The 72089-nt window shown below is 42.1% G+C and overlaps 1 pseudogene; it reads right to left on the bottom strand.

Moving 5' to 3' along the window:
* Positions 1 to 37111: 37111 nt before the first annotated feature.
* On the bottom strand, positions 37112 to 40630 carry LOC148090610 (tumor suppressor candidate 2 pseudogene; annotated as a pseudogene).
* Between the last annotated feature and the right edge of the window lie 31459 nt (positions 40631 to 72089).

Raw genomic sequence — 72089 nt, 5'->3', positions numbered from 1 at the left:
GATGATGTTATAAATATCCAAATGGCCCTTAGCAGAAAAAAGGTTCCCCGCCTCTGTTCTAGAGAAAGACCTGAATAAATGGAGAGAGAGAACAAGCAGCCATCCAAAAAGACACCCTTGTATTTGGAAGGGATCCTTTACTTTGTGAAGCATTAGTGGAACCATTATGGAAAATAAAGGAGGAAAATACTCTCTATTATTCTCTACGGAAGATATGAGGAAGCATATGACAAGGGTTCGGCCAATGAATGCTATACTCCTTGAATTTTGAATATCAAGATTCAGGGAAGTTTAGAAATTATTCATAGGCACCAGCAGTATGTGGTGCTGGTGCCAGTATCTACATCCAAACTATGATGAACATACCTTAAGGTGACCCTCCAAAGAGTCACGCTCTTGAATAATCCCTTCTCTTTCAGTGTGTATAGAACCTGTGACTTGCTCTTAGCCAATAGAATAATGAAAATGTGAGGAGATAGTCACTACCTGATTATGCTACATTATATAAAATTCTGTCTCAGGAGATTAAAGAGGCCTTCCTGCTGCCTTGTAGAAGAAAGCTGATATATTATGAGAGAGCCACATGGCAAGAAACTCTAGGAGGTGAGAGCAGCCCCTGGCCACCAGCCAGCGAGAAAGCAGAAACCTTAATCCCACAACCACAATGCACTGAATTCTGCCAACAGCTATGTGGTCTTGGACCAAGACCTGGAGACTCAGATGAGATCATAGCCCTGGCCAACACCTTGATCAAAGTCTTGTGAGAGCCCTAGCCGGTTTTGCTCAGTGGTTAGAACATCTGCCCACAGACTGAAGGGTCCTGGGTTCGATTCTAGCCAAGGGCACATATCTTAGTTGCAGGAGGTTGCAGGCTTGATCCCCAGCCGTAGTCGGGGCATGTGCGGGAGAAACCAATCAATGTGTGTATGTGACTCTCTCTCCGTTCCACTCTCTCTGAAAAAACAATGGAAAAAATATCCTCAGGTGAGGATTAAAAAGGAGATGGAAAAAAAAAGTCTTGTGAGACCCTGAGCAGAGGACCCAGTTATGCTATACTGGGTCTCCTGACCCACAGAAACTATGAGATAATAAACGTAGGTTGTTTTAAGGTGCTACATCTGTGATAATTTGATACATAGCAATAAAAAACTAGTAATAAAAAACTGCTAGGCTAACCATACTCTTCCTATGCCAGATCATGTCCATTGTCTCCCAGCTCTACACTCACTTTTCACTTCTCTCTTGTGTACTGCTGGGATTAAAACCTTGCAAACTACATCCCCCAAACTCCCTTATTAGCTGGCTTTCTGTTAGATTCTGCTGATGGAAAGTAATGATGGGAGATTTGAAGGCAGGGGAGAAGTCTTTTTTCTCACTTTCCCAGGAGGTTTCTGGCAACAATACTACCAGAGAAATGGTGAGTGCGGCTCATGGGCTCCAGCCCAAGGGCAGTGGTATCATACTGATCTCTGACTAACACTCTTAGGTATAGTAACTTCTCCCCTTTTCTCTGGTCTCCTTTTTCATTTTGCTCTTTTAGCACTTCCAATACCCATGCAAACAATTCCCTGTGTTAAATTCCTTCCACTTGAATACCCAGCGTGGTTTCTGATTTTTCAATTTAACACTAACTAATGCAAAAACTTTAGTTATGCATTTTGCTGTCTGGCCTCCCTTGCTTCTTACTTTACTTCCAGAACCAGATTTTCTGAAGTTTTGAGGGTTCTACAAGATCTATAATATCACTGCACTTAAATCCTTTCACATTTAAGTTAGCCAGGGTCTATTTCTGTTGCTTGCAAACAAATATCCCAACTATTACAGAAATTTCAATATTGTAGAGTGTATTCGTTTTTTTATTGCTGCCATAAAAATTACTACAAATTTAGTGGCTTAAAACAACACAAATTTATTATCTTACAGTTTTGCAGGTTAGAATTTCAACATGGGTTTCACTGGGCTAAAATCAAGGTGTCAGCAGGGCTGCATTCCTTTTTGGAGGCACCAGGGGAGTGTCTATTTTCCGTGACTTCTCAAGCTTCTAGAGGCCAGTGCATCGCCTGGTTCATCTTCAAAGTCAGCAGCATTGCACCTCTCTGATCCTTCTTCCATAACCATATTTCCCTCTAACTCTGTTCTTCTGCTTTCATCTTTGACTTTCAAGGACCCTTATGATTACATTTGACCCACCCAGGTAATCCAGGAAAATCTATCTTAAAGTCAGCGGATTAGCACCCTTCATTCCACCTGCAACATTAGTTCCTCTTTTTCGAGGCATCAGGGCACAGGCATCTTGGCGGGGTGGGGGCATGGGGGGAGGACGTTAATCTGCCTACCACATAGAACTGTCATTTTCCTTCAGAATTTACCTCTACATTTATTTATTTTTCTTTACTTTGAATTTTTTAATATGTTTTTACTGCTTTTAGAGAGAACGGAAGGGAGAGGGAGAGATAGAGGAAGGGAGAGGGGGAGAGAGAGAAACATCAATATGAGAGAGAAACATTGATCCATTGCCTCCTGCACATGCCCTTCCCGGAGATGGGACCCCGAATCTGGGTATGTGCCCTGAATGGGGACCAAACTGGCGACCTTTCAGCGCACAGGAGGATGCTCGCCCAACTGAGCCACACTGGCCAGGGCTTCACCTATAAATTTAATGCATCGCCAATTAGAATCTTGATAAGGAGATTCTAAATTTAATGTAACAGTGATAATGTACAAGAATAACAAAGATGTGTTTGAAAATTAGGAATAATGATGGAGGCCTTGCTCTCTCGGACAGAAAATATACTATAAAGCTAAAGTAATAAAAAGACTTTGGGCCCTGGCCAGGTGGCTCGGTTGGTTGGAGCATCGTCCAGTACACCAAAAGGTTGCGGGTTTGATTCCCAGTCAGGGCACATACCTAGGTTTAGGGTTCCATCCCCGGTAGGGGCACATACTGGAGGCAATCTCTCTCCCATTGATGTTTCTCTCTCTCTCTCTCCCTTCCTCTCTCTGAAATCAATAAAAATACATTTAAAAAACAAGCAAACATATCCTCTAGTGAGGATTATAAATAAATAAATAAATAAATAAATAAATAAATAAATAAATAAATAAATAATAAAAATATAGTGGCGCTGGTGGGTGATAAAAGATAGTGCTATGAAAACTGGAAATTCATAAAAAATAAATAAATTCCAGATGAATTAACTATCTAAATGTTAAAAAACCTTAGAAGTACACACACACAATTTCAGAGTGGGAAAAATTATTTTTAAAAACCTGGAAGCCATAAAGGAAAATATCAACATATTTGTAAGTACTTTTTAAAAAAAAAAAATCTTTATTGATTTCAGAGAGAGGAAAGGAGAGGGAGAGAGAGAGAAACATCAATGATGAGAGAGTCACTGATCGGCTGCCCCCTGCACGCCCCCTGCTGGGAATCTAGCCCGCAACCCGGGCATGTGCCCTGAGCAGGAATCGAACCCCGATCGCCTGGATCCCAGGTCGACGCTCAACCGCTGAGCCATGCCCGGCTGGGCATCATATTTGAACACATGCAAATTTAACATCTCTGTACATCAAATCATAACATAAACCAAAATAAAAGATAAGTGACAGGCTGAGAGTATATTTAAAATATATACATAAAAAAATTAATATTTTGTGAATATATATATATAAAAGAAAAATCCAATTAAAATTAAATACAGGAACTACATTAATAATTTATTGAAGAAAATCAAATGTCCAATAAACATAAGGACTAATGCTTGTTTAAAATCCGAAAATGCAAATTAAGCAATAATAATCTGTCTCTAATCAGATTAGGAAAAATAAAAATATACATAATATCTGGTATTCACTAGGATGGTGGGAATGGGCCCTCATACCCTGTTTGGAATAGTATTTTTTTGGAGAGTAAATTTGGAAGCAATTTTGAAAATTAAAACTATGTCCATATCTACAAGTAGAAATGCTCTCGTGCTTACAAAATTATAATTGCAATTGTAATTGTCTAATTACATCTGTTGAGGCAGTTTTTTGAAAAAGTATTTGCATGATTATGTTATTACAGTAAAGTATTGTAAACAATCTAAATGTCCATGGATAGTAAAAGGGTTAAATTAAATATGGTACATGCCTGCAAGAACCAAGACACATAATTCCCCAGTGACCACACGAAATAACCTTAAATTCTGCTTCTCGATTCTCTACCTTCACTCTCCCCAGAGATCATCTCTCACCGTTCCCTGAAGAAGCAAAACCAGTTGCATCTTAAACCAAGGATATTTTTCCTCAGAGGCTTAAAATAGTTTTCTATGCAACATGTCTCATAGCACAAATTCAATTCTACAGAAGTTGCAGTAAATTTTATTTGGATATTTTGAAAAAAAAAATGGTACATGTTTTGCATAGTTTTAAAAAAATGAGGCAGATCTGTATGTCCTGATATGGAAAGATCTCCAAGACATATATAGCAAATATGTCTAGAATTATTCCATTTACGTAAAATAAAAGATTTATAACGTCTGCATACATATAAGACACATAATTTATAATAATATATTACAATCTTTTACGTAATATATGTTTGGAAGGGTACACACCAAATTGATGCCTTTTAATTTTGTTATCTTTTCGCTTCCCTGACTTTTTATAATAAACATCTGTTCATATATTATATACATGATTTTAAAAATAATAAGTATAATGCCTTTTTACCTGATTAAAGAGAAATCCAGTATAGAGAACATAGATGGGGGGAAAATGTCCCCAAATTTAACAGTAAATGGGAAAAATAACTTCTTAGGTGCATGGATAGTATTTTTATGACAGTTTTTTCATAGGCATGTGTTTCTGTCATAAGAGAAATAAGTATTCAAAAATAAAAAGTAAGAAAAATGTTTAATGATAACTAATTTAGGTTTCACTCTGCTGGGTGGCAACAGCTAAAGCACTGAAAGGAAAGAAATACCTTAGGCTTTGACATCCAAAGGCCTGTGTTCATACCCGAGTTATTATGTCTTACTCTGAACTTGGGCAAATTACTTACTATAGCCAAGCCTTAGTTTTCTCATTTGTAAGATGGATTGATAATAACACTACTTTATAGGATCGTTTTGAAGGTTAAATGAGCTAATGTATATAAATAACCAGGATCATTGCAAGTGTTCAATAACCATTAGTTCCGTCTTCACCATTTTTCAGGCTGCGTTGGAGATGGTCTTCATTTATATTCCTTAGACTAACTTGTACTCCTAATTTGTGTGTAATTAGAATGACAGCTTAATTTTGCACAGTGCTTTAATGTTTACAAGCATTTTCACCTACTATACCGTACTAAACACTTTGAATCCTGTATATAATTGTGTGAATCTCATTTTAGTTTCCTTCCACTTGGATGCTCAGGAATAAACAGGGTGGTAAAGATATTACTGAGAATGTTTTTACAATGAGAAAATTCTTCAGTCCCCTCATTTTACAGAGCCCGGTGAGCTTAAGTGTTCTGCTTAAGGGCCACTGTATTGGTTAGCTTTTGCTGCATAACAATACCCTACAATTTAGTGGCTTAAAATAACAATAGCTTATTTGGCCCATCATTCTAATGGCAGCCCTTATGGTCTGATTCAGGCTCAGTTTTCTTGACTGGGTTCACTTCTATGTCTGGGACTTTGGCTGGGATGGGTGAAGTAGCTAAACCATCTCTTCACACGGCCTCTTAACCTCCAGCAGACTAACGCAGGTCTGTTCACATACTAGCGTCAGGTTCCAAGAGCAGTGAGCGTTGAAGCAGCAAGGCCCCTTGTGGCCTAGACTTCAACTCACATGTCACATTCCCTGCATTCTTTTGGCCAAGAGGAATTATGAGAACAGTTATGATTCCAAGGGCTGGGAAATAGACTCCATCTTTTCATGGTAGAAGCTATAACTGGGAAAAGTGAAGGACTGTGGAGACTTTTTTGCAATTTATCCCTGATATATAGCTAATGACTGGGTATGCGTTGGTGAGAAGCCAAACCTGATGACTGTTGATCCAACAATTCCACTTCTGATTATGTATCTGAAGGAAACAAAAACACTATGTTGAAGAGATATATGTACCCCCATGTTCATAGCAACATTATTTACAAAAGCCAAGACATGGAAACAGCCTAAGTGTCCATCGAGCGATGAATGTGTAGAGAAAATGTGTTATATATGTACAGTGGAATATTGTTCAGCTATTTGTGACAAAGTGGATGGACCTTGAGGGCATTATGCTAAGTGAAATAAGTCAGTCAGAGAAAGACAAATACGGTAGGATCTCACTTGTATGTGGAATCTAAACAGAGACAAAAACAAAAAAAACAAATTCAGGAAAAGAGATCAGATTTGTGGTTACCGAAGGCTGGAGGTGGGTGGGGGTGGGCCAATAAGATGAAGGTGATCAGAGGTGCACATTTCTAGTTTTAAGATAAATTAGTACTGGGGATGTAAAACAAAAGAAGACAAAAGAAAAGCAACAAAAAATCTGATGACTGTGGAGTCCAGAGCCACTGCAGTATATTTTTGTAATAAAAAAATACACTGAAATCTGAAAACATTCTTAATTTGCTCTTTCTCTTAATGTCCCTGGAAATGCATGGCATTCAGTTAAAAGACTAAACTGGAGATTTTTTTTCATAAGATCTACTAATCACGGAGTTAGCTACCTCAGAAAGGTAGAATGACTTCTCGGTGACATTCTTAAAGAGTGACAGTAAAACTTATCTTCGATAGGCTGAATCTAGGACAAAATTTGTTCAAAAAGATGAGGGGGTGATGGCAGTATACATAAGGACTTTAATGACACGGAATCAGTCATGAATGGAAAGTTTTAAAAAAAACCCACGACACTTTAAAAAGTCTGCCTCAGGCAATCTCAAAGCGTTTGACATTTCATTTATTGGAAAAATGTAGCTTTTTGTAATTAGAAAAGTTTTGACAACTGAAAGTGACTTTAAGACCTGTTGAAATCAGGTCAGGGAAGCTGCTGATGATCTCAAAGCTTTTATCTTAACAGTGAGAGATTGGAGGCTGTGGATTTTTAGCTGTACGTGTAATAGGTACCGCAGAGGGAAAATGCATCCCAATGAAACATTTTTAGATTGCAATGATGCATAGGCTTGCAGAAGCTTAGGGACTCCAAAATCAGGCTTATTCATGTCCTACTTTTATATGGTAACTATAAAAGAAAAGAGCCCTATTAAGGTAGCATTCTGCTAGAAGTAATCCTTATTTGATTTGTCAGTTCCGTCAACACTATCTTGACTGCATCGGTCACTAATGTCCACTGGATCAAGATAGCTGCTGAGAGCGGTACGTGAGGACAATAAAAGGATTAATTATGCCAGTGGGGTCCTCACTTCACCTCTCCTGTGTTGTCTGGTTTCAATGCATCCCTTTTTGTTTGTGTCCACACCAGCGGATGCTGGGATGGTTGAATCATTGCTTATAGTTCACTCTAGACACATAGCCTATGCAACAGTAATTACTAACGAAAAATCGTCCGCTCCTTGCACTGCCTCTGATTGATTACCGGGCTGTAGTTTCACTTTATTTGCACGGTTCTGCAGTCCTCCGTCTCCTTTCTTAGAGCTCTGCCTAGTCTCTCATTAGCCTCCTGTGTTCTGCCTGTTCTAGAGCTATGAGAGGAGTGTTCCTGCCTCTTTTCAGGAGGTGAGAAAGGCAGTTTCCAGGTTGGATTCTTAATAAATGTGAAGTCTCTTGACTGCTCAGTTTCAGTTAAGGTTTTCTGTTTGGAAGGAAAGTAACTGTTTCTTGTACACTGAAATAAAAAAGAACTTTATTAGAAGGATATGGGGTTGCTCACCAAATCAGAGGAAAAGACAAACTAGCAGGCCTTAGAAGAGACAGGAGTGAGGGATATTTCAGCGATCAGGGAGCAGGAATTAAGGAGAATCTCTCCAAGATTAAAATTCCAGAGGTGAGAGAGAGAGGGGGTTGTATTGGTCTGGCTTGTACAAGACAAGGGTGGGGCATCTTGATTGACAGTCCATGGAGAATGAAGACAATGTGGGAGGGGGTGATTGCCCAAGGAAACTTGAAATAGTACTCTACAAATAAGATGGCAGAAATGCTGGGAGGGCAAAACCGCAGACATTCTTGCATTTGAAACATAGATGCCATACTGCTTATGGTCAAGCATTTTCTTTGGGTGTAAAAAGTCCAGGGTTTTGCTTTTTAAACATTCCACCCCTGAACTTCATAGAACTGCTCTGGGTGGCATTTATTTGGATTCTGGAGCCAGACTGCCTGGATTTAAAGCCCAGTACTGCCATTCTCTAGCTGTGTGTGTGTGGAATTGTTACTTAATCTCTCTGGATCTCAGTTACCTCATGAGAAAAATGGGGATAATAAAAGTATTTTCAACATAGTGTTGTTATGGTAATTAATTAACACATTGAAAACCCTTAGAATAGTGTCTAACACCTACTAGAGCTATTATTAGGGAGAGTGCATCCTTGTATTGTTTGAGATCTTTCACTATGATTTAAAATAGAAATTGTGCTTATTAAAACTAAGAAATTGCCTCCCTTTCTTGGCTTCACAGTCACAATATTCCTGTTGGATTTTCCTTTTGATGGTGCTGTACTCATAGATTACTACTATATTAGTTTTATTGGCTGCTGTGACAAATTACCACAAATTTAGTGGCTTAAAAATACAAATTTATTATTTACTGTCTGGATGTCAGTCTCTTTAGGCTAACATCAAGGTGTCAGCAGGGTGCATTCCTTCTGGAGGTTCTAGGAGAGAATCTGTTCTTTGCCTTTTTAATTTTTAGAGGATGCCTGCATTCCTTGGCTAGTGGCCCCTTCTATCATCTCCAAAGCCAGCAACCACATCACTTTGACCCCTTTTGCTTTACAGGTTCTGGGGATTAGGATGTGGATATCTTTGGGGGGGGGGGGATTATTCTGCTACATTAAAAATTCTAATCAGGCCCTGGCTGGGTAGCTCAGTTGGTTAGAATGTTGTCCCGATATGCCAAGGTTGTGGGTTCGATGCCCAGTCAGGGCACACACAAGAAATAACCAATGAATGCCTGGCCTCCCTCCTCCTTTACTCCTTTCCAGTTATTAATAACTAGGTCAATTACAACAGTATCAGAACAACAAATTAATGTTTCTCTCTCTCTTAAAAAAAAGATTTAAAAAATTCTAATAATTTCTTATTAAGAATGGTTAAGCTTGCTCACTGAGGTCAACATAGTTCCTTTGTTGTTCTTGGGATGTATTTTATTAGAAGCCAAAATTGAAGGGTTAGTGTTTTGAATGATAGAATATATTGATTATTGAAAGACAGACTTCCTCTGTCAGATATCTCCTGGCTAGATTTTGAAATGCCATCAAGAAAAGCATTTGCTTCCAAATACAGTATTGGCAAGTTTGACACCTTTGAATTAAGAAAAATTCAATCCTTGGGGTTTGGACTAAGGGAAAGGCCTATGTATTCTGTTTCATGCTCTAATTTACAGACTCCATCTTATCTGTGAATGGTTTTGTGTCTCCCTCTAACGCAGTGGTTCTCAAAGGGAGATGGGGAAAGCGGGTGATTTTGCTCCCCTCTCCCTCCCAGGGGATATTTTGGTTGTAGATGACTGGGGGTGGGTGCTACTGGCATCCAGTGTGTAAAGACCATGAATGCTGCTAAACATCCTACAAAGAATGGAATAGCCCCCACCCCCGCAAGAAAGAATGATCCCACCCAAAATGTCAATAGTGCTGAGACTGAGAAATCCTGCTTTAGTGAGTGTCCCAATTGTTTCCCTTGATTATTTAACACGTTCTGAGATAGTACCTTACAGATTATAGGAAAGGTTTTCTAGCCATTTGAATTTGGATTTTACCAAACCATGATTTCCCATCATTAAGCAAGTATAATTTGGTCTGTTAAAAAACAACAGTAGACCTAGCTGGTTTTGCTTAGTGGTTAGAACTTTGGCCCGAGGACTGAAGGGTCCCGGGTTCGATTCCAGTCAAGGGCACATACCTCTGTTGCAGGCTTGATCCCAGGCCCTGGTAGGGGTAAGTGCCTGAGGCAACCAATCGATGTGTCTCTCTCACATCGATGTTTCTCTTTCTCTCTCTCTCTCTCTCTCTCTCTCTCTCTCTCCCTCTCCCTCTCTCTCCCTTCCACTCTCTCTGAAAAGCAATGCAAAAAATATCCTCAGGTGAGGGTTAAAAGAAAAACAAAACCAAAACTTTATGATAATTCTTTTAGAAATGTAATAATATGACTGAAGAAAATTCTGGAAATAAGACACAAGTTCATTTTAGACTCAGTGTTTCAGCTTTTTTTTTTTTTTTTTAACTCTACATAACATTGATTTAAATAAAGCATTTATTTTCCTTTCTGTGGGAGGGGAACATGACTATGCTTGCAAATGTTTTCTCAATGGTGGGTTTGTGAATACAATTTTCTACGTCAAGCCATCATGCAACTCCCTAATTTTGTAGACAGTCTATATTTTGGAAGTTTTCTTGTGAAGCTATAAATTCAGAAATTACTTGCTGTAGATGAGAGACAGTATAACATGGTCTTCTGGCCTCTACCTGACTGGAAGACATAGGGTATGCACCACCACTCTTAGACTCCTGACAGAAAAAAAGGGACAAATGAGCTATCTTTCAGTTCATTGATGAAGGTGATTTTCATTCAGAGCTGTGACTTTCTCCTGGCAGCTGGAGGCCTGCAGCTGGGTGAAAATCAGCCAGTCTCCTGGAGATGGCAGTAGCAGGCAGGGATGGAGTTCTTTTGCCAGCTAGCCCCAGCCAGAACTAGAACTGCAGGCTCCTGCTCCGGATCTTGATCTGTCCAGACAGGCAGCCATGATGGATCCTTGTGGCTGCAGAGGACCGATTTTGCTGGTGGTTGTTGCAGTGAAATTCCACCTTTTCCTTCTCTGAAGTTTAGTTCTCATGTGCTGTCTTAAGTCCCTTCTGAACAAGGTCTTGTGTAAGTGAATGAATACATGAATAATATTTCTAGTGCCTGTTAAGCCTTAGCACATCTGCTTTATGGTTAAGCCCTACCACATTCAAAAACCTCTTGAATTGCAGGTACAGTATTGACAGGCATAATACTGAGGTACAAAAGATGATAAGAGTGAGTCATTGGGCAGGAGAGGTTTTTAAAACACACAAATCAATGATTTCAGTATAATATACTATGACCAAATAATCCTGTGCTATGAAAGCCAGTGGGTCAATGTAACCCAGCCAAGGGGGGTCAGAAACACTTTTCTGATGAAATGGCACCTGAACTGAGTTGAAAAGAATAAATAAGAGTTAGCCAGGTGAAGAAAGATAAAAAGAATTGTTCCAAAATTGTTCCAGGAAGAAGACACAGCATGAATAAAGATCCGGGTGGGGTGGGGTGGATGTTGGGAAGCATCATGACATTTACTGTGTTACTGTATTGCAAAGTGTGAGGTAGGGTGACTGGAAAGCTAAGAAGCGGCCAAATCATGGAAGTGCTAAAAAGTGAAAATGCTCTGGAATTAAAGGTGTCAGTGGTGTGCAGAAGAATCATCTGGGCTCTTGTTTTCAATGGATTTCCTGACTCTACCAACAGATATTTCTACACACCCTGCCAACTAGTGGACCTCATGTTGGAGTTGAGTTCATTGTATTGCCAAGTTCAGAGCACATTGTCACCTCTGTCTGTGCAAAGCTCTTCTCTTTCATGCTTTCTTGTCTGCTTACTATTTACCTTTTCCCTCCTTACCCTTGGCCCCCACTCCCATTTCACTTCTCTTCTGGTATCGTCTCTATTTATGGAGCTTTATTTAAAAAGAAATAGTGTATTTTAAAAAAACAGATACGTTTTAAATATGTACAAATGGCAGAGTGCTCTAAGTCATGTTTCTTGCTATTTTTGTTTAGCTCTGTTTATTTGCTCTTGTCACATGGCTCTATGGTACACCTAGCTTGCTGCCTCTAAGTGCAGTGTGCTTCCACACATTTCGCTTATCCAAAATGGTCTCTCTCTTCCAGATCCTTCTCTTGGCAAGCAGCTCTTTGTTTTGCACTCTCATTCACATACTCTTATGGGCCAGATGAACATTTTCTACTCCCAAAGGTTCTGATTCAATGGGTCTGAGTTGGGGCCTGGATAGTTTAAATGCAATGAGGCTACTAGTGTAGTGAGGTGATTTACTGAGAAGAAAGGAAGTGACAGTGGGGAAGAGCGCGTAATAAGAATAGAGCCACAGTTGTTTAATAATCATTCACCCTACTGACTATAGATAAGACGTTTTCTTGCAAACCCTGGGAAACTGGAGGATGTGTTGCAAGAAGAAAACCAGGGCTATAAAAAGAAGTACATTTTGAGAACAGACCAAGGACAGTACATGGTTTGATTTGGTTGCTGTGCCTGGACCCTGACCCCCTCTGGGAGTTTGCCTCAGGAACGCTGACCACTCTCCAGTCCCAGGAACGGGCCGAGCTGTTTGCAGTGTCATAGGTTAGCCGCCTGGTTATCAGACTTTGAGCTCCTGAAGGCTGGACTGCAGACCCTCCCCTCCCTTTCCCTGTGACACTTGTAGCTCACAGCTGCACGTGGTTATCTTCTCCCTCACTGGTATATAGCAGCCAACTGGAGAGGGGAGTCAGAGCAGAATTTCCAGGGTGACTGTCTGCTCTCCCCATACTGCTGGCATTAGTGGAATAAATGCTCATATATGATTCAACCCTGTCTCTGCTTAATTTGGCTCAAGTGGTGACAGGCAGCCTGGACCCCTGGGGTCTGGTTTCAAAAGCAATTGTTCCTTGAGTCTGGCATGCATCATGGAGGTCTTGGAAGATACCACTGCCAGACTCAGGTGCTAACCTTGAATTTGCATTACTCTGAGAATAGGTGCCTCCTTAAATTTTGCCTAATCATAGGCCCTGGCTGGACTGGACCCCATGCCCAGAATTTCTGATTCAGTAAGTAGGTCTGGGGATGGGGCCTTAGAATTTGCATTTTTAACATGTTCCCAAGTGATACTGCTGCTCTAGGGACCACAGTCTGAGAATCAAAGAACCTTGCTACCCAAAGTTTGGCCTGCAGACCAGTAACATATCACCTGGGAGCTTGTTAGAGATGCAGAATGTTGAACCCCATCCTAGATCTGCTGAACCAGAATCTGCATTTGAGCAAGATCCCCAGGTGACTGGTAAACACAGGGAAGTTTGAGAAGCACTGCTTTAGTAGATATAGGGAGGGTACATCTTTCTACCAAGGGAACTAATTATAAAGAGGTTCCCAAATGTCCTGAAAGCAATCAGGGGATATTTTTCAGGGAAGCTAAGGTATCTCACCTAGGGTATCTCATTTGGAGGCCCACCATGTCTGTTTGCCCTTACTGGTAGTGCTAATTTTGATCACTTGGCTAGAGAACAGTCTGATTTTTCTACTATGAAAATATGTGTTGAGAAATCATGTCCACTTCTTATTTGATGCAGTTACTAGGCAGAGACTGCCCTTGGATGAGGCAGAACAAGTAATAAAATGGTCAGAACATCTTGCCCCTTTCAAAGAGTACACAGGCAGGCCTATGTTAAATGTCCAAATATGCTGATGGACATTTGTTCCTAGTTTGGGGATATAGCCACTCTGACAACTGATACAAGTCTTTTTGTGAACACAGATTTTTTTTTTTTTGGTAACTTTAGACTTTATTTATAAGTGGATTTTATCTATGGCAGAAACAGAGATATATATAACAGCATAGCTATATAATTATTAAACTTATTTTGTGATTATAATCTTAATAAATAAAAGTAAGCTCTGGACATTGTGGACACTGATTTTCATCTCTCCTGGGTCAGAACTTCTGGGTCATAAGGCAGATGCATATTTTAACTTTATAAGAAACTGCCAAACCTTTCCCCAAAGTGGTTGTGCCATTTTATACTTCCACCAGCAGTATATGAGAGTGCCAGCCTCTCCACATCTTTGTCAACCCTTGGAAGTGTCACTCCTAGCATAAATTTACTTCGAAAAAAAACGTTTTGTTTTGAAAGGAGAGGGAGGCCCAGCTGGGCGTGGCTCAGCAGTTGAGCATCGACCTAGGATCCAGGAGATTGAGGTTCGATTCCCGGTCAGGGCACAGGCCCGGGTTGCGGGCTCGATCCCCAGCAGGGGGCGTGCAGGAGGCAGCCGATCAATGACTCTCATCATTGATATTTCTCTCTCTCCCTCTCCCTCTCCCTTCCTCTCTCTGAAATCAGTAAAGACATGTTTTAAAAAAAGAAATAAAGAAAGGAGAAGGAGAGGAAGAGGGAGGGAGAAGAGAAAAAAAAAGGGGAGAGGAAGAAGGAGGGGGAGGGGAGAAAAGAGGTGAGGAAAGGAAAAGAAGCACAGTATCTAAGAAGTAGAGTCAGAAATACAGTCAGGGTTTCCGGTGTCTGCTCTGATCTCTTATCAGCTAGAATGCATTGCCTTTCAAGGGAGAAATATGAAGCCGTATTCTTCCTGTTACTGCGGGGGTGGTATGAACTGGACATTGCATAGAGCCTATTCTAGGGAGCTGGTAGTTTTTTGAGTATAATTTTGACCGGAAATACTACAATTCTGGAAGAATTATCTGCATGTCAGGAACTGGCACTAATTTTGAAGTTTCTGTTCGTGTTGGAAAACCTAGCTGTTTTGTACTCACAGGGGGAGATGCCTTTTTTCTTTTTCTTTTGTGAAAGCATAAAAATGAAGGCTTTAGTCATTGTAGATACATTCAAACTAATGATCAGCAAAGAGGCAAAAGCCAGTTGCTACGACAGATAACATGCGGAGAGGGAAAGAAGGGCAAGACATCTGTTCTTAAACTTCACTTCTACCTAAACAAGCTCAAAGCTGATACTGCTCAGCAGGAAAATATAATGAGGTAGGATTCCAAGAACTAGTCTTTCTAGAATAAAAGTACAATCCTTCTGAGAATGCTGAATTTGAATATAGAAAGTAAAAAGAAGGATTCTAAGTAGTGAGGCCAAAAATGTGATTTTAGAAGAATTCATTAGACATGAATACCATTATGAATAGCTCCTTATTTAATTATTCTTCTAATTTAATGCCACTGTTTTGTCACACACTCCTCAGTTCTCTGATGCAAAACTCTGGATTAATGGAGAAGGGCCCCATTGGCTTAAAACCTAGGGAATGTGAATGAGAAGGGTGTTCCTAGCTGTCTCACTTTGTTTGGGCTTCTCACTGTGGATATAGTGGGCAGTGTCTCATAGGGACAGTTGGCAAGGAGATAGAGGCAGCTCCCCAAGTTTGCATTAAAAGGCATTTGGGCACAGCAAAGGAAACCATCAACAAAATGAAAAGACGACCCACTGAATAGATGAAGATACTTGTCAATGATACATCTGATAAGGGGATTAATATCCAACATTTATAAAGAACTCATACAGCTCAACACCAAAAAAACAATCCAATTAAAAAATGGGCAAAGGACCTGATTAGACATTTCTCCAAAGAGGACATACAAATGCCAATAGACATGTGAAAAGATGCTCAATGTCACTAATCATCAGAGAAATGCAAATTAAAGCCACAATGAGATGTCACCTCACACCTGTAAGAATGGTTATCATCAATAAATCAACCACCAAGAGTGGCAAAGATGTGGAGAAAAGGGAACCCTCACGAACTGTTGGTGGGAATGCAGATTGGTGCAGCCACTGTGGAAAACAGGTGGAGGTTCCTCAAAAAATTAAAAATGGAACTGCCTTATGACCCAGTGATTCCACTTCTGAGAATATATCTGAAGACCCCAAAACACTAATTTGAAACAGTACAGGAGTGGGCAAAAGTATGTTTACAGTTGCATTGTGACATTCTTTTGAGTTAATTAAGTTATGATAAGAATCATAATCTGCATGTCTTTTTCCATATGAACAACTGTAAACCTACTTTTGCTCACTCCTGTATATGTACCCCTATGTTCATTGCAGCATTATGTGTAATAGCCAAAATATGGAAGCAACCCAAGTACCCATCAGTAGATGAGTGGATAAAAAAGTGGTGATATATATATACAATGGGATATTACTCAGCCACGAAAAAGAATGAAATCCTACCATTTGCAGTAGCATGGATGGACCTAGAGGGTGTTATGCTAAGTGAAATAAGTCAGTCAGAGGAAGACAAATACCAATGATTTTACTTATATGTCGAATCTAGCCCGGCCAGCGTGGCTCAGAGGTTGAGCGTCGGCCTGGGATCCAGGAGATCGCGGTTTGAGTCTGGTCAGGGCACATGCCCGGGTTGCGGGCTCGATCCCCAATCAGGGGTGTGCAGGAGGCAGCCGATCAATGACTCATCATTGATGTTTCTATCTCTCTCTCCTTCTCCCTTCCTCTCTGAAATCAATAAAAATATATTTAAAAAAAAAATCAATAATAACAAAAAATGGAGCTGAGTCCTATGGGACATCACAAACCTCTGGATCAAACTTCTCCTGAAGGCGTCTCTTCCAGCTATCCCACTACACAAGCCAGTACATTCCTTATTGTTTAAGTGATTTTGAGTTGGATCGTCTGTTACATATAGTTAAAAGTATACTAATGAATGTAATAAAAGTAGAGAGACATTTGGCTCACTTAGCACTAATCAAGTCTTACCCAATACCCTCATCGCCCAGCAAGGCAAAGAGGGTGGGCTGCCACTGTTTTTTTTTCACCAATACCCCTCATGTTGCTCATTTGTGATCTCTCTTCCTCTAAAAGCTGTTCTTAACTGATTTAATTAAGGTGCCTGATGCATGGTGCACATACAGGAATATGAGCTTCCATTCATTCACTCATATGATTAATATTTCTTACAGTCCTGCTGTGTACCAGGTACTGTTCTAGGTGCAGAGCATATAGTGGTGAATATACAGGCAGAAATCTCTGCCTTCCTACCAGTAGGGGGAGACAGATAATAAGAATAATAAATATGTAAATTATAGAAAATAGTAGAAGATGGTGTATATAAAGAGAAGAAAACAAGCAGGATAAAGGGAATGGGGATCATTCAGGACAGGGAGCGGGGTGCCACTGGCTAATAATAAGCTATGACCACTATCAATACTTATTGAAGCCAGATCTTACCCAGCCCACAAAGTGAGATTTTTCTCAGCCCTCCCTCCGCCACCACTACCTATGTCGAAATGATTCTAGATGATCCATTCCCCACTCTGGAGAGGAGGCTAAATTGGGATGGCATTATGTTCTGTGTACGTGATGACATCACCATCATGCATCTCAGTACCTTGAGGGTAGCAGGTGATAGGCCCAAATCAGGAAATAAGGCACCAAGACCATGGTATACAGTTCAAATCATGGTTTGAATCCCGCCCCCCAGCTGTACGGTGCACATATTGACTGAAGGCCCAACTTTTTTCTTTTCGCATAAGTAGCATATTTTTCTTCCAGTCTAGAAATTAAAAAAAATAAATAAATATCTTTATTGATTCCAGAGAGAAGAAGGGAGAGGGAGAGAGAGAGAGAGAAACATCAGTGATGAGAGAGTCATTGATGGGCCGCCTCCTGCAGGCCCCACACTGGGGATCGAGCCCGCAACCTGGGCATGTGCCCTGACTGGGAATCGAACCACGATCTCCTGGATCCTAGGTAGATGCTCAACCACTGAGCCACGCCTGGCCAGGCTAGAAAATTTTTTTATAACGTGGCTTTCTTCTTGGTATAGTATTTTCCTTTGTATGTATCGTGATTTCTGAATCATGATTCTGTTATTTTAGAATATATAATTAGTTTCCAAATTTTCACTGTGATGAAATACACATGTAGCTTTGGACACATTTGTGGCTTTATCCCTGAGATAACTTGCAAAACGTAGAACTGCAGGTTCAGAAGCTATGCAGAGTTTTAAGATGTTTTCACAAAAATTATCAGTTGTCCACTAGAAAGCATGAATTTAGCACCACTGCTCTAGCCATGTTTGAGAGTGTTTATTTTCCTGTGTTCTTACCAATGCTTGTGTTGTCATTCTTTTTACTTTATTAATTTGAAAGGTGACACTTGGTATCTCATTAATGTTTTCTATTGCTCTATTTTTGAATATGAGTTTTACTGAGATTTGCGTCTTTTTTATTTTTATTTTTTAAAGATGTCTTTTTTGATTTCAGAGAGAAGAAGGGAGAGGGAGAGAGAGAGAGAGAAACATCAATGATGAGAGTCATTGATGGGCTGCCTCCTGCACGTCCCCTGCTGAGGATCGAGCCCACAACCCAGGCCTGTGCCCTGACCGGGAATCGAACTGCGATCTCCTGGATCCTAGGTCGATGTTCAACTACTGAGCAACGCTGGCGTGGCAAAAAATTGCTCATTTTAATTTGAGTGTTTATCTGTTTCCTTTTGAGAGTAAGAGTCTCAGCTTTTCCTGCCATATATGTTGCCAATATTTCCCCCAGGGTACAAATTGTGCTTCAATTTTATTGATAAAAGTTTAAAAAGGGATGTATTGGTGTTTTGGCACTTTAAAAACCTTATTTAAATGTATCATGGTTATTCTCCTATGCTTCTTTGATAAGAAATGCTTACTGCGCCCACCCAAATTATGTAAATATTCATCCAAATTTTCTTCATTTATATTTATATATATATTAAAATATATCTTTACTGATTTCGGAGAGGAGAAGGGAGAGGGAGAGAGAGAGAAGCATCAATGATGAGAGTCATTGATTGGCTGCCTCCTGCACGCCCCCTGCTGGGGATCGAGCCCGAAACCCGGCCTGTGCCCTGACCGGGAATCGAACCCCGATCACCTGGATCCTAGGTCGATGCTGAACCTCCGAGCCATGCTGGCTGGGCCATTTTAAAAATATTTTAAACATTTGACTAAATAGTAATATCTGGAATTCATTTTTTGGTGTGAATTGATTTAGGGCTTCTATTGTACTTTTCCCCAAATGTTTGTCTAATCGTCCCAGGACCATCTATGAAAAAATTCATCTTGTCCCCACAAACAGAAAACACCAAAACTATCATATACTAATTGCTTACAGGCGCTGTCTGAGGCTAACCAATATGAAGCTGCTGTTTTAGGGTCAAAGGTAGTAGAATATTGGCAATTCCATATGATTCCAGCTAATACTAACTTCTGGCACAAGTGAAATTTCCTTCCATTAAAGGGTGGTGTAGAATATTTGAATGGTTGAAAAAATAAGCTCAGTTATAAAAGAATTCAGATGTGTGTCACGAAGAAATTTTAGCTGGCAAGAATAAATGAGTTGAGATGAGATGAAGTCAGTGGGTGGGGTTGACTCTCAAGCATTTTTTCCCTTAAAAATCAAAGTAAACGCTGCATGTTGCATTTTTAAAAATATAATATTCTTTTCCCCATGTGGACATTTCAGTCCACTTCACACCAGCTGAGCTGGCTCGCTGAGCAGAGCTCTCCTTGTAAGGTCTTTCCTGCTCCCCGTCTTCTCCCTGCTGGCCTCATTATTAAAAATGTGCTCCTGTCAGATATAAATGATGTTTCTCACTAAGTACACTCAATAGCATTCTCCTTTCACTCTGTTTTTCCTCCAAATCTAACAATAAGCCATTTTGCCTTAGTGAGAAAGATCCCAAGCCTCTCTGGCTATTCCCAGGCTTGCAACTTGCCGTGACTGGCAGTGATTGATCCATAACCTTTGGGCACTCAGGCAATTATAAGTTGCCCATAAGCTTTGCTGTGCCAGCAGAGCAAATAAAAAATGTGAGCATCTAATTCTGGGTCAGCAAGGCTCTCTTTTCATGATGTTATAGGAAATAAGAATTTTACCTAAAAGAGGGAGTTCTTTAGAGAACGAGCATTATTTATATTTTCCTTTCTGATCACTGTGAAACACAGCAATGATTCCTTCTTTTTCCTTCTTCGTCCACGCCCACATTTTTTCCTACTTCCAACCTTCAACATTTCTTCTAAAGCCTTTCCACTAATGTAGGAATAAGGGGAGGGAAACCCAAGTTTCTGGTGTTCAAAGAAAAATGAAAGTCAGAAACAGCCCTTATGAACCGAAGTTTCAATATTTCCATTCCCATATTTCTGGGAGTTGTCAATGATTTTTATTTTCACTAATGAGGCAATAACTCAAGAGCTGGCCCTCTTTGGGAGACAAATATTATGCAACAGAACTGTCATTTGTCTCAGAGCCCTGCTTTATGCAGAGGTATCTGTATATGTACTTGTAGGGAGAAAAAGGGCATTTTTCTTAGCCAAGATAGAATGAGCTGTAATAGACTGATGACGAAATGGTTTATCATAAAACCTCAGTACTGGAAAAGAACATTAAATGTCATCTGGTTTAATCTCCTGTCTACAAATATGCTCATTCAAAGCTTAAGAGCTAAGTTCACACACTTTTGAAGCTGTTAAACACTGTCCTCATCTAATTGTATGACCCTCCGCTCTCTTTGCAAAATGTTCTATGACACATGTATTTTTCAGATTGGTTGTCTTTAGAATTTTGTTACATTGAGAAAAATTGCAGACGTCCTAGACTATGGTATAGTACTCTCAGGAAAATGATCTTTTCTCAGAAGAATAACTCGATCACTTTTTTCTTTATTTCTTTTTAAATCTATCTTTATTGATTTCAGAGAGAGGAAGGGAGAGGGAGAGAGAAAGAAACATCAATGATGAGAGAGTCATTGATCAGCTGCCTCCTGCGAGCCCCCTGCTGGGGATCGAGCCTGAAACCCGGGCATGTGCCCTCACCGGGAATCGAACCCCGATCTCCTGGATCCCAGGTTAATGCTGAACCACTGAGCCACTCCAGCCAGGCTCACTTTCCTATTTCGTTCTAGCTGTTATTTACTGGCTGTAGGAAGGGAACACTGCTCCTAATCTTGTGGCTGATTGTTAAATTAATGGCCCTCCATGCACCATGCTTTCCTGTCTGCCCTTGTGTGTCCCCCACCTCCACCCCATAGGAAGTAGGCTTGGCCATGTCACTTTCTTTGGCCAATGATTTAGATGCCCAGTTCACCACATTTCATTTCCGACACTCTGCTTTTGATATTTAGTGGAGTCAGAAATAAGAATAGAGAAAAATCGAGTGATTAAATCATTTTGTGACTACAAGTTATGTTAGGAAAGCTTCTCTTTAATTGGCAGTATTTTAAGAACTCAGTACAGATAAGTTTTTAGGAGACTTGTTTAAATGTATCTGTCTCTGAAGAAAATGATATATTATCGATGTATTATCTTCTTTCTCATTTCAGCTAGCTTATGTACAGTTTTCATTTTAAAACTCATATTGTTTCTTGATTAATTGATAAATACATTGATTCACTAAAACAAACTTTTATGAAACACTGTGTGCCAAGTACAGGTTTTCATTATGAACAATATATATAGTTCTTAATCTCAAGAAACTCTTGGGGGTGGAGTGGGGAGGGGGCAGGGAGAAAAATGTAACAAAATAGCACAATAGTGAAAATTTGATAGGGTAATAGAATATTGTATATAAGAAAAATAAATTATTTTAGGAATTATTTTTCTGTTTATTATTACCCAAGACTTAATTATATAGCTCACTGATAATGTCGGCTCTATTTAAGAGATTGACAGTCTTATTTTTTACTCTATTAATTAACACATATAATTTATTTTTGTCCTAATTTCATCTTTGTTTTTTAGTTTTCTTTTTTTAAATTAAATTTTACCTGCTCATAGTTGAAAGTAGTGGTTCTCAAAGTGTGGTCTGCAGACCTCTGGGAGTCTCCAAGACACTTTCAGGAGGTCTATGATGTCATAACAGTAATAATACTGAAAGTTCTTTTGCATTCTTCTCTGTGTTGCCATTGCATTAATGGTACAAAAGCAAAGGTGGGTAAAACTGCTGACTCAACACAAATTAAGGCACTGACATCAAACTGTACCAGTAGTCATTGCATTCTTCATCTGTATACAGTTCGGGGGGAAAGTCAGTTTCACTTAAAATGCCATTGAATATGCAGTAAAAATGATTAAATTTTGATCAGGAACACACATCTTTTTAATAGTCTGTGTGATGAAATGAGTATTACGCTGTAGATGAAAAGATGATGGCTGTCTCCCGGAAAAGGGCGCATGGGATTGTTTGAGTTGTGAATGGAACTAACTGCTTTGTTCAGGGAGCACCATTCTTACTTGAAAGAATGACTGATAAACTATGATGTTTCTGATGTGGGTATTTGGCAGACATTTTCTCAAAAATGAATGAAGCGAGTCTGTCATTGTAGGAAAATCAGCTGACAGTATTTGTTGCCCATAAAAACTTATTAACTCGCCTTCTCGTTCTTTCTTAACATGTCAGAGTCTCACAAATGTTAAGAATTTGTAAGGCGCATTGGACCCGAAGACCTTTGGAATTTGTTGACAGACAATTCAGCTTCCATGAGAAACAAAGTACAAAGATTAGTATATAGTTCTGAGTATTTTTGTAAATAAATCTAGATGTGCTTACTTTCATAATCTGTGATTCAGGCAGTTAAATGCATTGTGAATTTACCCACATATTCTGTGGTTTTTCATGGAGAGACTTTGATTGTTAAAACAATGGAGCTCACCACAAGAAGAAATAACATAGCTTGTTTACTATCCACCATTACTCATGTGTACTATTTTACTAAAAGGCCCATAACTGTGACTGCAGATAACATTTACACCTTCACAACAGGATGGTCAAAGCATGGGAGTAGGGCTTAGGAAAACAGGCTGAACTACTAGTAGACAAACTAAAAAAAATACCAACATATTACATTTGTAAAGTTAGTTTTAAAAAGTTTTCTAGTTTAGAACATTTAGGATATTTTAAAAAATGATGTATGCTCTCATTACATAAATAACGCATACTCATTCTAGAAAATTTGGGCAAGAAAGAAAATTGTAAAGCAGAAAATGAAAATCCTTCATGAGCTTACCGTCCAAAATTAACCATGATTAATCAATGGGTGTGTTTTCTGCCAGCCTTTTTCCTAATCATAGCCAGGCAGAGCCGGAAGGGACCTCACAAATTATCTAGTCCAACCTACTCATTTTGCAGATGAAGAGACTCCATTAAAAGGTTGACTCTCTTTCTGGTTTTGTTTCAAGTCCTTTAAGTAAGAACAGTAGACCCTCATGATAAGAGAGTTCATTTTGCAGTACAGATATATTTGGAAAAACCCTGGGTTAGATCATGGGCACCCAAAGAGCTGGCCCAGACAAAGAGCCTGATATAACCCAGTTGGCTTCTAAGGCCTTCCTGCTTTGATCATTGCCTATGATGATGTGACATTTGGAGCTGCAGCAGCCTTTTGTGACCTGAAGTGACAATCCTAAGCACAAAAAGCTCACACACTGAGGGTGACAGAATAAAATGATAGAAAGAACATGGGTCCTTAATGACATAATTGAGCTGCCAAACCAACCCTAGAATTGCCTACCCTCAGATCTCTTGGTGAGAAAATCAAATGCTTCTATTGTTTAAGCCTCTTTAAGTTAGATATAGAGCCCCAAATCCAAATTCATAGACCCTGTGACCTTGAGCACATACATATATTAACTATTCTCTATTTTCTGCCTAGGTGCCTTTATTGGTAAAATAAAGATAATATATACACATATATTTTACAAAATTATATGCATTTTTATATTCTACTGTCATCTAACATTATTTCATGAGAGTCTCCTGTGTTCTTTATGCATTTTTGTATTCTACTGTCATCTAACATTATATCATGAGAGTCTCCTGTGTTCTTTAAAATTTTTCTAAAGGGCACAATCTTTGATGGTTACAGAGGTGTCTCTCACATGTTTTTCTCCAAATGCCCCTATTGTTGAGCATTTACATTGTTAGCAAACTTTCTTTTATATAAACAAAGGTTGCAATGACTTCTCCTTGTACATGAATTTTTGCATCTTCAGTTATATTCTGAGGATAAATTCCTAGAAGTGGAAATACTGTGTCACATTTTTAAGGTTTATTCTATCAATTGCCGCATTGGCTCCCCTCTGCCCCCTACAGACTTAACATTGCTATTAAAAGTGTACAAGAGCATGAAATAGTCTTTGTATTAAGTAATGCATTTACACGGTTCTAAAAGTATTTCAGTGTATTCAAAATTATATACTGGAAAGCCCCCCCCCCCCCCCCCCGGTTCCTAGCTTTCCAGTTCTGCTCCTCCCGGTTTCTGGGAAAAATTCCCAGTTATATTCTAAGCATATATGGGGCCCTGGCAGGAAATTGATGGCACAGTCAAATTAATTTCAGGAAAGGGATTATTTATAAAGTGAAGTGGGGTACTGGGAAGCCCAGAGGAACCATGTAATACCCCGGAGCTAGTAACAGGGGTTTCCTAGGACTAAAGGAGAGAGACTGAGAAGGAGGCAGGAAGGCTGCACGGAGAGGGCTGGTGAGAGGAGCTCAGAGCTTTAGCAGAGGAGTGCAGCCAGCCTGAGGGGCTGGGTAAGTAAACCACCAGCTCACCGCTCTCCTGCTGCTGCTACACTCCTGCAGGAACCAGAGGGCAGGGGAGTCTGATGCCATCATCTCCTTTGGTCCTTGGGAGGCTGAGGTCGTGGCAGCATCTCTGTTCGGTTTCAGTGTACAGAGGACGGCCCTTCTCGCCAGTGCATTCCTTATGCCTTCAAAGAAGGAAGCGTCCTGGGGGCCCTCCCAGAGAAAAGTCAGGTGCTGTGGTTCTCTGGCTGCACACATTAATCCCTTCTTACATTCTTTCTCTGTCACCTTGTGACCTCTCTCTGTGCTCTGTCAGGTAGTTCCAGGATCTGTGGAATAGGCTATCACCCTGTCTGCCCAAGCTTCAAGGAGCCATCCCAGGAATGTAATTAAGACCAGTCCTAGGGGTCCTTGCTATGAGTTAAACTCCAAATCATAGCAGAATGCTCCTGTGACAATTTTTTCTCCATCTAGCCTCATGATCCACTCCTGTTGTCCACTCCTACTGTTCCCAATTGTCATACTTGGAGTCTTTAGAAAGCAGAGGCCAACTCAATGCTTAAATCCTATTTTTTTTTATTGACAGTGGGGTTTGCCTGGGGCTGTCCAGGTTTTAGCACTGATTGTCCCACATTCTGGCAATGCCCACAATCCTAAGCAAACCTGGACGATCTGTCACCCTAATCGAAAGGTACAATCCCAGGGAGGGGAGAATGAGGCGAAAGGGGCAGAAAGGCAAAGAAGCAGGGAAAGCAAATACAAGGTAATGTATTAACAGGCCAGCCAGACCTTCAAGAGAAAAATATAGCTGATAGCTTGGTCATACGACTTCTCTCCAGACAGGCTGCACCAAGCTACTGCTCCTGGGAACGGTCTGTTGGAAGGAGGAAGGAAGAGGAATGTGTCTGCCAATTTCTTTCTGGCTCATATCTCTCACTGGTCAGAGTTCACCACATGGAATGTTAAGCCCTCTGTAACTTAGGGCTCTGTCACCTAGCCTTTTCGAGGGCTGCTGGGGAAGTCTCATTGCCTACTTCCTACTGCAGTACAGTAAGTCCCCACTTAATGCCATTGATTACGTTCTTGGAACTACAGCAAAACGACGTATAATGAAACCAATTTTACTATAGGTTAGTTGATATAAAAAGGATGGCATCTCATCAGCGTTATAACAAAATGATGTTGAATGAAAAGACATTATTCGAGGACCTGCTGTACTTTTTCTGAGTCTACAGTTCTGGTTAGGTCAGGCCTCTGGGCACTGGAGCTCTATGGCTCCCACTGCAATGGAGCTCCCACTGTAACAGAGGCCAAAACCTGGACTTTACCCTAGGGCCCATAAAAGAGCTGGCAGTGGTAGGAAGTGAGGCAAGTAAGGACCTGAAAGGCAGGTGTTGGTAGAGCAAATCAGGGGAGGTGTATAAATGGGGTACAGTACAGTAGATATATGTTCATCGGTGGATTTTTCTTGTTTTAAAATTTAATTTAATCTATCTTTATTGTTGAAAGTATTACAGGTGTCCCATTTTCCCCCCTCAATTGACCCCCTCCACCTCGCTCCCATACCCTCCCCAGGCCTTCACCCCATTATTGTCTGTGTCCATGGGTTATGCATATATGCATATAACTTCTTTGGTTAATCTCTTCCCACCCTCCACCCTCCTTCCCTCTGAAATATGATCATCTGTTGCATGGATCAATGTCTCTGGATCTATTTAGTTTGTCATATTCTTTTGTTCATTAGCTTCTTCTTAAAGAAGATACTTCAACATTTCATGTAGTACTGGTCAGGTGGTGATGAACTTCTTTAAGCTTTTCCTTGTCTGAGAAGCTCTTTATCTGACCTTCAGTTCTAAATGATAGCTTTGCTGGGTAGAGTAATCTTGGTTGTAGGTCCTTGTTTTTCATCATTTTAAATATTTCTTGCCACTCCCTTCTGGCCTGCAAGGTTTCTGTTGAGAAATAAGCTGACAGTTGTATGGGGCTCCCTTGTAGGTAACTAATTGCTTTTCTCTTGCTGCTTTTAAGATTCTCTCTTTGGCATTTTAATTATGATGTGTCTTGGTGTGGGCCTCTTTGGGTTCCTCTTGTTTGGGACTCTCTTTGCTTCCTGGACTTGTAAGTCTATTTCTTTCCCCAGGTAGGAGAAGTTTTCTGTAATTATTTTTTCAAATAGGTTTTCAATTTCTTGGTCTCTTTCTTCCCCTTCTGGTACCCCAATAATAAAATGTTGGGCCACTTGAAGTTGTCCCAGAGACTCCTTACACTATCTTCATATTTCTGGATTCTTTTTTCTTTTTGCTCTTCTGGTTGGGTGTTTTTTCTTTCCTCATGTTCCAAATTGCTGATTTGACTCTCAGAATCCTCTACTCTACTGTTGATTCCCTGTAAATTAGTCTTCATTTCAGTTCCTGTAGCCTTCATTTCTGATTGGTACTTTATTATGTCATCAATGGTCTCACTTGTTTTCCTAATAATGTTACTAAGATCCTTGAGCATTCTTATGACCATAATTCTGAACTCTGTATCTGTTAGCTTGCTTGGCTCTATTTCATTTAGTTCCTTTTATGGAGATTTCTTTTGTTCTTTCCTTTGTGACATGTTTCTTTGCCTCCACATTTTGGCTGCTTCCAGGTGTTTGTTTCTATGTACTAGGTAGAGCTGCTGTGTCTCCTGGAATTTGTAGAGTCACTTTGTGTAGTAGGTGTCCTGTAGGGTCCAGGGGCTCAGCCTCCCCAGTCACCTGAGCTGGGCCTTCTAGGTGCTCCCCTGTGTGGGCTGTGTGCACTGTCCTGTTGTAGTTGAGCCTTGGTTGCTGTTGGCATCACTGGGAGGAATTGACCCCCAGGCCAACTGACTGTGAGGACCAGCTGCAACTACAGCCAGAGAGCTGCTGTGCTGGAGACACCCCTATGGAGCAGGATTTACTTCAGTGGAGCTTTGTTGTTCACCAAGTGTGTTTCTTGAGTGTCACTTGTGGATGTGGTAGGGTTGTAATCCAGCGTGGTCGAGTTTGACCACCAGGTGCACTGTCTCTGGGGCCTTCCGGGAGGAGCAAAATCAGCCTGTGCCAGTGCCTTGCCCAGGGCCACCCAGCATGAGCTACACAGCAAACCGTAGTTGGCTGCTACTTGTTGGGCTTGGAGGTGTCCAGGAGAGGCCAAGCCATGAGCCAGTGCAGCTGCCGCTAGTGCCAGGCCTGGGGCCGCTTATCAAGCCGTATGGAGCCCGTTGCTGCTTGTTTGAGAGATTTTAGGAAAGTCCTAAGCATGAGGCTCAAGAGGCCACTTGCACAGAAAAGCCCCTGGAAATGGCCTGGATGAGCTGCAGGTGGGGAGGGCGGGGCCTCCGGGAGTCACGGGGCGGGGCCAAAGGTGCGGGTCAGGTGCTGGCGACTCAAATGTGGCGCCTGCCTGCCAGCTGTGCGGGGAGGACTCGCCCCGGGAGCCATGGCCTCCGCCAGCCCTTCTGCCCGGGAGGAAGCCGCCCTCCGCCTCTCGCCCGGATCTCAGGCAGATTAGTTCCCCCCGAGTGTCCCGGGTCCCTTCAGGCCGCTGCCCGGCGCTGGGCTCAGAGGGAGCGTCCGAGTGAGTCCGCGCGCGGCCCTTTAGAGGAGCTGCTGGGGCTCCCCCGGCCTCCGCGACCCTCAGGGACAGTCCCCGCTGGTTTCACAGCCCGAAGTTGTGGGACTTCTCTTCCCAGCCCTGGAGCCCTGGGCTGGGGCCTGCTGTGGGGCTGGGACCCCTGGCTCGTCCGGGAATCCTCCGCCGCCGAGATTCCCTCCCAGGTTTACCCGCAGCACCGGGTGTGGGCCCGCGGCGGTGTCTCTGGGATCCAGCCCCGATCCGCCTGCGTCTCCCCCTCCTCCCGGTCTCGGTGCTGCCTCAGCTCCCTGGTTGCGGGGCTTCTGTGCAGCCGGATCTCAGGAGGCTCTGAGCGATGACGGGTCTGTGTTTTAGTTGTGATTTCGATGTGGCCGCGGGAGGCAGCGGGGACCGCGGTTCCCTGCGCCGCCGTCTTGTTCAAGAATCCCTGTGGGTGGAATTTTCAGTGTGTGTTAGTATTTGGAACTGGTGTAAGGCAGCATAGCGTGGTGGTCAATGCTTGCACTCTGAAGTCAGACTTGGGTTTGAATCCCAGCTCTGCCTCTTACCAGTGGTATCATTGGGCAAGTTACTTAACCTCATATGTAAAATGGGGATCACAGAAGAGCCTTCTTCATAATTTGTTATGAAGAGCAAATGAGATAAGGCCTATAAGGTGATTGTAAGAGTGCTTGACATTCAGAAGTATTTAGCAAGCTTTGGCGATTATTACTGTTAATTTGTGAGAGTACTTCTAAAGGTACATTACATAGCCATTTAATTTGGCCAAATTTCAGTCAGATATTCCTTTCTTTCATTTAGTACGGCTAATAATAACCACCACCGCTATCTGAATATTAGCTGTGTATCAGGAACTATGCATTCAGCATTCAACTCCACATAGCACTCTGAGGAAGGTGTCTTCCTTCTCCAAAGTAACTCAAGGTTTAAAGAGCTGTGCAATGTCTCCAAGACTGTAAGTAACTGAAAGGGTTTTTAAAAGTTTTATATCACTCAAGGTCCCTGTAGAAAACTTATGGCACATTGAAACTGGCTAATTGAGGGATGTTTCAAATGTTGTGGGTAGGACAACCAATATCGTCTTGTCCACCTATATTTTTTTGGTTAGATAGGGGTTTATGGAAACCAACAAAGATGGGGCAGAACCCTAGGGTTAGCAACAGTTGAAAGCTGTAATCACTCCTAGTCCTTAAGAAGGTGGCTGGAGAAAGAGACTGTCAAACATTCACGGGACAGGTTCCTTTGTGTACCAGGCATATCTCTGGAGTTGGATGACCTCTGGTGGGCATTTCTGGGGATATAAATATCTTCAAACTTTATTTCCATTCTGAGAAGTTCATCCATATACCTCTCCCCTGTCCTCTTTCATCAGTTTTTAAAAAAATTTACCTTTATTGTTGAAAGTATTACAGATGTCCTCTTTTTTACCCCATTGACCCCTTCTACCCCCACCCCTGCCCCCCACCCCAGGCCTGTCTGGGTCCTTGGGTCATGCTTACATTGCATATAAGTTCTTTGGCTAATCTCTTCTCACCCACCTGCCCACTCCACCTTCCCTCTGAGATTCGTCAGTCTGTTCCATGCTTCTTGTCATCAATTTTTTAATCTTAGTCTTTCTAAGTCTCTGAACAGCCAGCCAACTTACTAGTTATTTACCTTAGTGTAGATCCTTACTTTAGGCCATCTCTCCTGCTAAAGAAAGAAGACAGCCAGATATGTAACCTGAAGTTGGGCCCTCTGGGTAGATGGATTCCCCTTCATTGGTGTCTTTCAAGGACACCCATGTACAAGTGGCTGTTGACTTCTAACTGGTGCTAGCATGCTATCTAGATCCATTTGTAAATCAGACCTAAGTTTTTACCTCTTCCATTAACTGGACAGAGGGAACTCCTTATGAGGCCATAAGTGTGGATTAAAGGCAATATGGTAAAGCAGTAGGAACAGGTACCATGGGAGTGTGAGCCACCAGCTTGAGCAGTTTGTTTGTGCCTTTTCTGGACTTGCTTGGGTCTAGTCCTGTATATAGCATTTTTATTTTGCAATGGAATGCTGCTGTGCATTTAGTTTTATGATAATATAGGTAAGATGATACCCAGTTCATGGTGGGCAGTTTACCTTGGTCCAGGCACTCAGTTTCTACTAGGGCCTAATAGTAAGCCAGGTATTGCTTTTCAAATGGAGAATTGTTAGTAGTAGCTTCTTCCATTTAGACCTGCCAGAGGCTCCATGCATGAGAGATAAGGCCCAAGAGACAGGACAACTGGTACTACAGCTGCACCTGCCACAGAGTCTTATCTTGCTCCAGGCCCTACTTAATGGGTTCAAGAAGCATGACCAAATATAGTCTGTGTTGACTCTAAAATCACTTTGCCTCTTTCATTGTGACAAGTTGTATAGGCAGAAGCTGCTTATCTCATTTAGAGATGATTTCCCAACATACTCAAAACCACTGCACCCTTAGAAACCTAAACGATGAAGTAGAGCCCTGAGTCTTCTTGTTTATCTCTCACACTCTGGCATGCCTGTATCTTACTTCCTATGTCTGCTTCTTATTCACTGGGTCCAGTTACCATAATGTCATGGTTATACTGTGTCAGCATGCTACTCCGTGGGAAATCAAGATGACCGAGGGCTTCATAGACTCTCTCATGGCACAGAACAAGAGAGTTGACATAACCCTGAGTATGCTTAGGCATACTGCTGGCGCTGCATGTGAAAGCAAATGGCTTCCGATACTCTGTGCCTGTAGAGATAGGTTAAACACTTTTGTTAAGTCAGTAGCTACAAACCAGGTGCCAGAGGTTCTATTTATTTGACCACAGTTGTGATTAGAATCATTATCTGATTGGAAGAGAGTCTGGAGGATCTGCCTCCTCCAGCAAGGGGAATTCAGGGAAATTTGGGGCTCAAAATTCTGTCTTGTCTGTGTCTATCCAAATGTCCATTTCTATTTTTCAGGGTCCCACTTAGTATCTGTGAGCTCGGTCCACAACCATATGTGCCCTGCAATTTCAGGAGGTGACCAACTACTTTAGCTGCCTTCAAGGCTTTCTCATTTTGTACCTGTGCTCTGAGTTGAAAACCAAGCTTTCAATTTATTCTCCCTTCCACATACTCTTTCTGAGATAATTAATAATATCAACTGACCCACAATCTTTGTAATCGCTATTATCGCATGGTGATCAAACTCTACAGCTATTTGCTCTCACAAAAACTTGTCCTATGCCTGTACTGTGTGATAATTTGAGTTATTGTGATGTCACTGAATCCACAGGGATTACCAAGTCCCAAGGAAGTTATCTATGCATGTCTCAAATTTGTGATTCATTGTATCCCAGAATTTCATTTTAGCCTTCTGTGTCTTGGGGCCAATTCTGGTATCAATTACTGTATCATTCAGTGTCCCAGCATGAACCAAATTGCACATTCAAATCCAGTACTTAAGGTGAGTTAACAAAGGGGCCATTTACAAAGATGTGGGTAGAGTTTAGAGCGGAGATGGTCTAATACTCCAGGGCTAGCAACACCACGGAGGAGCAAATGGAGGGAAGTTATCAGAACCAGGTAGAGTAATTGTATGGAAAGGACCCCTAGCTAGAACCTATGGCCTTTGATAGGCTTTGGGCAACCCACAGTCCAGCAGGGGAGGCATAAATGCCCTCTATTTACTCTCCTCTTACCTTCCAACCTCCTGCTAATGCTCCCATTGACCGAACCCAAACTTAAACCAGAAGAAGCGGTAGTTCATTCATCCTTGGAGGCACAGAACGGAATATTGGTGGGTGGACAGGAGATTAGAGGATCCAATAAAAATGCCTAGCGCAGCTCTAAATCTTGTGCTCCTCACCACTATATACAAAGATACTATCCTGAATCAATTGTTTGTAATATCTGTAGGAATAGGAAATCTAGGAGAATTCCATGATTGTTTTGTTTTTTGTTTTGCTTATTTTATTTTATCACTCCAGGATTTCATTATTCCTGTTGGGATTTGGGAACCTAATTCCATGGAGGCATCCACTGACCATCCAGATGACAGTCACCACAAAGAGTTTCAAGAAGGCTGATACCTACATTTACTAATTTTTTTAAAAAAAATATCTTTATTGACTTCAGAGAGAGGAAAGGAGGGGGGGAGAGAGAGAGAAACATCAATGATGAGAGAGTCATTGATCGGCTGCAGCCCGCAACCCAGGCATGTGCCCTGACCGGGAATTGAACCCCGATCGCCTGGATCCTAGGTCGACGCTCAACCGCTGAGCCACGCCCAGCCAGGCAACATTTACTAATTTTTAAGAGGCATGTGTATTTCATGCACTTTTAAAAAAAAATTTATCTTTATTGATTTCAGAGGGAGGAAAGGAGAGGGAGAGAGAGATAGAAACAGCAATGATGAGAAAGTCATCATTGATCGGCTGCCTCCTGAATGCCCTCCACTCGAGATCGGGCCCGCAACCCTGGCATGTGCCCTGACCGGGAATTGAACTGCGATCTCCTGGATCCTAGGTCGATGCTCAACTGCTGAGCCACACCCGGCTGGGCTTCATGTACTTTTTGTGTATTGAAAATATTTAAATAAGGAAATTATGATATTAAGAACACAGGTGCCAACACAGCCTTTTATTCATTTCATGACTGTTCAGTTATTTATTCAATAAATTCTTATTGAATTGACTATTGCCAACAAACAAATAATCAAAACAAACAAAATTCATGAATTTCACATTCTAGTGAGGGAGTCAGACATGTCAGGAAGACAAAGGCTAGATTATACAGTAAGGAGTTTGTATTTTATTTGCACTACAATGTAAAGTTATTGGAGGGTTTAAGCAAGAGAGTAATATGATCTAATATATGTTGAATGTTTTTAAATGATCATTTTGGCTGCTGCCTGGAGAATAAACTACAGTGGAGAAAGGGTGGAAATGGGACCTATTTAGGAGCCTACAGTGGTAACTTAGAAAAGAAGTGATGGTGTTTTGAACTAATATGTTAAAAGAAGAGGCAGAGAGAAGAGAATGTACATATGATGGATTTTGGACATAGAACTAACACAGTTTGCTAATGGAATGCACCTAAAGAGAGAGGAAAGTGAAGAACTGAGGACAACTTCTATCCTCTGTCTGGTCAACTGGATGATTGGAGATGCCAGTAACAGATGCTAGGAAAGCTGTGGGAAGGGAATATTGGGATTCCAGGGTGGGGCATCAGGAGTCCTATTTTGGACATGTTAGGTTTGATATCCATGTGGAGATGTCTAGTAGGTAGTTGGCTATAGGAACTTGGCATTCAGAAGAGCGGGCAGGATCGGAGCTGTAAATATGGGAGTCGTGAGTGTACAGATGGTATTTAAAGGTATGGGACAGGATGACTTATGCATGGAAAAGTGTAACATAGAGAAGACCCAGAAGCTAAACCTGAGAAACTGGGAAGAAGAGGCAGAGCCACAAAGCAGACTGAAAGGGGTAAGAGTGGTAGGCCAGGGGCATTTGGCATTCTAGGATCAGGTTCCGGAGCATGGAGCAGACAGAGATCCAGTTGCAGATGAAGGATATTTAGGAGAAAGGAAGTGGAGAAAATGAGTGTACACACTCTTTCCATAAATTTTACTGGGAATGGAACAGAGGAATGGAACTATAAATAATTTAATCTTTTTTTCTTTTTATAAATACAATTTTTAAAGATGCTACTTTTTTTTTTTTAAAATATATCTTTATTGATTTCAGAGAGAGGAAAGGAGAGGGAGAGACAGAGATAGAAACATCAATGATGAGAGAGTCATTGATAGAGCCCGCAACCCAGGCATGTGCCCTGACCGGGAATCGAACCCTGATCGCCTGGATCCTAGGTCAACGCTCAACCGCTGAGCCACGCCTGGCCGGGCAAAGATGCTACTTTTTTAAAATTTATCTTTATTTTTGAAAATATTACAGATGTCCTCTTTTTTCTCCCATTGACGCCCTTCACCCCACTCGCACCCCCTCCCCAGGCTTTCACCGCACTACTGACTGTGTCCATGGGTTATGCATATATGCATATAAGTTCTTTGGTTATCTCTTCCCACACACCGCTTCCTTCTGATATACATCATTCTGTTGCATGCTTCAATGTAAAGATAATTTTTTTAAAATTTATTTTTATTGTTGAGGGTATTATAGATGTCCCCCATTTTCACTCCCTTTGCCCCCCTCTACCCGGCTCCCACCCCACCTCAGGCCTTCACCACACTATTGTCTGTGTCCACGGGTTATGCATATATGCATATAAGTTCTTTGGTTAATTCTCTCCCCTCCCTGCAATCTCTCAGTCTGTTGCATGCTTCTGTGTCTCTGGACCTATTTGTTCGTCAGTTTATTTTGTTCATTAGATTCCACATATAAGTGAGATCATGCGACATTTGTCTTCTCTGACTGGCTTATTTCACTTAGCATAATACTCTCCAGGTCCATCCATGCTTTCCCAAAGGATAAGAGATCCTTCTTTTTAGATACTTTTTATAAAAAGTTTTGCTACAAAATAAACCACTCCAAACTTAGAGGCTTAAAAGATATTTAAAAAAAATATATTAATATTTGTAATTTCTTACTATTTGACTGCCTGTTCTGGTCTGGGTAAGCTTGGCTGAGGTTGGCTTATCTCAGATGACCTCTTTCATGTGTGTCTGGCTTTTGGCTCTATGTCAGGTAAGGCAGGGGATGACTTGGCCATGTGTCCCTCATCCCCCAGCAGGCTAGCGTGGGCTCTTTCACCTGGTCATGATTAAAGAGCTCCCAAGAACAATGCACAAGTACTTTTCAGGTCTTTGCTTATGTCACATTTGCTATTGCCTTATTAACCAAAGCAAGTCACATGGGCAAGCCGAGTCAGTGTGGGAGGGAAATGCTCAAGGACAGCAGAGGGAGGAAATGATTGCAGTCCTTTTTGCAAATAATCTCCCATAACTATTAATATATTTCTAATTATGTGAAATCATCCTTCAAGTTGCTCATGTTAGAAACCTCAAAGTTATTTTCTACTTCTCTTTTTCTCTTCTAGTGTAAAATGGGAAATTATTTAATTAGCTAAGTAAAAATGTATTTTGTGGGAAATCATTTTCTCTCAGTACTTTAATAATCAAAATATTAATATAAACTTATCCCACAGACCCATTACTGTTTTAATTAGTTATTTTCAGAAGCTGGAGAGAAATAATATAATTGGCAGACTAAAATATGAAATTTATTTAAATCCCTTATAACAAAATGTGGCTTAATAGCCCAATAACACATTTCATTTTATTTGTTTTCTTACAAATATGCAAAGACATAATCGCCAATAAGTGGTAATATTTAAAAACAGAAAAATATTAAGCGGAACTTCTGTCTTAGATAATTATGTGTATGCTTATTATCTGAAGTTGGCAGCAAATGAAATTCAATGGTTTTCCAAATGACTGCATTATTAATCCACCTTCTTTCACCGAATTGACTGATCTTTGTCATTGATGCCTCCCAAGCAGGTCGCTTGCACTGAGTGGACTATGTTTTTTTTTTAAATTGATCTTAGAGAGAGGAAGGAAGAGAGAGAAAGAGAGAGAAATTTCGATGTGAGAAAGAAACATCCATTGGTGGCCTCCTGCATGCTTCCTGACCAGGGATCTAACCTGCATCCTGGGTATATGCCCTGACTGGGAATCAAACCCGACATCCTTTGGTGTACGGGACAATGCTCCAACCAACCAAGCCACACCAATCAGGGCCTGAGTGGACTGTTGACAATCCCATATGGCACTAAAGCTTCCTACTTTGTAGCACCCTGTAAGGGGCCTTTTAGAAAACACCGAACAGTGATCCATTTCTGCTGGGAGAGGTGGAATGGGATATAAACATGGCATTGCAGAAAGGCATAGTGCTGGTCCCCACTCAAATGAGCTTCAAAACAATTCTGGGCCTCAGTTCATTCATCTGGAAAATAGGAGAGTGTCTTTAAGATTTTCTCTCAACTTATGGCTCTCTGAGTCCCTGTGAGCTCTGCTCGTGCAATACAATTAGCACTCTATTAACCCTAGAAATAGAGGCAGAGGCCCTGAACACCCCCAATTCTGGTTAAAACAGGAGGCAGGAGCAATTACAACCAGTATCTAGTAACGTATTTACCATTCTGTAGACACAAATCCAAAGTTCAAGTGACACAAGTGTAATAGCAGGGTAGGAATCCAGAATGTTATGTATACCAAAAGTGACTAGTGTTGGTTCCATAATTGAACTTTGTGTTTTTCACATGTGAGAAAGTGTCTGTGCAGCATCACCTTGTGGCCCAAATCACTGCTCACCTGCTTTCTGAAATCTGTCAGGTTGACCAGATCGGGAGAGTCTCCACCACTTTTTGGGTCCCAGATCTCTTTGAGAATCTATAACAGTTCCAGGTGCAGTCATTCCTCAAGGTAATGTGGATATGCACATAGTTACACCTCATATATGCAAATGATTAAGAAGGCTTCCTGAGTCTCAGGCCCATGGGAAACCTGTTTGTCTGGCTAACCACACGTCCCCCTTCCTGTTTCTGACCTGCGTCATAACATCACTCATTATCTCAACCCCGATTGGCACCCACGCCAGTCAAGCTACTCAACTTGAAAGTAAATTTCACATCCCCTTATATTTACCTTCCTCCCTCAGATTTCTTTTTCTTACTACTCCTCAGGGCTTCTGTGTTGAGGAGTATCTTTGTCAATCTAGTGCCACATTAAAAGATTTTAGATAGACCCGGGGATTCCAGGTCTTGGTCTTTAAAGGTGAGTCCTAAACTGTGATCTAAAATACCCTCATCCCTTCCTTCCTCTCTGCTCCCTGATCTTAGAAGCACACAGAGCAAACAGCCTGCTAGTTCCCCAAATTTCATGTGAAACAATTTTTTCCTGACCACGCAGGACCTCTATGGTCTGATTGCTCAAAGTTCTTCAATTCTTCACATTAGCAGCCAAACAAGAGCTGTTGCTCTTGTGGAAAAAGGGGAGTCCATCATGAGTACTCTAAGCTACAAGTAGCATAATATGCCTGTCTTACAGCAGCTTAAATAAAAATGGGGCTCATTTTTTTCTCTTAACAGAAAGTCTGAATGTAGGTGGCTGCTGGTGTTGATCCAGCAACTCAAGTACTTTGGAGCCAGCATCTCTATAACCTTTTGAGTTTTCCTCATATTCGACTCCTTGTTTTTTATTTTGGTTTTTCTCCAGCTCTGTTGAGATATAACTGACACATCATTGTGTAAGTTTAAAGTGTACAACGTGATGATTTGATACACTTACATGCTACAATATGATTACCACAGTAGAGTTAGTTCACCTCACATAATTACCTTTTCTTTTTGTGATGAGAACCTTTAAGATCTACTACTCTCTTAGCTACTTTCAAGTATACAATACAGTATTGTTAACTATAGTCACCACGCTGTACATTAGATCCCCAGAATGTATTCATGTTATAACTGGAAATTTGTACCCTTTCACTGACATCTCCTCACTCCTTGCCCCTGGCAAATCATCATTGTGCCCTCTGCTTTTATGAGTCCAACTTTTTAAGATTCCACATATAAGTGATATCGTACAGCATTTGTCTCTCTATCTGACTTATTTCACTTAGCATAACACCCTCAAGGTATTATGTATTGGACAATTAGGTTGTTTCTATATCTTGGCTATTGTAAATAATGCTGCAATGCATATGGGAGTGCAGATATCTTTTTGAGACCCTGATTTCATTTCTTGTGGATATGTATTCAGAAGTAGGATTGCTAGATCATAAGGCAGTTCCATTTTTAATTTTTTGAAGAACCTCCATGCTCTTTTCCATAGTGGCTGCACCAATTTCTATTCCTACCGATAGTACACAAGGGTTCCCTTTTATTCACATCTTCACCAGCGCTTATTATGTCTTGTCTTTTTTATAATAGCCATTCTAACATGTGTGAGGAGATATCTCATTGTGGCTCTGATTTTCATTCCCCTGATAATTAGTGATGCTAGGAATCTTTTCATGTACCCATTGGCCATTTGTACATCTTCTTTGGGAAAATGTCTATTCAGTTCCTCTGCCCATGTTTTTTAGAAACTGCTTATTTTCCCTCAACCTTATTTCTATTCTGTTTAAGAGTTTGTGGAAGAACAGCTTAAGACCACTCAGTGGTTGTTCCTACCCGTTCAGTGGCCCGAACAGTGGGAGCAGCTCACCAGCCTTCAGTGGCAGGCTGAGTGCTCTAGTCTTCAGTATGGAACCGCTACATAGGCACAGAGGGCACCTGTGTCCCTATTGCCAGTGAATCTATCTGATCCTGACGTTTCCCATGTTGGGAGGTTTTTGATTGAATCAGTAATCTCCTTACTCTTTATTGGTCTGTTCAGATTTTCTATTTCTTCATTAGTCAGTCTTGGTAGATTATATATTTAGAGGAATTTATTTCTTCTAAGTTAACTAATTTGTTGGCACATCATTGTTCATAGTAGTCCTTTATGATTCTTTGTATCTCTGTAGTATCAGTTGTGTCTTTCAACTCTGAGTCTTCTCTTTTTTTCTTAGTCTAGCTAAAGTTTTACCTATTTTATTTTAAATATATCTTTATTGATTTCAGAGAGAGGAAGGGAGAGGGAGAGAGAGATAGAAACATCAATGATGAGATAGTCATTGATCAGCTGCCTAGCCCGCAACCCGGGCATGTGCCCTGACCAGGAATTGAACCCCGATCTCCTGGATTCTAGGTCGTTGCTCAACCGCTGAGCCATGCCCAGCCGGGCCCAATTTTATTTTTTTTATTTTAATTTTTTTATTATTATTATTTTAAAATATATATTGATTTCAGAGAGAGGAAAGGAGGGGGAAAGAGAGAGATAAAAACATCAATGATGAGAGAGTCATTGATCGAACCTGCAACCTGGGCATGTGCCCTGACTGGGAATTGAACCCTGATCGCCTGGATCCCAGGTCAGTGCTCAACCACTGAGCCACGCCCGGCCAGGCCCAATTTTATTTTTTGAAAAAAGTTTTTAGTTTCATTGATTTCTTTTTATTTTTTATTTTTATTTTTTTATTTTTTGCAGGGTCTACAAATAAATTTTATTGAAACTGAACAAATAACACAACAGCCTTCTTAGATTGGGGGCCACCCTCCCCACACCATTTCCCATACTCTTGAAGTACAGAGCTTGCACAGAAAGGAATTTTTTTAAAAAAGTCATTTCTATGTAGAAATCAGACTCTGCCCCAACATCATCATGGACTAGACTATTTACAAACTTTCACATTTTAAGTATTCCTTTTATGGTTGTTCTCTCTGTCCCTACCCAGGGGCTCCAGTACTTTCCCCTGACTCATCCTGAAGGGATGGGCAAACTGTAGGGGAAGGGCTGGTGGGCTCAGAGCTACTGGCACCAGCCCTGGGGTGCTGGCCCTCACCACAAGGTGGTAAACGGTGTCCTCCCAATGGGGGGGGGCTAGTGCAAAAAGCAAGGGAGATTAGATGGAATAGGTGGGTAGGGGCAACTGGTCATAGGCACAGGCATCCATAGCCCTTCCTGATCCCATCCTATGCCTTCTCAACTCGGGGAGGGGGGCAGAGGATGACTTAAGGGACAACTAGTTGCAGTGGGGAGGGGTCAGCCCAGTCCTGGGTAGAGAGGGACACTTCCCACACCGGTCCCTACTCCTATTAACCACCAGCAAACCGTCCATCCATCTGGGGGTGGGAACACATGGGCAGGTAGGTAGGAAGAATCAGGCCTGCGTTGCCCCAGCCTCTGTCCAACAGAGGAGGAATCCAGGTAGCAAACGGCTGAAATGTTCCAACCAATGGGTAGAGGAAGTGAGGGAAAGGAAGTTCCCACTTGTGTACAGCTCCCACAGCCAGGGAGCTTGTAAAGTGCTGTAGCCCCTAGTAGGGTTGGGCCCTAGGCAAGCTTGGAAGAAAGCAGGCCAGGTAAGGGCACAGGAATAATACATTCCCAATCCGCGTATGCCCTGCCATGCTCTTCACAGGGATCGCCGGGGAAGGGGGGCTGGCGACTCTGCTATTAGCCCTCACCAGCCACCAGCCACCTCTTAACCAAAGACAAACCAGCACCCAGCCAACATGGCAGGACTGCCCGGCTCACAGCTGAAGGTTGCAGGCCAATGGAGTTTATTCAGGATTGTGGCTTCAGCCTAGGTTCCTCGGTGGAAGCCACACCTCGAGCCTGAGGGTTTCTTGCTGAGGCAGGAGATGCTTAGGTCTGCAGCCCCCCAGGCTCTCACCTCATAGAGGATCACAGGGAAATCCACGTGGATGCGGGGGTATCCAGCTTCACGATGCCCTGAGGAATCAGGTTCTTATGCACCCGCCTCAGCTTGGCCCGCTTCTGCCTGTTCTTGGTGACGATTGTCGCCTCATAGAATTCGTGAGCCAGGTCTCCATCCTCGTCATAGAACATGGAGCCTCGGCGCGTGAATACGAAGGGGGGCGCCACTCGGCCTCGCGGACGCACCAAAGCTTGCTCAGCGGCCGCAGCCTCCGGGCCGCCGCCCCCCGCCCCAGAGGCCAGGGGCCACAGGCCCCGAGCTTTGGAGCCGCTGGCGCCCATGTCAGGGCCGCCGGCGCATGACGGACCCCCAGCCGCTTTGCGTTGGCACCACCATGCCCTCCCTCGGCTTCCGCTCGCGGGTGCCGCCGCGGTCTTCCTCATTGATTTCTTTTAAAAAAAAAATATACCCCTATTGATTTCAGAGAGAGGAAGGGAGAGGGGGAGAGAGAGAGAAACATCAAGGATGAGAGTCATTGACCGGCTGCCTCCTGCGTGCCCCCTGCTGGGGATGGAGCCCGCAACCCCGGCCTGTGCCCTGACCGGAACCGAACCCCGATCGCCTGGATCCTAGGTCCATGCTCAACCGCTGAGCCACACCCAGCTGGGCAGTTTTGTTGATTTCTTAAAAAACTTTTTTCTGATCTCTATTTAATTTATTTTCACTCTGATTTTTATTTTCTCCCTTCTGCTAACTTTGGGTTTAGTTTATTCTTTTTATCTAGTTCCTTGAGGTATAAAGTTAGTTTATTTGAGAACTTCCTTTTTTCTTAAAGAAGGCACTTATCACTATAAACTTCCCTCTTAGGACTGCTTTTGCTACATCCCATAAGTTTTGGTATGTTTTGTTTCTATTTTCATTTGTTTGAAGATATTTTTTGACTTCTCTTTTGATTTCTTCTTTCACCCATTGTTTGTTCAGGAGTGTGTTAATGTCCATATATTTGTGAATTTTCCAATTTTCCTCTTATTGATTTCTAGTTTCATACCATTGTGGTCAGAAAAGATACTTGGGATGATTTCAGTCTTCTTAAATTTGCTAGGACTTGTTTTGTGGCTTAACATATGATATGTCCTAGAGAATGTTCTGTGTGCACTTGAGAAGAATGTGTATTCTGCTGCTGTTGGATGGAATATTTTGTATATGTCTGTTAGCTACATTTCATCTAAAGTATAGTTCAAGTCCAATGTTTCTTTATTGATTTTTTGTCTGGATGATCTATCCATTGTTGAAAGTGGAGTATTGAAGTCCTTTATTATTATTGTATTTTTGTCTATTTCTCCCTTCAGATCTGAATTTATTTAGGTGCTCAGATGTTGGGTTCATATATATTTCTGATTGTTATACCTTCTTGATGAATTGACCCCTTTATCATTGTATAATGACTTTCTTTATCTCTTGTTACCATTTTGGCTTAAAGTCTCTTTTGTCTGATGTAAGTATTGTTACCCTTGCTCTCTTTTGGTTTCCACTCGCATGGAATATCTTTTTTCATCCCTTCACTTTGAGCTCATGTATGTCCTTAAAGTTGAAGTGAGTCTCTTGTAGGCAGTATATAGTTGTTTCTTTTCAAAAAATTCATCCATCCACTCTATGCTTTTTGATTGGACAATTTAATCCATTTACTTTTAAAGTAATTATTGATAAGTAAGGACTTACTAATGCTGTCTTATTAATTGTTTTGGTTTTTTTATTGGGTAAATCACAGATCTCCATGTCCTTGAGGTCGGTTACTAGAAAATTATTATGATTCTTTTGTGGGGCCATGATTCCTTGATTTACCATGTTCCTTGAAGTCTTGCATTGCTGTCATACCATTTGAAGTAGAAGTTATTTCCTCCAGTCTTTACTAACTGCCTTAGGGAGCGAAATCCCTTCCATCAGCCTTACTAGGGATTCTGAGGCTTTCCCAGACTTTTTGTGGATACACCTACTCCATGCTTCTTGTCCCATGCTTCTTGCTCTCCCCTGTGGCAAAATTCTTAAGCTGGCATGCCTTCTATTGATCCTGCAATGCACCAGGCCGAGTGCTGATAGCTTCCCTTTTGCTTTCAAAGGGCAGCGCTAGAGCTTAGGCTTATGGTTTGTCCCTCGCCTGAAGATTTGGGTAGGTTTTCTGTACATGTTCACTAGCCTTCTGCTAAAGCTTACTCATGCTGATCAAGAGCATGCAGAGGGAGCCAGACACAGGGTTGGGGTGTGTGTGCTTGAGGCACAAAGTGCTGGGTGTACCTATGGCCCCCCTGGGAGGATCTCTGGGCGAGGTGTTTCCAGCTGCTAATGGGAAGGCTTCTTGATGGAGTCCTTGACAGTTAGGAGGATCTGCATCCCTTGAATGCCCTTTGAGTGTCCTATCTGCTGTTCTCCCAGCCACATCTGCTCCCCAGTCTTGTATCTCATGACTCAGCACTCTGGATGGGATGAGAGAGAGGAATAGGTCTCTCTGGCAGCATCCTGCACAGTTGGGGAATCTAGGTGCTCACTCACACACTCCCTATGGGAGAAATCATGGGACAGGAAGGTCTCTCTTGGTGCTGAGCTATGCTGCCTTGGGAAGGGGTGATATGGATAAAATCATACTATTCCTCTTACCCTCTCTAATTCATCCAACATTTTATATATATATATGAACTTCTCTGTTGGAAATCTATGCTTCCACAAAGGCTCTCTTATCCATGGTGTAAGACTGTTCTCCAGGGGCTTCCGGACCGTGGCTGAGAGGGGCTGGAGCTGGTTCATGGGCCCTGTAGCATCCACAGCCAAGACTAAGGTCTGTCTGTTTATTACCTGGAAAGCATTATCTTTAGAACATTATCCACATCTTAGAAACAAGGGGTTTGAGTTGGGGCCTAAATGTTACCTCCATAGTTTGTTCTGGGCCAAATAAACTTTCTTATCCAGGTAAATGGTGGTTTGGGTAAAGAAGCAGATAGCCTGTCCAATATTTCCCAGAAATGCTTCACATGGTTAGTAACTAAGACACTTAGCACGAACTACTATCCTCAGCCTCCCCACCTCCCATCCCCCACCACACTGACAGCAAAACCAGACAGAGCCAGGAACTGGGGGTTCCTGGCCACTAGAGCCAGCCAGCCATCAGAAGTCAAGAACCTCTGAGCTGGAGCATGCTGCTTCTTACATTATAAGTTCACTTCACTCATAATGAGGAAAATGATGCTAGAATGTTTTTAGGAGAAAAGACATAATAGTTTCAATGTGTACCACAGAGATGCCTCTGTTTTTTAAGACTTCTGAATGTCTGTCTTAAGCAAATTAAGGTGGAGAATGTGTGTCTTTGGGGTATCTGTCCATGTCCTCTAAACGCCCCATGTGTTCCCATTTATTTATTTATTTATTTATTTTAGAACATATCTTTATTGATTTCAGAGAGAGGAAAGGAGAGGGACAGAGAGAGAGAGAGAAACATCAATGATGAGAGAGTCATTGATCAAGCCCGCAACTGGGCATGTGCCCTGACAGGGAATCGAACCCCAATCGCCTGGATCCTAGGTTGACGCTCAACCACTGAGCCAAGCCTGGCCGGGCCCCATGTGTTCCTTTTTAGCATAATGCTTTCCTTCTTACCCATCTCTGTTTGAAATAAAAAACAACTTCAAGCGTTCTCCGCCCCCCCCAATTGTTTGATTTCCCAAAAGCAATCCTGAGTGTCTTGTTTCTTCCTCACTCCTCTTGAGGCTAAATGCCTCGCCTCGCCTGTCTTTCTGATGCTTGGCTTCTCTCCCCTCTGGGCTGCAATTCTAGAACGGGAATGGAGACAGGCTCTTGTGGCCTTAGAGGAGACTGGAGAGAATATGGGAGATGGCTTTTCCCAGCTGAGCACTGTGGTGTACTGCTCTGGGAGTCCTATGCTAGACAGAGCGTCCCCTCTTCAGTGTTTGTTCTCTGAATGTTAAAGGACAGCCTCCTGGAGAAATAGACTTAGAAAATATATACCGAAGTCTTTAGGGTACAGAGTCACTCACAATGTATGCAATCACTCTCAAATGGTTCAGTGTACATATATAGATATAGTATACATATTTTTGTATATATATTTACATATACTGAGTTATTTGAGACTAATGAAGAGGATACACACAAACATACACAAACATACACAGTATGTCCTTAATGTCATCAATAGATCCTGTGACTTTAAGAGGAAACAAGGTATAACAAAACCAATTTTACCATAGGCTAATTGATATAAACACGATTCCTATGGCATCTCATAAATATTATAATAGAATGATGTTGAACGAACAAAATGATGTTATTTGAGGACCTGCTCTGTGTGGGTTCATGTGTGTATATACATACATGCGTCCGTACACACATATGTATGTTATGTTTATATATATATAAAGAGAGAGAGAAAGGGAGAGAGGGAGAGAGAAAGAGAGAGAGGGAGAGAGAGAGGGAGAGAGAGAGAGAGAGCACAAATGATTAAGCAGATGAGACAAGATGTTAACAGTAAGTGACCAATAACTGACTCTGGATAAAGGGTCAGCTGTTCTCTGTACTATTCATATTCTTGCAACTCCTCTGTATGCTTGAAACTGCCTCCAAATAAAATGTAAAATGTTAAATCTACTCTTTGAAATGAAGTTTTTGTATGCAATCATCTACTTTTTAGACCACACTGCCCACTTTTTCAGGAAGTGTGGCTTCCGAGGGACCCTGACAACCCTGAGCTGATGGATGGAGGGAAGGAAGGCGTGGAGGCAGCCTGGACCTTCCGTGTCTCCCTTCTCGCCCACTCAGCAGTCTACTCTCCGGAGAATGGGCTACCTGCCCTCCCCCGTCCTATCTCCAGACAAGTAGACCTGGGTGGAGCTTTCTTGCTACCAGCCTGTGCTTTATTTCTTCTTTCTAGGTCTTTGCTTTGCTTGCCTTCCAAGGCAGCACACAGCGAACCCAACAAGGGGCCAGTGTGAAAGGGCTCCAGGAAAGGCAGTCAGTGCTGCCTTTTTCCCCCCCAGTCACTTGTTTTTCTGCTGTTACCTTCTAGGAGAGTGACAAAGAAGAGATAATTCAATGAAAGGAAAAGACGGTGGAGGCTAGGGGCTGTAGTATATTGCAAAAACTGCCACAGGTTCTTGCCACCCTGTTCCATGTGGCCTTGCAGATCCTCCCACTCAGAGGTGGTCTTTGTTTCTCCACCTCCTGGGCTGGCCTTGTGACCCAGCAACCTGACCCCAGCAGAGGCTTGAAAGCTCAGGGGCTGGGACTCCTCTCGCTGCAGTTGGCACCCGGAGACCACCATGTGAATGAGCCTGAGCTCACCTGCTGCATGATGGGAAACACGTGTGGCAAAGTCATCCCCATTGCCCTGGCTGATGCGGAGCCAGTTTCAACACATGTGAGTGAGGCCGTCCTAGTCTATTCATGCCCTGCTGAGCCACCAGCTGGCCCCAGACACAGCTGTGAGTTCTGCAGAGGTCAGTCAAATGGCCCAGGCAAGAAAAAGTGCCCCACCAGCCCAGAGAAGAGTGAGAAGGAATACCTGTTCGTTGTTTTAGGCCACTTGGTTCTAGAAAGAATTGGTTTGCAGTGAAAGGTAACTGCAACAGGGCCTGTCCCCAGCCAGCATGAGCACTGTATTTGGACTCAGGCTATTACTCCAGCGTCAATGTTGCACAGAGAGATGCCTTGCTTACCTAGATGTTTGGCTTCCTCTTGCTTCCCTCTTGGTCAGCTGGGCCCCAGCCAGTTGTCATTGGTCGAAAATAAGAACAGGAGAGTGCTGTGGCATGGAATGTTGTAACTAATTTATTTCTGAAATTTCTACTTGGTCTGACCACGTGTGCTTCCTCTCTAAGGCTGGAAAACCGTTGCCCTGAAAGGAGTAGTCAATGTTTCATTATAAACTGTCCTTCTCTTTAAGAAACCAAACAGTTAAATGTATATGTGGCCTGCCTGTTTTGATGACAGGTTCTATCTAGAGGGTGATATCTTTATCACGAAGCAGTCAAGATGTAGATGAGTACCAGAGGGATTACCCGAAAAACACCCCTCTGCTGTATATTTCATAATAGCAATGGTCCCATCTATCTCCGGAGAGGAAAGGAGGCGGCAGCCAGAGAGGGTTTTGTAGTTCTGTGAATAAAGGTTTATTACTTTCCTCTACCTTCCATCAATCAGCTCAGTGTTAGGAGAACTAAAAAGAAAAGAGCAAACCTAATCTTTGTGTCTGCTCATAAAATAAAATGGGCAGAATATTCCCTCATTCCTGACCTTGAGAGTAACTTTTGCAAAGTTGGGTAAAACCAGGGAACGTTATTTGATTAGAAATGGAAACTGGAACAGAGGCTCTCTAGCTTTCAACCTCAGCTTCAACATTTATCCAGCTGTCACAGTTCAAGTCAGCAAACATTTCGGGGCACCTAAATGTAGTGCAGGGAGCAAGGTCAGTGATGCAGAAGTGCAGAGATGGACAAGGCATGGTGTCTGCTCTCTCTAGAGTCACAAAGTAGCAGGGAGCATAATACACAAGTACAGTAATATGCCACAGAAGGTGTTAGAATTAAAGGACAAACAAATGAAGGGAAGGGAAATATTCTCACTTTGGGTCAGGACAAATTAACAGAGCGGTTGGACAGGCAGAAGTGGGGGGAGATGACTTCCTGAGAGCCGGGAGAGCTAAGCTGCCTGGATGAGAGATGGAAGCTGTATCTTTAGGAAGCCCCGGACTTTTTACCCTTGGACTACTGGATAAGAGAGAAATAAATTTGCGTCTTGTTTCAGCCATTGTCTAAAAAAAATGTGGTGGGGCCCTGGCCAGGTGGTTCAGTTGGTTGGGGCGTCATCTGTACACAAAAAAACCCCAAAAGGCTGTGGGTTCAATTCCCGGTCAGGGCACATACCTAGGTTGTGTGTTTGATTCCTGGTTGGGGTGCATATGGAAGGCAATTTTTTTTTAAAACATATATTTATTGATTTCAGAGAGAGGAAAGGAGGGGGAGAGAGAGAGAGATAGAAACGTCAGTGATGAGAGAGTCATTGATCAGCTTCCTAACCTACAACCGAGGCATGTGCCCTGACCAGGAATCAAACCCTGATCTCCTGGATCCTAGGTCGATCCTCAACCACTGGGCTGGGAGGCAATTGATCAATGTTTCTCACATCATTGTTTCTCTCTCTCTTTCTTTTCCTTCCTCTCACTCTAAAAATTAATAAGCATATCCTCAGATGAAGTTGGTAAGCCATTTCTGTGAGGCTGTAATCTTTACATTGGGTTCTCAAGCTTGAAGTCAGCAGTGCAGGCAACTGGGAAGGGAAGATAGCTGTAAAATGGGGTGGATCAGGAACAAACAGGAACTTGTGAGAAAGGACTAGAGCCCTTGTCAATCTCTCATGGCCTAAGACTGCTTGTCAGCCGGTCTCTTATAGCCCAAGACTACGGCTTTGATGATGTGGGTGTCCTACAGCAGGAGCTGACATTCTCCGTTATAGAGCTAAATCATGTACCTGGCCCAGGAGCCAGAGAAGCAGAAGGCGGCTAAGGTGAAGGTGGAGCAGCTGCGGGCCCAGCTGCTGCCCTCCACCCAGCAGGTGAGACAACACATAAGTGACAATGCGAACAAACTGCAACATCAGCTGGTGCCCCCGCACTGACCTTCCGAGCATAACAAAACAATATCACCTTCTGAATTTCGCCAGAAATGTCTCCTGAAATCAACCCTAACCAGAAATATTCAGAGAAAGGAATTCTGGAAATAGAGGTTAGCCTAGGCAAGTCGACACATTACAAATCTACTACACTTTCAAAATTAGATTCATTATTTTCCTATGACCTGTTCCTCAGAAAAGATCTCTTCCTACAACCGTCCTTATTTCAGGATATACTGTTACCATCACCCATCTTGTTTAACCTTGGAATTTCTGAGTCACCTCCACTTTACTCTCTCACCAGCCCTGCCCCCTCCCACTCATGCCACATCCAGTTAGTCACCAAATCTTGCCAATCCTAACTCATCAACTTTTTTCACATTTATCCTTTTTATGCAATTCCATATCCTAACCATGTCTTGTCTGGCCCATGGACTAGAAGCACTGGTTCCTCCCCACCACGTTCACCTTCCACATAGCCACCAGGATGCACTTTCCAAAATTTAAATCAATCCAGTCATGTCGTTTCCTTAATACAATGTCTTCCATGGATCTTTGTATCTATAGAATGAATAAAACTCCCAAACATGTACATTGCATTATTATTCCTAATTCTTCACTGTCCTTATGATAATTATATATCCACAGGCTTTGCCATGTGACTTTGCAATTCTTGCTGTGATGTGAACACAGTATACTTCCCCATCTCCTGCAACTAACATTGATCAATGGAATTTTGGCTGATGTGATGTGAGCAGACTTTAAATGTACTTATTTGGGTTGGATCCCTCTCTTTGGCTTCAGCTATTATCAAGATAAATGCATGTCCGGAAATGTCTGCTCCGTACAGATAGCCACAGTTCCGAGAATGAAAGACATGTGGAGCAGAACTTGGTCTGCAGCCTGGAGCCAAGCCAAGCTGAACCCAAGCAGGCCCAGCAAAAATCAACCAAAATAAGCCAAACCTCAGCTGACTCACTCACCTGTGAGTTAGAAAATAAATGCTGTCATAAGTCACTAATATTTGGGGAGGGGAGTTGTTTGTTACACAGCATTATTGCAGCAGTGATTGAGTAATACATGTAATATACAAGCTCTCCACAATCTAAACCCAGCCAGACTTTTAGTGCCAATCTCAAGCCATTTTCACCCGTGCACTCATAGCAATCCTCGTTCTCATGTATTGAGCACCTACTCTTTTCATACCAGGATAACTTGCTCAGGCACCTAGCTAGTGAGTGGATAGCAGAACGGAGATTCACAGATGTCACAGTCCAGAGCAGTGTGTGTTATTCTCATATTTCCATTCTGTTAATCTGGTCTCCAGCCACAGATTGGGACTTCCCACACGTCTATAACATGAAACCTGCACTTCTCCACTTACTTTTGTGGGTCAAATCTCAGGCTCCCTTTTATGTATAATCTGATAGTATTAACGATGACTAATGTTTGTTGAGTACTGTGTTCCAGACGCTGTTCTGAATTACTCACTTTCCACAATAACCTTATGAGACAGGTACTATCATTATCAATATTACAGAGGAAGAAACTGAAACACAGAGAGGCAAATAGTTTGCAAGGTGAAACAGTGAATCACAGACCTGAGATTCAAATATGCTCTTAACCACTCTACTGAATCCCCACCCATTGTTATTGGGCCTCTGTTTCTCTGTATTATTCTGTACATACCTGTATTGCAACCCTGCACATTTCACGATGATTATTTCTACTACTATTTTCCCACTTAACTGCGAACTTTTAGAAGTCAAGGACTCAATTTTAGGTGTCCCTGTATGTCTGGTATCTAGTAAGGTGGCTGGCCCATAGCTACTTCTCACTAAATGTTTGTGAATGCTATTTGCTGTTGAACTGCCTTGTCATCAGTCAAATTTCCATTACAAATTGCTGGAGAACTGGTCCAAATTGCCTTTCTCAGAAACATGAAAATGATACAACGCATTTTGAGAGCAATTTATAGAAAATCATGTATTTCATGCAGTTGGAAAGGATACAATGATAAGAAAAAATTTCATATTTCCCCTCAGGCACTTGCCTTTTAAACATCAATCGAGCAATCAACATATCCTAACGTAGCCCTTCCTATGCATCAAAAACAGGCCAACCTTATATGAGAGGTGGCTAACTAATGACTTTGAGCTCTGGTGGCTGTTTTGTTTTTAGATCCGTCTTGTTTTTTTGTGTGTGTGTCTTTGAGCAGTTGGGATCAATGAATATGGAAAGAAGTTAAGATAAAATAAAAATTTTATCTGTCCGCCTTTTCTGGAAGCTTCAGTGGTTCTGGGAGAGTTTATTGATTCCTAAAGAAAAATTACCATTCTCATTTAAGGAAGGGTGAAATAAAGGGGGATTTAGTGAATAAAAGGAATCAGTAATTAGCATAGCCTTTTAAAATCTAGGATTATCTCTATTGATTGGATAGCTTTAGAATTGTTGAAGGTGATGGAAATTACATATGTGAGCTAGACAGGAGTTAGGTCTTCTAAACAAGATCCTCCTTTTTGAAGAAAAAAGCCCAGGGTTGAGATTCAGTCATGATGGTGAAGTGAGAATTTCTGCAGGCTTCCAAGTGTAGTAGGAAAACATATTTTCTTTATAAACGTTAGGTACTCATAGGCATGTGTTGAGATTTTGGGGGCCAAGTCCAAGGTACCGGGTTAAGACACACTAATTAAAACAAAAAGAGAAACTAGAGGCAATATTTATTCAACCTTTAGACCTATGAAAGTGAACAGAGAGGGTGGCAATGGTCTAAGTAAAGTCTCATTCTTCTCAAAGTTCAAGGTTTGCTGGTGGGTTATTTGCTTTCAGTAAATGTATGAATAGTTTTCTTTGGTGGTGGAACATTTTCAGCAGATTTATTGTCCTAAGCAAATGGAAAAAAAATGCGCACAATTAGGATCCAAATATTTCGGCCCAGTTCATCAAGAAAAAAAAAATAGGTGAGCAACATTTTCTTCCTTAGTGTTGACTTCTTACCAGTTCTGTGTAAGTACATTCAATGAAAAAAGTGGATTTTTGAATGGCCTGGTGATTTGTTTGGTCAAATCTTGCCTGGGATTTAGAGAATTAAAACAGATGCACATTTCCCATATCTTATGCATTTGCTGTATCAACAGAATGGTTCATATCCCAGATGTGGGGAAAGCAATTTAAGAAAAGCAAGTCTCAAGGTTGAAGAAGGAATATAATGATGAGAAACATAATTGAGGCGAGAAAGCCCGAAGCTCAGTATTTTGTTAGTTGGGGTAATTTACAAAATCATATATAAAGAGGAAGATGGAAGATGGTGCTTTGGTGGTTCTTTATGTGATGTGATAGCCCAGGATAAATGGTACACAATTAGGGCATATGCAAAATCACATTGTGATGAACAGGAGAGTGAGTTGGCTTTGAACGTAGGCCTGCGTTCCCCATCTAAGTCAGGTATTTCATCAAAACACACGCTCTCATCTCTTCCATTGTACAACCACTTGTTAGCTTTATGTGCATTCATTTATTCATCAATAGGTATTGAGTCTGTACAATGTGCTTGGTTGAGGACACAATCACTCTTCTCTGTCCCCAAATCTGTCATGCCCACCATCTTTCGTTTTGGGGCAAAAGTCACCATCTGTCTTACCTTTAGACTCAAGCACAGGGAACAGGGTTGCTGCCCTGGGACTGACCTATGGAGTATCCTTCTTGGGTCTTCTTTTAGTCACAGCCCTCACCAGAGGGCGAGGCGTCCACGGGACCAAGGATATCCCACTGAGAAGCTTAGTCCACTGAGAGCTTGTGTCCATCCAGAGGTTGCTCGCCCACCATTCTAGACCAAACTCTGGGTCAGGGCCAGTTTCGTGGGCACGCCACCTGTGCAGTCAGACAGGGCCCTGTGCTCAGAAAGACCCATCCTTGATTTAAGGCTCTGCTGTTACTATCTTAAAATTCTTAATCATTTTAGCTCTGAACTTGTGTTTTGTGAATGAAGTCTGATGTGACAGTGGACATGCACGTGAACAGAGGAGATACGCTCTATCTCCCATATGCTACATCTCTGCTGCATATAGGGTTCGCAATGCCCCATATGCTGGTGGACCCACATGTGCTGGAGTTTAGTGAGGCTCAAAGCAAGTACAAGGTACGTTTGTTACATCTATGACTGAGGAGGTGAGGGCGCAACCTCCTTCCCATTTGAACTAGAACTTGCTTTGAGTGCAGAAAGAAGGTCGTTCTAAGAAAGCACAAATAAGCAAGGAACCCTAACATATCCTTTCATACTCATTTACTTGTCTGTATTAACTAACCACTTTTGTTGAAAAATGAAGATACAGAAGGTAAGGGAAAAATAGGCTAACATATGATTCCTGTTTATTTCAGTCTTTTCTCACTCATCAGTACACTTAAGGTAGAGAGTATTGGTGGAATGTGCTCATATCAAGAAGTGAAATTAAAACAATTAAGTTAATTTTGTGCAGGCTTCCTATTCTGGTAAGTTGTATAATTTCAATGATTCTTCATATGAGTTAAAAGCTCTTATGTTTCCATTTAACACTGGCATTGCACAATATAAAGATGAACAATAAAATTCGTGATAATTTAAATTTTTTTTACTTAGAATTGCATGAAATAGTAAACAGCACCATGACAAGTTGAGAGAGACCATGGAAGAAAGGAACAAGCTTTATATGTATTTTAGTAACCTTAACATTTCTTTTTTCCTACTTTCAGTACAAGGGGCTTTGCATTTTCATCTCGCATGAGGCCACACAAATTATGAAGCCAGTTTTGCTCAGGATATCTGGGACTCAAGACTCCCTTGCTCAAAGAGTCCTTACCTGTCTTCCAGACCTTTTCCCCAGATACATCCTTCTGAGGGCAGATGGCATCATTGCTCTCTGCACTCCTAGGTGAAGGGATGCCCAAAAGGCAGCTTGAACTTGCAGCCTGGGACACCCACTACATGCCACTAGGTTTGGGGTTGTTATGTGCCAGTAGAAAACAAGAACATGCAGATTGTCTTTTTATTTTCTGTTTCCTGCACTAAACTCTGAGAGCATGTGGCACCTTACTCACCATTATATTCCCAACTACAACAGGTCCTCAAGTAATGTTGTTTTGTTCAACATCATTTCATTATAACTTTGATGAGATGCGGTAGGAACTTAACTCTTGTTTATAACAGTAGGCAATAGGCAGTAACAATACTGTAAAGTTAAATTTGATAACACAGGTAATAAAAAAATAAAAATGAATGACTAAATAAAAATAAGGTACCGAATGCCTGCGCCCCCTCCAGCTCACCGAGCTCCAGCCGAAGGAGAAGGGGGGCAAGTAAAGAGGTCTCTATATCACGGCTCCTACAAAGCAGACTGCCCGCAAATCCACCTGTGGTAAAGTACCGAGCAAGCAACTGGCTGGCAAGAGTGCGCCTTCTGCTGGAGGGGTGAAGAAACCTCATCGTTACAGGCCTGGTACTGTGGCACTTCGTGAAATTAGACGTGATCAGAAGTCCACTGAACTTCTGATTCGCAAACTTCTCTTCCAGTGTATGCTGCAAGAAATGCTCAGGACTTCAAACAGATCTGCACTTCCAGAGCGCAGCTATTGGTGCTTTGCAGGAGGCAAGTGAGGCCTATCTGGTTGGCCTTTTTGAAGACACCAACCTGTGTGCTATCCATGCCAAACGTGTAACAATTATGCCAAAGGACATCCAGCTAGCACGCTGCATATGTGGAGAGTGTGCTTAAGAATCCACTATGATGGGAAACATTTCATTCTTTTCAAAAAATTTTTTCTTCTTCCTGTTATTGGTAGTTCTAAATGTTAGATATTTTTTTCCCATGGAGTCAAAAGGTATATAAGTATATGGTTGCAAGTTGAAAATAGGGGACAGAAATCAGGTATTGGCAGTTTTTCCATTTTCATTTGTGTGTGAATGTTTTTAATACAAATGCAAGGACATAAAGCATTAATGCAAGTCAAAATGTTTCAGTGAACAAGTTTCAGCAGTTCAACTTTATAACAATTATAAATAAACCTGCTACATTTTTCTGGACAATGCCAGCATTTGGATTTTTTTTATAACAAGTAAATTTCTTATTGATGGCAACTAAGTGGTGTTTGTAATATTTTTATCATACAGTAGATGCCATCTATTCACTATACTTTTCTAACTGAATTGTCCTACATGCAAGTACATATTTTTAATGTCTGTCTTCTGTGCTGTTCCTGTAAGTTTGCTATTAAAATACATTAAACTATAATAAATAAATAAATAAATAAATAAATAAATAAATAAATAGTATTATGGGCCCACAGAAAAGCGTCACCTAACTCACCTTTGAAACTGTCTAAGCCAATCCTCAACTTTGAGTGAGCATTAGAATTATTTAGGATTTTTTTTTAAAGCAAAGCAATTATGATTTAATTGGCTACATCCTAGATCAATTAAAGCCAGAATCCCTGGGAATGGCACTCAGCAAGCCTTTTTTTTTTTTTTTTTTTTTCTAAGATATCTTTATTGATTTCAGAGAAAAAGGGAGAGAGAGATAGCAATATCAATGATGAGAGAGCCGTCATTGATCGGCTGCCTCCTGCCCCTACTGGGGATGGAGCCCACAACCCAGGCATGTGCCCTGACCAGGAATTGAACCATGACCTCCTGGTTCATGGGGCGATGCTCAACCACTGAGCTATGTCAGCCGGGTGATAACAAACCATTTTTAAAGCTCCTCAGGTGATTCCAAGGTGAGAACCATAGCTCTAGGCTGGGTTATGAAAGATTAGCACAATCCAGGCAAATGGTGGCTGGAGTAGCCAGGGTCAGATGATGCCGTAGCAAGAGAAAAGAAGATGGATTGGAAGGCAAGAAACTTCCCTAAATTTTTGGAGCCTCATTGATCTCATCTGTAAAATATGGCTAAGAATATTTAGCTGGTAGACTTGTAAGGATTAAAGAGATGATTCCTATAAAGTGCCCGGTTCATAAGAGGTGCCCAATGATATAGACTTTAGAGCTTTTATGTATGCAGTTATTGATGAGTTGTTTTTTATGTATATGTTGTTTGGAGTGTAGGGAATCTGTTAGCAAATCTCTGGGCGTTTCTCCAAGGAGGCAAGGCATACTGAAGGACTCTTTCAAAGTGGTTATGTGGAAACAGAAGCTGAACCTCTCTCCCAAGGTCCAACAAGTCTGGCTTCTTCTTGTTTCCTGGTGGCAAGCTTCCTTGTCACTTTAATTAGGCTCTGCTCAATTTTTATTGTTTCTCCTTGTCAGCCCACCTTCTCTGCCTCAGCCAAATGCATTCCAACTATGTTCTTAAAGAGAAACAAGTGAAGATATTTCCATTAGCATTTCTCAATAGCTGAAGGACTCTATCATGCCTTCATTCGGTTTGGGGTCCTAGGATGGGACTTAGGGATTTCAGAAGTCTCAGGAAGTTGAGTCTATATGAATAGGCCTGACTGCATGGATGCCAGGGAACAATTTGTACTAAATCGTTTGATCCAAACCCTCTAGGATTCATTAAGGGAGTAGGACCAGCTCAAATCTAAAGGATCGAGATGGATGCAGATTCCTCAGTAGACCAACATTGCCCCTAAGTAGAGGCAATTAGGGCAGTGTTTCTCAAGCTATCTGTGGTCAAGGATTAGATATTTTAAAAAATTTCCAGCCCAGCCTGGCAGGGCATAGCTCAGCAGTTGAACATTGACCTAGGATCCAGGAGATCCGGGTTTGATTTCTGGTCAGGGCACATGCCCGGGTTGCGGGCTCCATCCCCAGCAGGGGGCGTGCAGGAGGCAGCTGATCAATGACTCTCATCATTGATACTTCTCTCTCTCTCTCTCTCTCTCTCTCTCTCTCTCTCCCTCTCCCTCTCCCTCTCCCTTCCTCTCTCTGAAATCAATAAAGATATATTAAAAAAAAAAAATTCCAGTCCATAGGAAACGGATAGTTTTATGAAAATACAATAAATCACAAATGCTAGAAAAATAAAATAAAAAAGAAAGACATGAAATTCAAGCTTAACTGCTTTGTTAGATTCAACAGACATCAAATTAATTTCACTTCAAAAAATAAAAATGCATAACAAAAAAATATAATAAAAGCAAATATAACATAAAAAATAATTGCAGGAACCACACGTTTATGAAAGTGTACATATAAGTGATTAATATAATTACTATTTTACCTAATTTTTGTTATTCCACAGTCACAACTAAATAAAAATTGAGTCAAGTATCAATTCTCCATATTAAATGCTTATGCACATTTTTAAACAAAGAATATTTGAAGTTTCAATGTAACAAATGAGCTTGCTTCTTGTTAACTAATCTAGACACCACTATTCACAGGGCATAATACATATCTAAAATGTTTCTATGTTTTGTTTTAATAATATTTATATTCCAAATTGCTAATTTGATTCTTGATTTCATCTACTGTTGATTCCCTGTAAATTATTTTTCATTTCTGTTAGTGTAGCCTTCATTTCTGACTGGCTCCTTTTTATGGTGTCCATGTGTTTCTTTTATGCTGTTGAAGTTCTAAGTTCAACTACTCTTCCACTAAATTCATTCAGCATCCTCATAACCAGTGTTTTGAACTCTGCATCTAGCAGATTGCTTGCCTCTGTTTCGTTTAGTTATTTTTCTGGAGTTTTCTTATGTTCTTTCATTTGGGACATATTTCTTTGTCTCCTTGTTTTGACAGCCTCTCTGTGTTTGTTTCTATGTATTAGGTAGAGCTGCTACGTCTCCCAGGCTTGGTAGATTTGCCCAAGCTGGGCACTCCATTTGTGCCCCCCCTCCCTGTGTGGCCTGTGAACACCCTCCTGTTGTAGTTGAGCCTTGATTGCTTTTGGCATGTCAGTAGGAGAGGTTTACCCCCAGGCTGATCAGCTGCAAAAACTGGCTACAACCACCGACCACCATGGAGGATCAGCTGTGCAGGACCCCATGCCCCCCAAAGGAGGACTTTCTTCAGTAAGGCTCTGATGCCTGCTGTGTCTGCCCTTTGAATGTGTTGGGTGGTTGGGTGGTGTTTTGACATGGTCTGAAGCTGTCCACTGGGTGTGCTGGCTCCCAGGCCTCCTGGGAGGTGCAGGGCAAGTCAGCTTCCACCTGCGTTCTGCCCAGGACCACCCAGCTTGAGCTACCAAGCTATCTACAGCTGGCTGCTACTTGGGCTGGGCTTGCAGGTGCCCAGCAGAGGCCAAGCTGTGAACTACAGTGGGCTGCTGCTAGTGCTGGACCTGGGGCCACTTAGCAAGAAGTACGAGGCATGCTGAAGGCAGACACTGCTTGTTTGAGAGATTTTAGGAAAGTCTGAAGCACAAGCTAAGACAGGCCATTGGTATGGAAAAGGCAATGCAAACAGCTTGGGTGGGCTCTCAAGTTTGGTGGGGCTGGGCCACAGGTAATAACCAGGGCAGGGCAAACTGTGAGCCAGGTTGATGGAAACTCAGATATGGTTCCCACCTGCCATCTCTGTGGTGGGGAGGGCTCATCAAAAGAACAGTGGTCTCTGCCAGCACTTTTGTCTGGGAGAAAGCTGCTTCCCAGCTCTCGTCCTGATACCAGACACTTCAGTTCCTCCCCGTATGTCCTTGGTGCCTTTTCAGCTGCTTTCCAGCACTGGAGCTCAGATGGAGTGAGTCCAAGTAAGTCTGTGTGTGGGCCTTTTAAGAGGAACTGCCTGGGACTCCAGCAACCCTCCAGGTCACTCAGCCACAATCCTCCCTGGTTTTTACAGCCAGAAGTTATGGGGACTTCTCTTCTCAGCTCTAGAACCCTGGGCTTGGGGGCCTGGTTTGGGTCTGGGACCCCTGGCTCTTCAGGGGGACCTCTGCAGCTGAGATATGCCTCCCAATTTTTATCTGCCACACATGGGTGTCGGACCAGCCCATTCTCTGTCTCCGCTCCTCCTACCAGTCTTGATGCGGCTTCTTCTTTAAATCCCTAGTTGTAGGATTTCTATTCATCTAGATTTCAGTTGGTTCGGAATGATGGTTGTTCTCTAATTTAGTTGTAATTTTGATATGGTTGTGGGAGGATGTGAGTGCCACATTTACCTATGCTGCAATCTTGACAAGAAGTCCAAGGATCATTCTCTTAAATTATCTTTTTATGAAAGAGATGGATTAAAGATTCATGAATTTCCTGTGTGTGAATTTTTTGAAGTACAATTAAATTCAAAGTGTCCTATCAGATTTGTAAAGTATTCAGAGAAAATTATTTGCAGATAAGCAATATTAAGATCATTACCTAAGTCAATGATAATTTATGAACTATGTCATAACAATCTATAAAAACTTTGTTCTTCCAAGATTCTAATTCTTGCTTTGGCTTTTCAATCTTATTTACCATTGAAAAACATGTACTATGGCCCTAGGCGGTTTGGCTCAGTGGCTAGAGTGTCAGCCTGCGTGCTGAAGGGCCCTGGGTTTGATCCTTGCCAAGGGTATGCACCTTGGTTGCAGGCTCGATCCCTGGCCTCGGTCGGGGCACCTATGGGAGGTAACCATTGGATGTGTCTTTCTCACATTGATGTTTCTCTCTCTCTCTCCCCCTTCTACTCTCTCTGAAAAAGTAATGGAAAAAATATCCTCAGGTGAGGATTAAAAAACCCCACCATGTACTGTGTCTTTGCGTGGGATAAGTGCAGAGCTTAGATTAAAAAATGTACTGAAAATATAAAAAAATATCAAACCGGCTAATTCATATCTTTAAAAAGTTGGGTTAAGCTGGCTTCTTATCCTGCAGAAACATTGAGAGTTTATTCTGTAGTTCTAACAGTCTTGACAGAACTTTCCTCTTGATGATCATCACACCCAGCAGGCAGTAATCATTGTTTATGTTTAGCATCTACGTTATCATAAAATATAAAGAGAAATCTGAAATGTAATGCATTAGCTCTTACGTAATTCTCAGATTTTAGCACATTCTCAGTCAGCACACTATTTAGTTCAGTCAGCATTATTTTTGTAGCAAATGTATCTTTTTCTTTAAAGATTCTTTTTTAAAAATATGTTTTTATTGATTTCAGAGAGAGGAAGGGAGAGGGAGAGGGTGACAGAAACATCGATGATGAGAGAGTCATTGACTGGCTGCCTCCTGCACACCCCCTACTGGGGATCGAGCCCACAACTCAGGCATGTGCTGTGACCAGGGATCAAACCAGCGAACTCTTGGTGCATGGGTTGACGCTCAACCACTGAGCCACACCGGCCAGGCCAATTTTTATACACTTTAGAGTTACAGTCAACAAAGTAATCCTAAAATAGGACATATTGTAATGTGGTCTTATGGTGTATGTCTTGTGTGCAGCTTTTAGTACATGTAACTCACGAAGCAAGTGTGACAATATCTAAGCTGGTCCACGTCCTCTTCAATGAGCCAAGTCCATCGATGTACTCTTTCTTGGATGTTGCACCAATGTCGAAGTGTTATAAAAGTTTCCAAACCCTCTAAATTTTCTCTTATCTTGACCATAGCATACAGTTCATGGAACAGCACTGGTCTGGGGATTACTCTTTAAAGTACAGGATTTGGAGTCTAGAGAGATCTGACTTCAAAATCAAATTTTATTACTTACCAGCTATGTGACCATAGCAACTTTTGCAACCTCTTTTCAATCTCCTCTTCTCTAAAATGGAGATAATAATGTCAATCTCAAGGGGCTGTAATAAAGATGAAATAATGCACTCATGCATTTGTTCATTCAAAAGTATTTATTGAACCCCACTATGTGCCAGAGGCTGTTCTAGAATCTTGAGTTCCATTAATGAACAAAACAGACAAAAGTGAGAGAAAAACAGACAATAATAATAACAACATCAACACAACGAATAAGTAATTTATAAAGTATATTAAAAGGTGATATATTATGGAATAAAAGTATACAGTAGAGTATGGTTAAGGGGAGTCAAGAGTGCTGGACGGGGGTGGGGTGGGGATAGATTAATAGTGTGATCAGGAAAAAATTCAACTCAATTCGATAATGCAAGCAGAATCACTAGCACAGAGCATAGTTAGTACTTAGTAAATGGTAGCTTTTATCATAATTAGTTCATGGTGATTTAATGTTGCCCTTCAGGAAGCTAAAATGCCTTTATTTTGGGGTGCTTAATACAAATGAGTGTGTATACACAAGTATGCATGCACTCATACACACATACTCACATGCCATAGACATTTTATTTGGATTCACCCAGCTCCTTTTATAGCACAGCTTCTATTTGCATTCATGATCATTTGGGGGCCCAAATAAGTGGACGTTAAATTGGTTTTGGGGTAGAATAGGATGAAACGAGAGGCTCACAATTTTTTTTCCTATTTAACATAGAGGAACTGTCAAAAGGCTAAGACCAGCATTTGATTCCACCCCAATTCCGTGTGTCTAACTTGACTGATTTTCTCTTTGTTAAAGTGTCACTGTCTCTTTTGATCCTGCAAGATGTATTACATTTGGCAAAAGCCACGGGAGAAAGTATATCAGAGAAGTGAAAACTGTTGTCATCAACTAACCTTCACAGTTGATGTTTCTTGAAGATTCAACTGACCTTCACTACCTTTTCAGGAATAACTTACTCCGGGAATTGTACACACAGCGTGATAAAACTTTCATTAAAAAACACACCGTATAGATACCTAAGAAAAAATGGTTATTTTAAAGTGGTGGGATTGTGGGTATTTTCCAACTTTCTACAATCAGTATGTATTTTTTTTAATAATCAGAAACAGCAAATAAGTGTTATTTAAAGAGAGAGAGAAAAACTAACCCACTCTTACTAATACAAGGAGGCTTGTTCTTTTGTGCTTTCATTTTCATCACGGGGGAAGTGGAGGAGTGGAATTTATTGGTTTGGGGATTGTTTTGAGAATTTCTCTTTTGGATTTTATCGCCACATTCTCGGAAAAACTCTACGTGAATTTACTACTCAATCTGCTCTGCTGGTTTATTATTAGACCGGCCTCCTCTAAACTTGGCCGGAAATCAAAGGCCCATCCAGATAAGAATCTCCACAATGTGCATTTTCAGAGCAAGTCAGAAGCTGCTTTGTTTTAACACTCGAATAAAGCTTTTGTATTTTCAGTTTCAAGTGCTCTGCAGTAAACCAACAGTCCATATAGATTATACAAAAGGGTTAGATGTTGGTTTGAGCCAGTTTCTGGGGTGGGGGTGGGGGTGGGGGTGGGGGGAATCACCATTGAGGAAAAGCAAGTGTTTAAACAATGAGCTGACAGCTGCCGGTCCATTAGATCCCTCCACGGGCCAGCTCCTGCTCTTTTCAATTTCACTGTGATCTTCTGTAGAGACAACTCTTCATGGCTGAGCTGCTGGTGATGAGCTATGTTCCAACAGCACCTGCACTTATCAGAGCAATACCTTTTATCAGAGGACTCTCACATAAAGCCCTTTATAAGGAAGAGAAACAGTGCCAGCTTGGAAAGAGGGAAGAAGGAAATATATACCTATTTCAAGTTCCATATAGGCCATTTAAGTAATGGTAGAGTTAGAACTAAAAGCTTGAAACTCTTGATTTATACGAGATCGTCCTGGCCATCCTCAGGAGTATCAGGATCCATCCTTAGCTGGAGTTTAATCCAAATAGTTAAACCTCATAGTTTGCTAAATTAAGCGCTACTTTAATGATGGTGTCTGCCTTTTTTTTTTTTTAAATGCCTTTCTGGTGTTAGACTTAAAGAAGCCACATAAAAGGTATATTTTCTTCAGCTTCTGCTTCAGGGAACCACACTTTTCTCTTTCCTGAGTCAGGTATCATTCATATAATCAGTCCTTTGGAACAGCCCAGGCTTTCGCTGGAGGAGAGCGGAGTCCTAGGTGAGACAAGCCTTTGATTCTTTGTATGGAGGTTTTCCCTCACCTCTGATTTGTTCCTCTGCCGAGGCCCTCCTTTCCTTTCGTTCTTTCGAATGTCTTCCTTTGTGATCTCCGGTTTAGATTTTTGCTTTGGCCCCATGGTTTGCCCTGACCACATTTCGGATCTGCCAAATCTTTATTGCTTACTCAGTTCTTAACCCCATTATCTCCTCTCACCTTGGATCCATACCTGCGCCTCTGCTTTCCTAGGCCTGACTTCAACCTGCAGCGACCCTGTCCAGGCTGAACCTAACTAGATTTTAGCTCCACCAGGGTGAACTGAGCAGTCGGTTCAACCAAACAATGAATTCAATCTACATTCCCCAAATCAGTCGCTCTAGTTCTTCAGTTCAGTGGATTTACTTTTTTCATAATTAATGAGCACATTTTTGACTGCACTAAATGATCAAGTCAAAGTAGAAAATTGGTCATGTCTCCAAGAATATCTTTTTTAAGCCTTTTATCCCCCTGCAAAAATACTGAGTCAATTTGGTAGATGTAGGGAATAAACATTTAAAAATTAAAAAAAAAAATAAAATTGGTTTTAGAGAGAGGAAGGGAGAAGGAGAGAGAAAGAGAAACACTGATATGAGAGAGAAACATTGATTAGCCACTTCCCACATGCGCCCGGACGGGGGATCAAACCCACAACCCTCGTACATGCCCTTACTGGGAATTGAACCTGCCACCTCCTGGCGTACCAGACGACGCTCCAACCGAGCCACACAAGCCAGGGTAGGAATAAGCATTTTTTAAAAATGTATTGATTTTAGAGAGAGAGAAAGGAAGGGGAGAGGGAGAGAGAAACATCAAAGAGAGAACCATTGATCGGCTGCCTCCTGCACGCCCCCTACTGGGGATCGAACCTGTAACCCGGGCCTGTGCCCTGACTGGGAATCGAACCAGTGACCTCTCAGCGCATGAGACAACACTCAACCAACTGAGCCACATTGGCCAGGGCACATTTTTAATTTCATAGTTTAAAACTTCATAGTTTGACCCCAAAGCAGAAAGAGGCTGCCTCATTTTATCACATTCAGTGGACAATAGTGGGTGGTACTTTAATATGGACAGCAAAGGAGACTAAAATAGATGCTCTCAGGCCTGCAGTAAGTCATTTCTCCATCACTTAAAACCCTGCACCTAAAGCCCAGTGTGCATCTCCTGTCCCATTTAGTTACTGCTGCTTGGGTTCTTCCTTGGGACAAGTGTAAACGCCTTGAGACTGGGCATGTCCCATTCATATTTGTACCTTTCTCAACACCTGGCACCGAATCCAGTGTCTAGGAAGTCCCCAACGATCACCGAATTGAGTTGAATTCATGGTTAACCTGAGGAAGGGAAAGGCTTACACTGAAAAATACAGATTCGTGCAACTTTTCTTCAGGTGGCGAGTATTTATATAACACAGGAATGAAGGAGGGTGTAAATAATACCTTAACGAAAGTACCTCAAAAGAACCACAGGGGGGCCTTCAACCACTCAGAACAGATTGACGTCCTATCACCTTAACAATAGGGGTGGAAATCAAAATAGGTTTACTATTCAAACAGCCGCTTTAAAAGTTAAAGCTGCTACTAAGCAAAAATCCAGCAAAATATTTTTACCAAAAAAAGTCATAAAGGCATTGGATGGCAAAATGACATTAAAAGATTCATTAGACTTGCTTAATCCATCCAGAATGAGCTGAGCTGTGGAGCACTTTTATCTGGACATGGAGGCATCCAGCCTTCTCTGTATCAGACAGATATATTCAATCCAATGAGATAAATGCAAACACTGCATTTGGTGTCCAAAATGAAGTTTTATTGGAACACAGCCACTCCATGTGCTTACAGATTGTCCATGGCCACTTTCACACTACCATGGCAGAACTGAGTAGTTGTGAGAGGCTGTATGGCCTGCAAAGCAAAAAACGATTATTATCTGGTCCTTTATGGAAAAAGTTCAGCATCCCCTGTATTATTAATGACATAGGTGTTTAAACCCAGAAAGAGGGCATGCTGAGATAGAGGCTGGAATTTCATGCAACTTTACATTTGGAAAAAAAAAATTCTCCTATGCAGATATGCAGATACACTTACTTCCATGCACACACATCCTGGGACATACACATGACCTGTAAGGGCAGCTAATACAGCTCATGGATGCTTTTGATAGAAGGGTGAGTTCACATATTACCTGGAGAGCTACTTATGAGAGGAGGTTAGCATTTGGAACAGATCCCTGGTGGATTCTGTTTGTTTTCTTTATGATTGGAATAGATGGGCTACATTTCACTGAGCTACTTCATAAAATTCTAGACCTATACAGCAAGGAGAAATACCAAAGTTAAGTCTTTCCAAATTTAAATATATTGAATGTCACCAGTCCCAATGAGAACCTACTTATTTTAGAAACTTGCAGCATTAACAAAAAATTGCAGTATCCTTGACACCCTCTCACTCCCATATCCCAGAATACATGGTAGGTTGTGTGTTTCCTGAATGCTTGAGGAGTTGGCCGGAGAGAAAATAGAGCACACACAGGAAAGTATACTGTTGAATTTCCTGGTTATGGCTTTCTTATTTTAGACAACTCAAGTGTAAATGCAATCTTGACCTTTAAACATCCACATGATGATGTGTGAAAAATATACAATATAAGCAATAAACAACTAGCCAAGCATTATGTTTCTAATTTAGGCTGCTACTGTCTTATAGCATGTTGATTTGCTAAATATAATTTGTAGCATTGCTACTGGGCAGAAAGCCACTGCCCACAAGCAGGCTCTCTGAGAAAAACTGTCTTGTAAAATCTCTTTCACAGAGAAACAAATACATGTTTAATATTTTTACTTCTTGTATGCATAATGATCCTGAGAATAAAAACAACTAGTGCTACGTGATATATAAATCAGTGGGTAATATGGAACACTAGCTATTTTTATTGGAATTTTATCATGTTGGAATATTGCAATGTCTCTGTGGGACCCAATAACTTAAGAGGCAAAGCAAGTGACCGTAGGAAACAGGGAAGAGAAACACTGTAGTTTGTGGGGTGAGGAAGGAAGTTTATGCCCGCAGGGCTTTGGGCAAAGTGCTCCTAGAGAGCATTTCTTCTGTCACAGACAGTGTGGCTGACTGCAAAAAAAAGGCCACAAATTTGTCCCATCTCCATATGGGTGTCCTGTTAAAGAGAAAACCACAGGCCCAAAATGGCATCACTTGTGCTTAGGCTCAAGATACCAAACCTAGATTTAATACCTGACCTAATTGCTGTTTCAATCTCTCCCAGAAACATAATCAACCAGTCTGGAATTTTCTGGTCAACAGGTAATCTGTCATGTGGGCCCTCTCCCTCCCCCATACAAAGAAGGGGCGATCCGCATGATAAAAACGCTTACTGTTCTCTTCATCCCACGAGAAGACGTTCTGGTCTAAAAATACCCCCCCCCATGCCCCCAAAAGTTCCCTTGCTCTACTCTTCTACAAAAACCTTTCATTTGGACAACCCCCAGGAGCCCCCTTCTATGGGATGCCGCTGTCTGATTCGTGAAGAGCCCCTGCCCTTTGGAGTTTGCCCTCTCGGTGCTCTCTGCAACCCTGAGCCCCCCACGTGAAGAAGCCGGGTTAGCCTCCTGGACTCTAAAGCAGAGAGAAACCTCCCCACCTACAGCCCCTTAGACCAACCACCCCGCCAGCTACCAGACATGAGGGTGAGATCATACTAGGCAGCCCAGAGTGGAAGAACCTTTCAGCCGACCCACAGAATCAGGAGAATTAAGAAATGCTTATTATTTTAAGCTACTAAATTTTGGAGTGGCTTGTTATGCAGCGAGAGCTACAGGAGGTGCCGGGGTGGGACCCTGAGTGGTTCCTGCATTGAGGGCCCACTTATGCTGCTCTTGCCCAGAGTTTGCCTGGCTGTGAGGGCCATTACTTCCAAGTCCAATGAAGGCTGCTGGGCCACATGCTGATCACGGGGGCTTGCTTATGGGCTCCAGGGTTACCCTAGGGGACATGGGGTAATGAAAAGTTCTAGGGGACCTTCTTGGGCTGGCAGCCACCTCTCTGAAGGGTCTTATAAATTCTGATTCCTTTGGGTTTCTTGCAGGTCTGCTGGAATGGTTTAGGCCCACGAAGTTGGGGAGGCCCCTGGAAATTCCCCACCAGTTGAGAGTTCCTTTTACTCCACAGCCTCTAAGGGTTCACTGACATTTACATATGCTTCCTGGGCTTGCTCTGACTCTAGTGAGAACCTTTGGGATAGTCATAGAAGCTCCAAGGACAGGCATCCACACTATAGGCCCAGGGGGTGGGATGGTGCCAGGCTCTCTGGAGGCAAACTGTACTCATGAAGAGGGGCTTTGGCACTCCTCAGAGGACAGGCAATTTCACTGAGGGCCTGGCTTCTAAATTGGGCTCGGCCACAAATTAGCTCTACGTCTCTGACCAAAAAAACAGACAACGAACTTCATTTTTCCAGGTCTCAGCTTTCCAGATCTATGAAGTGGGAAAAGCTGTGTTGGATGGCATTTACTGTCTTTGCTGGATTCAGCAGTTTTGAGAATTATCTCCTAGACTTTGCATGGTGTCCTTCTGCATCCCTCACTTCTTTTAACTTGGCACTGTCACCCCCTCACCCAGAGTTGTGATCCCAAGGGAGAAGCGAGGCAGGCCCTTTTCAGGGTGATGACAAGAGCCATGCATATGAACTCTACTCAGGGCTCATCTAACTGATATTAAGTGAGTTCTCCCGGGGGAACATTAGTGAGGGTTTGGCTAAAAAGGTATTGTTGGAGGAGGGAGAGGGAGAAGCCCAAGAAGAATCCTGGAAGAGGGTCTAATAGACTAACTACTCTCAGTTAATACTGTAAAGGTTTTGTTTTGTTTTTTAATGGGATACGGGAGCAAGGGAGTAAAAAAAACAATTAAAAAACATCACGATTTAGCTCAGGGCTTATGTATTTTATATTCAATGCTTACAAACTAGTCCCCGTTCAAAACCCACCCAATGGCTTTCCATTGAATAAAATCCTTACTAGTCCCAGTAGTCCGAAAGTTGCTTTGGAATGGCCTTTCTTGCAGTCTCAACTCCCACGCTCTCTCCAGCACTCAGCCTTACTTGCTGCTCCTGGAATACACCAGGATCCTTCCTACCTCACGGCCTTCCCTGGCTCTTCCCTGTGCCTGGAATGCTCTGACCCCAGGTCTTCTGGTGATTTACTGCTCTACTGGGAACCAGGACTTTTCCAACTCTCCAGAATGTTCTAATGTGCGCCCAGGGCTGAGAATAACTGAGCTAGAGTGTCATTTAAGCTCAAAGCTCCTCAAACTTAAAATATAGGTGTAAACCACTTGGGAAATCTTACTTCAATGCAGATTGTGATTCAGGAGTGAGGAGGGGCTGGAGATTCCGCATTTCTACCAAACTCCCGGGTGATGCTTACCTCCCATGCTAATGGCGAGGTCCCTAAGAGCAGGGAATACACCCCATTTGTGCCACCTGTGAAGTAGGCACCCTGTGAACGTTTGCTGACCAGCAGCTTGGCAGTTGCCATGGCTCTTATTTACGGCCCCATGCCACTACCAGTGGGTTCTGAGGACCTAAGATAAGATGGGATGTGTTACTTAATCAAGAGGTCAGGCTTGCCAGGCCCGGCATGGCTCAGAGGTTGAGCGTCGACCTAGGATCCAGGCGATCGGGGTTCGATCCCCGGTCAGGGCACAGGCCCGGGTCGCGGGCTCGATCCCCAGCAGGGGGCACGCAGGAGGCAGCCGATTAATGATTCTCTCATCACTGATGTATCTATCTCTCTCTCCCTCTCCTTTCCTCTCTCTGAAATCAATAAAGATATATATTTTTTAAAAAGATGTCAGGCTCTGTAATGTACATATGGATGTTATAAAAGGACTTCACATTGGGTAAATATTTTGTATTAAATCTTTACATTCTAGAGCCATGCCGATTTAATTCTGGACCAAGACTGAAGCTTTCATCTGTCCCGCTGTGATAAAACGGGCCCTTGTTCTTTAAATCCTTTCCCGTGGTTATTAGCATCTGCTCAGTTTTGCTGGGTTTGACATGGAGTGAGGTAGACTTCAGCTAGAGAGATTTTCTGAAGGAAAAATGGGAAAGTAACGATGCCACTTTCCTTTTGGTCTCCAATATCCTCTGTGCGGTCATAAGTAGCAGCGATTCCTGACACCCATACCACGTAACTAGATTTCCGGGCCTCCGCTCTGTCAACAACTTCATCCGTTGCCTTATAGCATTTTATTCTGAAGTCTTCTTTGTGCCACTTTATACATCTTCCCTGCCCAGAGTGTCCTCACCCAAAAGACATCCCATAGGCACCCCATTTAGTCCCCCGCTAAATCCAAAATGAAGTTGCCCCTGGTCTTGCCCCATCTTGCACCAGCAGAGAAGAGAATCTAATTTCAGGGCCTGCACCTCCTCTCCTCCCCAGAGTATAAGAGAATGGAATTTCTTCCTAACGAGGTTAACAGGGATATTGTGGTTTCAGGGTTTGCTGACAGGCGGAAGATTTATCTTCTCTACTCTTTCTCCTGACTCTGAAGAGAATTGCAGACCTGGAATCTGCAGCGCCTCTGGGTCACTTGGTAATTTAAAATTGATGACTTGGAAAGAGAATGGAGATAAAGATGCTGTCCTGGGATGTGTCCTTTTACAGAGAGGCATTGTAATTTGGGGGGTGATGTTCTCCCCTGCAACTGGTTTGAAAGAAATCACCGTGGTTTAGGCATGTACTTTGATCAATGACTTAATCAGCCAGACACTCATCCCACCCTTTCCGAGTGGAGAGACGAAGATGCACAATTTACTGATTAGAAAAGGGGAGCACGAGGTTGCTAATTAAAATCTTCAAAGTGCAACAGTGTACGATTCCATTCCGTAATGCTCAAAACCACACAAAACTACTCTGCTGTTAGAAGTCAAAATAGGTGTTGCGTTAGTGACTGGCAGGGAGCATACTGGGTAATTTCTGGGGGTCTGTCTGGTAACATTCTATTTCTTGATTTTTTTTACTTGTGCGTTTTCACTTTGTGAAATTTCCTTGATCTAGATACACTTATGATTTGGGCACTTTTTTTGTGTACTGCACTTCATTACAAAACTTACCAGTAAAGATCTGCCAAATATAAACACGCTGTTCAGTCAAGGTTTCTACTTAGGAGTAAATCGTCAGTTCAAGAAACCCGTGTCTGCATCATAATTAAAATGCCAAAGGTTAAAGACAAAGAGAGAATCTTAAAAGCAGCAAGAAAAAAGCAATTAGTTACCTACAAGGGAGCACCCATACGACTGTCAGCTGATTTCTCAACAGAAGCCTTGCAGGCCAGAAGGGAGTGGCAAGAAATATTCAAAGTGATGAGCAACATGGAACTACAACCAAGATTGCTCTACCCAGCAAAACTATCATTTAGAATTGAAGGTCAGATAAAGAGCTTCTCAGACAAGGAAAAGCTAAAGGAGTTCATCACCACCAGACCAGCACTACAGGAAATGTTGAAGGGTCTTCTTTAAGAAGAAACTAATGAATAAAAGAGTCTGACAAACTAAATAGATCCAGAGACACTGACGCAGGCAACAGACGATCATATTTCAGAGGAAAGAGGGAAGGAGGGTGGAGGGTGGGAAGAGATTAACCAAAGAAGTTATATGCATATATGCATAACCCATGGACACAGACAATAATGGGGTGAGGGCCTGGGGAGGGGGTGGGAGCGAGGTGGAGAGGGTCAATTGGGGGGAAAAAGTGGGACACCTGTAATACTCTCAACAATAAAGATAAATTAAAAAAAAAAAAAAAAAAAGAAATCCGTGTCTGAAAATGCATTTGAAAATCAGTCATTCAGTTAAAGGACAGATCCCCCCCTCCTCCCAAATTCACATTTTCCCCCTCGGCCGTGTGCGTCAGTTCTCTTCCCGATCCTAGCAGCTTTGCTCTGATCGCACTTACTGCTGGAAAAGCCACGACTTGGGGGGAGCTGCAGCCTTAACGGGCTCCTTTATCTTGCCGACGAGCTGTATCTTAGACACGCGCTTGGGTTGAAATATGCAGCCTTCCATCAGTGGTTCGTTACTGAAATGCCCCAGATCTCCGTGACGGCGCTCCCTTCAGCACCTGCGGGACAAGACAAGGGACCCTTGTCATCAAGCCTAGTGCTTCCTGGACACTAATTAAGTCTCCACACAGTGGAGCTGGCTTTGTTTACCACGTTAAGGGATGAATCAAAACCAGATACAGTAAATGAATTATTATTTTTTAAAATATGTCTTTATTGATTTCAGAGAGAGGAAGGGAGAGTGAGGAACATCAATGATGAGAGTCATTGCTCGGCTGCCTCCTGCACGCCCCCTGCTGGGGTGGAGCCTGCAACCCGGGCCTGTGCCCTGACCGGGAATCGAACCGCGATCTCCTGGATCCTCGGTCGATGCTCAACCGCTGAGCCACACCAGCTGGGCAGTAAATGAATTCTTGCCCCATCCCCCCCGTTGTACATGTATTTATTTAATTTCTGGAATGGCTATACCTTCACGTGGCTCGTGAATCACAAATAGTATACAGAAGTGGTATTTCTCCCAGCTCTGTCCTGTCAGCCAGGGTCCATCCCCACATTGCCGTTGATAGTGTCTTTGTATCTTCCAGAGACTAGTAGTGTATACGCAAATAAAATGTGAAAACATCGATGAGAGGATTCTATCGGGCCCCTCGGATCACTAACAAATCCCTATTTCAAGACCTTGCCGCTCTAAGTGTGGTCCGCAGGCCAGCAGCAGCATGGCCTGGGGGCCTGTTCATAGCACCTTCAAGTGTGAGAAACAATGCTGTAGGGGAAAGGGACCTTAAGGGGTGTCAAGATCTGCGGGTTACAAAGGCACCCAACTTATCCCCAAGGCGTTCTTTGTTCTTTGGAGGAGAAGTGAATTCAATGTATTCTCATTGTACTTGTCACAATTTCCTCGGAGCATCTTCTCTTGGGTATGTATAAAATGATGTGTAATTGTCTGAGAATGACATTTCTGGTTCTTTGAGCGCTTTCCCTTGTCTCCGCTATTTCTAGTATTTGAGGACTTTTGCCTGAGCACATCTGGACCAGAATGTTGGTGACACGGCACCAAACGAGGAGTCGGACGGCCCCAGGGTCTCCCTATCAGGAGAATTTGGTAAGTTGCTGGCTTCCTAGTCATTTTCCCCAAAACTCCCTTTTTCTCACCCGCCTTTCATTGCTGACCTCTACTGGCTTTCCTTTATATTTTGGCCCGGTGCCCTCAGTTGGAGGCAGCACCAGAGCTCTTGCCAGCCACCATCTTCATCAACCTTTGTCATTTATCTGGGTGGTTCCTCTTGGGTTCAGGGATCCTCCGCACAGTCCTCAGACACATTGTCCTGTTCTAAATGAGGATTTGGAGTCAGGGAGTTATCAACATGAGAAACAAGGGAGAGAAATTGCTTTAAATGCTCATTGCTTCTTAGAATAAAAACATAACGATACTCTTTATGACTTTCAGTGAAGGGAAGACATCCCGTGGGTTGGTTACCTCTTGCATTGACATGTGACCTTCTGGCTAGTTAAGTCTATCAGTATGAGACATCTTTTTTCCTTGGTGTATTCTGGTTTCTCCAAACTTGACACACTTTCTCACTTTCTTTCCTTTACTTTTGCAAGTTCTTTGCTCAAGAGAGAGATATGAGCTACGAAACACACCATTATACTACTTAACTGTTCACCTCTCCTCTAGATTTTCCTTCACTACAATTTACAGTCACTAGGTATCTGTCGCAGTCTGATGCTGAGGATCTTTTCTAATGATTTAAAACATTTTTTAAAACTTACTTGATTGTGGTAAGAACACTTACCATGAGGTCTGCTCTCTTGGCCAGTTTTTAAGTGTAAGCTACATTATTGCTGACTATCGTGGTACAATGTTGTACAGCCAATCTCTAGGGCTTACTCATCTGGCCTAACCAAAATTTTATGCCTGCCAAATGAGTTTTTATTAAATTATAATATAAATGTAAAAAAAAACACATATTGTAAGTCTACAGCTCAGTGAGGTTTCAAAACCTGATTGCAACCATGAAACCAGCACCCAGATAAAAAACACAGAGCATGTCCAGCACCTCAGAAGCACTCTCATGCCTCCTGTGTGGTCACCACATGCCTCCACGGGCAACCACTATCTTGACTTCTAACAGCATATTAAACTAACATTTATATGCTTGATGTAAGTGG

The sequence above is a fragment of the Miniopterus natalensis genome, chromosome X (assembly GCF_054644295.1).
Source record: "Miniopterus natalensis isolate mMinNat1 chromosome X, mMinNat1.hap1, whole genome shotgun sequence".
In the NCBI taxonomy this organism is placed as follows: domain Eukaryota; kingdom Metazoa; phylum Chordata; class Mammalia; order Chiroptera; family Miniopteridae; genus Miniopterus; species Miniopterus natalensis.
Note: the sequence above shows the minus strand (reverse complement) of the source record. Positions and strands in the feature narration are given on the sequence as shown.